Below are 72,089 nucleotides of genomic sequence, written 5' to 3'. Positions count from 1 at the left end.
TCTCTCAATCATGATATCCCAGCAGAAGGCTTTTTCACATGGCGAAATCACCTTAGAACATACCACAATTCCTAAAATGAGTATGGTACCATCAACAAATGATTTATAATGTAACTAAAGTCTTAAAACCTTCTATATTGGTCCCAAGATGGCTGCCAACACTTCTTGGATGAAGTGCTGACAGCCAATCAGATCTTCTATGGAAACACGGTCCTAACTATAACTATCTACTGATAGATATATATATTCACTGAAAAAACCATAGGTTTCACACATGTTATAGTTAGCTGGACATTTCACTCGTAAAAAAACATTGAAATTCCCCCGTTATAGTTAGTGCAGGCAACTATAACTCACGCGACCGCAATCCTCTGCTGATGCTAATACTGTATTTAGACACTTATTTCCCATGTCTTCTTCCATTAAATTTTAGCTATACATATATTGCAAATATTTTTTTTTCATAAAGACACATATGTCATCAACAGAGGATTGCGTTCGCGTGAGTTATAGTTGCCTGCACTAACTATAACGGGGGAATTTCAATGGTTTTTTACGAATGAAATGTCCAGCTAACTATAACATGTGTGAAACCTATGGTTTTTTCAGTGAATTTGCAAGGTTTTTTAAATGCTAATTCCTAACTATAACGTGTGTGAAACCTATGGTTTTTTCAGTGAATTTGTACGTTTTTTTAAATGCTAAGTTACTTTACGCCGTTCGTGGCGTGCGCGCCCACTTCACGCAGTTCGTTCCGTGCGCGCACGGTGTGCTTCGCGCACCGTGCGCGAACAGTGAGCACGCGGTGCGCTTCGCGCACCGCGCGCCCACTTTACGCAGTTAGTGCCGTGCACGCACGGTGCGCTACGCGCACCGCGTGCCCACGTTACGCTGGATGGGCCATGTACGCACGATGCGCTTCGCGCACCGTCCGCACACGGAGGACATATTATGCGCTTCGTTGTGAAAGCTTAACTATTATATGTTCTAGTATTTATTATGCCATTCACAAAAGGTGCCCTGCAGGCACCTTTTGCACACGGGGGGGGGGGGGAAAGGTGGATAGTGTTTATTTTTTTATAAATTTTTTACCGTACGGTAAGCGCATTCGGTGTTTTTTCGAAAAATTTTTTTTTTTTATATTTTTGCCCTTGGGGGTCCTTTTGGGACACCCTAACCAAGGCTAGGTGGTTAGGAGCTGTCTAGCCTGCCCCTTTTCTTGTTATCCAACTTTGTTTTTCCTCCCCCCCTCAGAGTGCGAGAGAGAAAATGGCGGCCGACACTTCCTGGTTTCGACCGATTCGAATGTTTACTAAGATCTAACAGCCAATCAGAATCGCGCTCGCGCACGGCACTGTACGAGTACGGTAAGCTTACCGTAAGCGCACGGTAAGCGCACGGTAAGCTGCCACAGATATATATATTGATTTAAATGCTATTTTCTCAGGAACTACTGAACAGATTTACACAAGACCTACAAAAGGCACTTCCTTGACCTGTAGACTACCTCTCTGCCAAATTTCAAGTAACTCTGTTCAGCCGTTCGGGCTGTAGCTGTGTCTAAAGGTCCTATGGAAAAATGCATGGGGAAAACGCGTTTTGGGACCCCCCTTTTTTCTCAGCCCCCGCTTGACGAATCCCCCCGAGACTTTCAGGGTAGGAGCGGAGCGTAGCGCCCCATTAGTTTTGAAAATTTCGCGAGGATTCGTCGACCAGCGCCAAAGTTATTCCAAATAGAATGTTGCAGATTTCCTATGGAAACAGGGTCCTAACTATAACTACCTACTGGCGACCGCCAGTAGGTAATATATATATATATCTATCTATATATATATATATATATCTATATATATATATATATATATATATATATATATATATATATATATATATATATATATATATATCATCATCATCATCATCATCATTAGTCTTTATTCGATTTAAAAAAAAAATCATAAAAGACACAAATATACATGACATTTAAATCCATTAAAACATTTGAAATTCATCAATAAATACTTAAGAAATGTTAAAAAAAGCATTAAACAAGTCAAGATGACAACAAGATTAATAAAACATGATTAATAAACCCACATCAGCTACAGAGATGCGGAGAATCAATTAATAAGGTTCACGCTATGTTACAATAGTTTGGGCTGAATGGAGGGGATGTTTCTGGTGTTTGCCACTGGCTTGCGCCCTTAGGGTCCATGCCCAACCCAAATATTTAGCTATTGATATGGAAACAATTGGCGAAGTACTAGTGCATAGAATTCTTAAGGCGACAGCACAACTCCTAGTACCCAAAGTTCTACACAGAGGTGACAACCACACTCGCCTAGGAGTGACTAGCACTGGGCAAACAAACAAGAAATGGGCAGTAGATTCTGTCTGTAACCCACAAGCAGGGCACATTTCCTCTCGGGGACTAGACCATCTACCTGTAAGAGATTTAAGTGGTAGGGAACCAGCTCTGAGCTGGAAGTAAAGCTTCCTATCTCTGGGTTTCATGATCAAGTCCCAGTACTGTTCTAGGACGGGTGTGGTCTTTACCTCTAGGTAACGACCAGTCATCCCATTGGAATTTGCTCTACTCCACACCTGGTGGTCAACTCGTTCCCAATAAATAGCTTGTATAGACTTTTTGGGGGGAAACTGTGCAGTTGCTGGGTCACTCCATAGCCCCACCATGCCCAAAGCTATCAAGGTCTGGCGGAGCTGCCTCAGCCAGTCAATCTTGTGAAAAACGTCTAGTTCTATGACATCCATAAGCCCTTTAGCATACAAGGAGAGCTCGGGAGTAGTCCAGAGCCTTCGCCAGTATAGAACCGGGCGGAGTCTGGCTATATCCACAATGGCCTTCCTACCAAGCTCGTACCTTAAAGGAACCATAGGGGAGCTCTGAGGAAGGCCTGTTATACTACGGAGAAATGCATTTTCGGCTGAGGTTAGAGGAACTAGCCGATTAAACCCCCATAGTTCTGCCCCATACAAAGCTGAACCTAGGGCCTTAGCCTCATAGACTTGGAGCACAGGTTTTATGGGCTTGGTAAAAGATTTTTTGTGCTCTCTGGTTAATGCTCCTGAGATTTGCCTAAGCTTCAGGGCGGCCACCTCTATATGCTTGTTCCATTTGTTGCTACTGGTCATATGTATGCCCAAACAAACAAAATTAGTGACCATTTCTATTGGTTGCCCATCCAAAAAGAACTTTCTCAGTCTAAAACTTGGATGTGGGTTAAAAGCCATACATTTCGTCTTGGCCACGTTTACCTCTAAACCATGACCAAGGCAAAAATCCTCAAAGACTAATAAAGCTCGTTGCAAGCCACTTGGAGTTTTTGATACAATTAACGTATCATCCGCGAACATTAATATCGGAGTGATGACTCCGGCAAGCTTTGGGGCATCGGTAGTGGCACTAAGCATAGATTGAGCTATCCCGTTGATATATAGGGAAAAAAGCGTAGGAGCCACGATGCAACCTTGCCGCACACCACGCTCAACCGGGAACTCAGGGGTGTCATCACCCGCGCCTCCCCACTGAATTTTAGCGAAGTTAGACTCGTGAAGCCTCTTTATCAAAGTCAAAATTTCTGCGGGAAGCCCTAGTTTTTCAAGGACTGCCCACAACCGATGGCGAGGCACAAGGTCAAAGGCAGCTCTCAAGTCCACAAAGGCTACATAGAGACTGCCTTTCCCCAAGGTAACTACTTTCCAGTGGAGTTGCACGAAGCGAAAAACCTGATCCAATGTGCTGGTTGATTTACGAAAACTGGCTTGGAAGGGGGACAGGATCATGTTGTCTTCAGCCCACACTAGTAACTGATTCAGTACCATCCTCCCTATGACCTTCTGAATTGTATCGATCAGGCTGATTGGTCTGTAATTCCCAGTGAGCGTTCTGTCACCCTTCTTAAACACGGGGATTATAACAGCCCCCCCCCCAGGATTTAGGAACTGCACCTACAGCAACGGCATTTGCCAGTAAGGTAACATATTTACTCCAACATTTTTTGTTGTGGAGGAAGAGGTCAGATGGAATCCCGTCAAGTCCTGGAGCTCGTCCAGATGCTACAGATCCCAGAGCCATTAGGGTATCTTTTGTGCTAAAAGGACCATGGGGAAAAAAGACCTGGGATATCTCCCATATAGGGTTTGTCTGAGAGTCACATGCATATTGGGGTCTAAAGTAATTTACCCATTCTTCTTGTGAAACATGGTTTAAGGGTCTGTCAGGTGACCCTCCCCTGCCCCACTTAATAATATTCCAGAATAGTCGTGTGTCCCTGGCATCGCTGGCATCCTTCAGGTCAGACCAATAGAGCTCGTCCCGTTTCTTTTTAGCCAGGCCTATACATTTTTTATATAGTTGGCGGGCTTCCCGCACGTGATCAATGCAACCACTGGAAAGGGCTGTGGTAAGATCAGCTCTGGCTCTCCTGCAATAGTTATCATACCGGCGTAAACGCTTGGGAGGGGGTATTTTACCTTTTCTAGCTGGTTTAAAAAAAAAACGGCGTAATATCTCAAAAAATGTTTCGTGGAGTCCTGTGATTAGCGAGATACCTACAATCAGTAATCTTGTGATTCTCGAACTCCAATATAACTTTAGACAGCAGATTGTTAATGCTATCAATTGCCTTTTCATTGGACTTAACCACACTCCACTTAAGCCTGCGCATGTCATTAGAGGGGAATACTTCAGGTGACATGGATTTCACCTCCTCTTCTTTTGCGTTGCCATTCTTCCACCAGCAATGCGTTACACATAGAGGATTATGGTCACTTTCTGGTCTAGGTTCTACTACCATGTCTTTTACAGATTGCCATAACCTCATGCTACAAAGGACGTAGTCAATTCTACTCCTGTGGCGGCCGTTGTCAAAGGTGTTGGCCCCTTCCTTATCCCCCGGGGTTCTTCCATTCAATGCCCTCAGACCTCTTTCGTAACAGAGGGCAGTGACCTGAACTACGACCTCTGACCAACGTTTAATTGGGTCTAAATCGAGTCCAGGGATACCCCATAGCTGATCTTCCTCAGGGTCAAATCCCCAGCAAATTTCTGAGTTTAAAAGTGGTTCAAAAGTTACATTCAGATCCCCTGCAGCAAGCACTCCCCTCTCACATGAGTGCTGGGCAATAAGGGAATCCAATGTAACCAAAGTCCGAGACCTTTTCCCATTGGTCCCTCTCAGGTACAAATTGTAAATATCCACGTCACCCAGTGGGCCCAGGGATAATCTGACTAATTGAATGTCAGGGGACCCTGGGGAATCTCATTGGCCACCAAGAATAAATCTTGGCGAACCCACGTTGTTAAGCCACCCATAGGACGCCCTTTGGGTCCCTTGGATGCAAAATTTAGGAAACCCGGCAGGAGCTGAGGCACACAAGACCAGGTCTCCTGGAGGAGACAGACATCGAAGTTACCAATGAATTGTACCCACTCTGGGGAGTTCATTTTTGTCTTCAGACCAGCAACATTCCACGAAATCATTGAGCCCACCCCTGTTCCCGGCAGGTTGATCTGATGGATAATGTTAGGGCTTTTATCATGATGGTTTAGGTGCTCTAAATGCGTTTGCGAGGAGAGAGCACTGGCTAGATTTGACGTCCCGGGGAGGGGAAAATCAGCTTCATCCCCTCCAACCACGGGCACAACTCCAGTTACCGTGGCATCCCTAGAGGTCTGGGATTCCGGTCAGTCAAAATGGTCTAAATTACGAAAACCATTATGGTGGTCGGAATGTGGAATGATGATCTCAGGAAACGTTCTCATCCCTCCCCAGTGTTGGATGAATCTTTCAGCTTGGTAAGGGGCTGAATTATAGAAATGGCCCAAGTCATGCACCCCTATCCCCGGCTGGTCCCCAAAAAGTGAACCATCGCAGATAAAACGCACTATGCGTCTATCTTGAAAGTTTACAACAATAGAATCGCCCTCAGCGTCTTTTGGTCTTGGTCCGACCCAGCAAACCCTTCTGGCAAATAAGATCTTCCCATTCAAACCAGCAGGGATGGGTCTATTTTTATTTAGCCAAAAGATCACTTTGTTTTTAAGTTCAGGGTATGATTCAGACTTGTCACCTTTTAATTCCGGGACACCAGTTAATACCGCTACATAAGGAAGCGAAGCTGGGGGAAGATGAATATGGACATTTGGAGATTTCGCAGGTTTGGTGTAAGTGGTACTGCTTGTACCTTCACTCATGCCCTTATTTACCCTATTAAGGTTCTCGTTATTATCATTAGCCCCAGATTTATTACTAGTATGACCTATCCGTGGGTTAGTTTGATTAGCATTAGCCGGAACCATATGTGGGTCAGTCCCTAAACTATCCCTAGTGGTTGCAGCAGAATCAACAACAAGGAATAGATGTGGTGATTGTTGTGGGTGCTGCCATGACTATTGAGTTGGAATTAGATTTAACTCTCCCTCTTGTTACTAATTTGATGACATTTTTTAGAGAGCAAAAATTATCGAGCATCGTCTGTTCAAGGCGTTCAACTTTTGTATTGACCAGTTTAACCCTTTCAACAAGGGGGAGTAATAATGAACGAACCACCTGTTCTATTTGGATGATCATTTCATCGGGTTGTATCTGGTCAGGGGAGCTTTTTTTACCCACCCCAGTAGCTTCACAGTCCCTCACAGATAAAACGCCGGAAACATTATTTGGATTATCAATTTTTTTGGAGAGTTTCGACTGCCTCCCACCTTGAGTATCCCCGACTCTTTTCCTTTTTGGATTAGTCATACTTTTTGATTTCTTACTAGCCCGTGTCTGAGGATAAATTGCTTCGGGTCTTGTGGGATTTCCGTCTGCAGAAGCGACCTCACCGGAGGCCTCGGAGATCCTTATACTATTCTGGTACATAATAGGACTTGCCTCAAGATCCCCGAGCTGAGAGGGTTTGTCCACATCAACAGGCCTAATAGGAGATTTAACTAATGCTAAAGGTCCAATAGATGAGCGTCTTATTAGCGTTGGTTCAGTGGAAAGTCTCTGCTCAGTGATGGCAATTTCGTGCTCTAGGACTGAGACTGCCCGCGTTATAAATTGGTCTAAGGTGCCAGTAACAGTCCCGCCCCCCCGTGCGTTTACCCTTCCCTGCCATTACCCAGCCTATAATTAGAGTAGGTACCAAGGAGCTTGCTATAAAATGATGGACTATGATAAAAAGAGAGAAAATAAGACTGATGGAAAAATAAAACAGTTATATAGTCACGGTGATAGACATAACATTACACCCGTGTATACAAATATAGAGCCCACAAGATACACAAATTATAACTCTGCAGTAGCAATTTGGCAAGGGAACAGTCATGCGCCCACTGCAAATCCGGTGAACAAGCAAACACAGCCCTGAAGTCACAGCAACTGGGGATAACAAACCCCGAGTAGATCACAGTACCTTTAGAGATGGAAGACGAAATTAAGAGGGGGGGCCCAGCCCTGCCTCCTCCTGGCGATGACGGGCGCGAGACAGGCCCGCCCTTGGCCCGGGCTTGGCCCGGGCAAGCCCGCGCACGTCCCGCACTGCGGGAGGCGCCCCCGTGCTTATGAGGGCTACCTGCCCTCTGCTGTCGTCAAGCGCGTAGGTAGCTCTAGTGCCTCTGGGAATTGTAGGCTCGCGGACTCAAGGGCTCCGCTTTTCCTCAGCAAAGTTCCGTTCCCCTCACGGCTTGGAGCGCATTCACAGCGATGCCTGGGAGATGAAAATATAATGCGGAGTCAAAGGATCAGCCGTTCCCCTCACGGTCAGACAAGGCGAGCAGAGAGTTGCGTCCCGCGCTGCGGGAGGCGCCCCTGTGCTTTTGAGGGCTACCTGCCCTCTGCTGTCGTCAAGCGCGTAGGTAGCGCTAGTGCCTCTGGGAATTGTAGGCTCGCGGACTCAAGGGCTCCGCTTTTCCTCAGCAAAGTTCCGTTCCCCTCACGGCTTGGAGCGCATTCACAGCGATGCCTGGGAGATGAAAATATAATGCGGAGTCAAAGGATCAGCCGTTCCCCTCACGGTCAGACAAGGCGAGCAGAGAGTTGCGTCCCGCACTGCGGGAGGCGCCCCCGTGCTTATGAGGGCTACCTGCCCTCTGCTGTCGTCAAGCGCGTAGGTTGCGCTAGTGCCTCTGGGAATTGTAGGCTCGCGGACTCAAGGGCTCCGCTTTTCCTAAGCAAAGTTCCGTTCCCCTCAAGGCTTGGAGCGCATTCACAGCGATGCCTGGGAGATGAAAATATAATGCGGAGTCAAAGGATCAGCCGTTCCCCTCACGGTCAGACAAGGCGAGCAGAGAGTTGCGTCCCGTGCTGCGGGAGGCGCCCCCGTGCTTATGAGGGCTACCTGCCCTCTGCTGTCGTCAAGCGCGTAGGTAGCGCTAGTGCCTCTGGGAATTGTAGGCTCGCGGACTCAAGGGCTCCGCTTTTCCTCAGCAAAGTTCTGTTCCCCTCACGGCTTGGAGCGCATTCACAGCGATGCCTGGGAGATGAAAATATAATGCGGAGTCAAAGGATCAGCCGTTCCCCTCACGGTCAGACAAGGCGAGCAGAGAGTTGCGTCCCCAACTCCATATATGCAAAAGGCACATCCCTGAGCTGAGGACTACCTCTCTGCCAAATTTCAAGTAATTCTGTTCAGCCGTTCGGGCTGTACCTCGGACTAAAGGTCACTATGGAAAATTGCATGGGGAAAACGCGTTTTGGGACCCCCCTTTTTTCTCAGCCCCCGCTTGACGAATCCCCCCGAGACTTTCAGGGTAGGAGCCAAGCAGAGCGCCCCACCTATTTTGAAAATTTCGCGAGGATTCGTCAACCGGCGCCAAAGTTATTCCAAATAGAATGTTGCGGATTTCCTATGGAAACACGGTCCTAACAATAACTATCTACTGGCGACCGCCAGTAGATAATATATATATATATATATATATATATATATATATATATATATATATATATATATATATATATATATATATATATATATTACCTACTGGCGGTCGCCAGTAGGTAGTTATAGTTAGGACCACGTTTCCATAGGAAATCCGCAACATTCTATTTTGAATAACTTTGGCGCCGGTCGACGAATCCTCACGAATTTTTCAAAATAGGTGGGGCGCTCCGCTCCGCTCCTTCCCTGAAAGTCTCGGGGGGATTCGTCAAGCGGGGGCTGAGATAAAAGGGGGGTCCCAAAACGCGTTTTTCCCATGCATTTTTCCATAGGACCTTTAGACAGGGCTACAGCCCGAACGGCTGAACAGAATTACTAGAAATTTGGCAGAGAGGTAGTCCTCAGGTCAAGGAAGTGCCTTTTGTAGGTTTGGTGTAAATCTGTTCAGTAGATTCTGAGAAAATAGCCTTTAAATCAATATATATATCTGAGCCAGCTTACGGTGCGCTTACGGTACGCTTACCGTACGCGTACGGTGGCGTGCGCGAGCGCGATTCTGATTGGCTCTTAGATCTTAGTAAACATTCGAATCAGTCGAAACCAGGAAGCGGCGGCCGCCATTTCGTGTGTTTCACTCAGAAAAAAAAGAGTGATAACAAGAAAAGGGGGCAAGGAGGAGAGTTACAGACCCCCTAACATTTGTAAGGGGGTCAAAGAAGGACAGAAAAGTACAAAGAAAACATTTATTGATTTTAAAAAAATCGCGGGGTACGCGTACGGTAAGCGTACGGTAAAAAAAAAATAAAAAAAAAAATGAAAATCTGATTTAAGTGTTTAGATATTAGGGGGCTCTAAAAAGATCCGTTTTGTTTATGAAGTGATTTTTTAGTGGTACCTACAAGTACCGATGCAGAGTCTAAGGTTCAAGAGGAAGACTCTGTTCCCTTCATCATTGAAGTGCACACCATCTCCTCTATAAATGTCTTGCATGTCATAACGCAAGTTGTTGTGGTAAATGGAACCCATACCATAGTCACGGAGGAAAGCAGAAACAGATTTGTTGACGTGCTTTCTTGCTTTGTCAATCTGCGGACAGAAATGATTGGACCAGTTCCATTTTTGCCTTTGCCATATGTTAGAAAACACAAAGGCAGTTTTAGGGAAAAGTGAAAACAGTTGTGCAAAGGTGTCCTTCATAAGCATTTCCAGACCTACCCCAGTCAAAGTGCCTAGGTCATTGCCACCACAGTGCACTATTATGAGGTCAGGGTGTTGGATGTGCATGAAGGATTTCACCAATGGCATCAATTGGTGCCACTTTAACCCTCTCTGACCAATCCATTTAATGTCTACATTTGGCAAAGCAAGGTCTCTCACCATACCTGTTTTCTCTGCAAACTTTTCACTCCAGAAGACATAGCTGTGCCCTACAATCCACACTGTGAACATCTTCAAAGGAGAACTGGATGCACTCAGGAGGTGCAATTCAGTAGAATGGCAATATGAAAAGAAAGACAGTTTGGAAATGGAGGCATACATATTTTTTTCATAAAAAAAAGAACTGATTGGCTGTTTCATACCATTCTAGAATAAAAACTAGGCTGTATGTGTAAATTAATAGAAGCATGTTTTGTATTGGTACAGAAAAATGTGTTACCAAAGAACAGTACTATGGATTTGCTGTTAGGTTTGAAAAGTCAAGCACTCTTGCTCTGTGGAATTGAAACATTGTTTGGCGAACTTCTGACCTGACTCCACACAGCAGTGTTCCATGAGCTGTTGCTATGGTAGCAGGCAGAAGTCAAGTTGGGGGAAGGGTACTAGGCAGAAGTCAAGTTGGGGGAAGGGTACTTTTGGAAAAGGGTTGGTTTTCAACCAATAGAAATGTGTGATTACATTTGAAAAAAGGGGCAAGCACTGAGATTTGAAACTAACATGTATATGTGTGGAAAAAGAGAGGGAAAGTTTGCCATTATCTGGTTCTGCTGAGAGGAGAGAGGTGTAAAGAACAGAGATCCTGGCTCTGATAATCTGCTGTTTGAGTGCCACATTTCTTTCACAACTAACTAATTTTAAAGGTGAGTTTAGAGTTTGAGAGGGGATGTATATGGTAAATTAAGAAATGAATAATAGAAATGCAATTCTTTTTGTTGAAGTTGTGTTTATTATTTTCTGTTTTGGGAGAAATTTAAATGTGAGGAACAAGTAAAATAATATGGACTATGTTTTCACAATAAATTAAGGTGTACTGGTATAATAAAAGAATAGTTTATGGGTTTGAGGTTGGACTCAGTAATGCAAATACATTCAGCATCACTAAGGCTGGTTGCCCTTGCTGGAGTGTAAGCAGACACCCAGGTTACAAATGGTGCTGGTCTGAAAAAGCAGTTTGGACATGTGCTTTTTAAAAAATCTGAAAAGTGGATTCATAATGTGTCAGTCTGTAAAAGTGTTTATCACTTGCCAAAAAAAAGAGCAGTAAGTGTGCTTTCAAATTGGCAAAGAAATTTCGTTTTGTGACTAATGTGAAAACATGACTCTGTGTGCAAATAGGAATTACAGGCAGAGATTTATTGCGTATTGCTCTGGTGATTTCACAGTTGCATTAGAAGGAAAGGGGGAGCCTTTTTTTTGGTGCAGAAGCTGACTCTTAGCACACACCCAGCTGCTTACCATGTGGAATCATGCACAGTATTCACAAGCGAGTGGGGTTTGAGGTTTCAGTCAGTAATGCAAACACATTCAGCATCACTAAGGCTGGTTGCCCTTGCTGGAGTGTAGGCAGTCACCCAGGTTACAAATGGTGCTGGTCTGAAAAAGCAGTTTGGACATGTGCTTTTTAAAAAATCTGAAAAGTGGATTCATAATGTGTCAGTCTGTAAAAGTGTTTATCACTTGCCAAAAAAAAGAGCAGTAAGTGTGCTTTCAAATTGGCAAAGAAATTTCGTTTTGTGACTAATGTGAAAACATGACTCTGTGTGCAAATAGGAATTACAGGCAGAGATTTATTGCGTATTGCTCTGGTGATTTCACAGTTGCATTAGATGGAAAGGGGGAGCCATTTTTTGGTGCAGAAGCTGACTCTTAGCACACAGGTAGCTGCTTACCATGTGGAATCATGCACAGTATTCACAAGCGAGTGGGGTTTGAGGTTTCAGTCAGTAATGCAAATACATTCAGCATCACTAAGGCTGGTTGCCCTTGCTGGAGTGTAGGCAGACACCCAGGTTACAAATGGTGCTGGTCTGAAAAAGCAGTTTGGACATGTGCTTTTTAAAAAATCTGAAAAGTGGATTCATAATGTGTCAGTCTGTAAAAGTGTTTATCACTTGCCAAAAAAAAGAGCAGTAAGTGTGCTTTCAAATTGGCAAAGAAATTTCGTTTTGTGACTAATGTGAAAACATGACTCTGTGTGCAAATAGGAATTACAGGCAGAGATTTATTGCGTATTGCTCTGGTGATTTCACAGTTGCATTAGATGGAAAGGGGGAGCCATTTTTTGGTGCAGAAGCTGACTCTTAGCACACAGCCAGCTACTTACCATGTGGAATCATGCACAGTATTCACAAGCGAGTGGGGTTTGAGGTTTCAATCAGTAATGCAAATACATTCAGCATCACTAAGGCTGGTTGCCCTTGCTGGAGTGTAGGCAGACACCCAGGTTACAAATGGTGCTGGTCTGAAAAAGCAGTTTGGACATGTGCTTTTTAAAAAATCTGAAAAGTGGATTCATAATGTGTCAGTCTGTAAAAGTGTTTATCACTTGCCAAAAAAAAGAGCAGTAAGTGTGCTTTCAAATTGGCAAAGAAATTTTGTTTTGTGACTAATGTGAAAACATGACTCTGTGTGCAAATAGGAATTACAGGCAGAGATTTATTGCGTATTGCTCTGGTGATTTCACAGTTGCATTAGATGGAAAGGGGGAGCCATTTTTTGGTGCAGAAGCTGACTCTTAGCACACAGCCAGCTACTTACCATGTGGAATCATGCACAGTATTCACAAGCGAGTGGGGTTTGAGGTTTCAGTCAGTAATGCAAATACATTCAGCATCACTAAGGCTGGTTGCCCTTGCTGGAGTGTAGGCAGACACCCAGGTTACAAATGGTGCTGGTCTGAAAAAGCAGTTTGGACATGTGCTTTTTAAAAAATATGAAAAGTGGATTCATAATGTGTCAGTCTGTAAAAGTGTTTATCACTTGCCAAAAAAAAGAGCAGTAAGTGTGCTTTCAAATTGGCAAAGAAATTTCGTTTTGTGACTAATGTGAAAACATGACTCTGTGTGCAAATAGGAATTACAGGCAGAGATTTATTGCGTATTGATCTGGTGATTTCACAGTTGCATTAGATGGAAAGAGGGAGCCATTTTTTGGTGCAGAAGCTGACTCTTAGCACACAGCCAGCTACTTACCATGTGGAATCATGCACAGTATTCACAAGCGAGTGGGGTTTGCGGTTTCAGTCAGTAATGCAAATACATTCAGCATCACTAAGGCTGGTTGCCCTTGCTGGAGTGTAGGCAGACACCCAGGTTACAAATGGTGCTGGTCTGAAAAAGCAGTTTGGACATGTGCTTTTTAAAAAATCTGAAAAGTGGATTCATAATGTGTCAGTCTGTAAAAGTGTTTATCACTTGCCAAAAAAAAGAGCAGTAAGTGTGCTTTCAAATTGGCAAAGAAATTTCGTTTTGTGACTAATGTGAAAACATGACTCTGTGTGCAAATAGGAATTACAGGCAGAGATTTATTGCGTATTGCTCTGGTGATTTCACAGTTGCATTAGATGGAAAGGGGGAGCCATTTTTTGGTGCAGAAGCAGACTCTTAGCACACAGCCAGCTACTTACCATGTGGAATCATGCACAGTATTCACAAGCGAGTGGGGTTTGAGGTTTCAGTCAGTAATGCAAACACATTCAGCATCACTAAGGCTGGTTGCCCTTGCTGGAGTGTAGGCAGACACCCAGGTTACAAATGGTGCTGGTCTGAAAAAGCAGTTTGGACATGTGCTTTTTAAAAAATCTGAAAAGTGGATTCATAATGTGTCAGTCTGTAAAAGTGTTTATCACTTGCCAAAAAAAAGAGCAGTAAGTGTGCTTTCAAATTGGCAAAGAAATTTCGTTTTGTGACTAATGTGAAAACAAATGTAGTAATATATTTAAATAAAATAAAGGAATTTTTTTTTAGTTTTTTTCAGGTATTGCTGAAGAGCAGTGAACAAAATTTAAGATGCCTACAAAATCCAGAGTAAAAAAAGACCACAAAAAAAACCTATATTTGAAGACAACTGGAGGACCTAAGTTAGTTGAAGATGCTCATGTTGGGAAGAAGAAAAAATCTTCTGGTAAGCAAACAAAAGATTTTCTAAGGAACATATTCAAAAAAAGGAAAAATGTACAAAATGTCTGTACTGGAAAGAATGATTTCAATCGAAAAGGACAGGAAAAAATTGAGAATTTAGTTAATGCAAATATACCTTCTGCAACTAAAAAGATAAACTTAAACAGAAAAACAGCGTTTAAAGAGATACGTAGAAAAATGTTTCAGAGAAGAGTTATGTCCAATTTGATAAAGGATGTGAAGAAATATAAGCAAAAGGCAAAGTTTTATAAGAGAAAAAAAGAAATTGAAGCCATTGCAGCAAAGGCATTAGAATTAAAAAGGAAACTATTCATTTTAATTTTGAATAGGATGCGTACATTAGACAAAATGGTTAATGTACTGAAATCACATAGCAAAAGGAAAAGAGTAGTGAACAGAACAAACTTTTGTAAAGTGTTTTTAGGAAAATGGATGCATAGTTCAAGTAGTGAACCTTTTTTTAATGAAGAGAGTTATTTTCAAAGTAATAGTTTCCTGCATGCAGTTGACACCAGAGGTCGTGCTTATGAAGTGAAAAATGGTTGCATAATGGAGAAGGAGATAATGGTTCCAAGAGATGAGGTACAAGTGATGGCGGATGAGGCTATGGGGAGACGTCCTAAAGCCCCAGTGTACACTTGGAATTGTAGTAGTATTTGCACTGTGCGTCAGGAATCTATTGATAAATTTCGTGAGTTTCTAAGAGAATATAGCAAAAAAAGTGTGAAACAGAAGATTAAGGTGCTTCAAAGTCTAGATCCATGCAGAGTGAGAGAGAATACTGGTTTGCAGGGTCATTCTCTGGCTTGTCTATCTAGAAAAGTGTGTAATAGTGTTTTCCATCATTTTAGGATGCTGGCTGTTCATCATACTGAAATGAGAAAGTTTGTGAGACGGTTGTATTTTGCTAAAAGTCCAGCAATAAAGTTAGATGAATTGAATAGGGCTCTGTTCCGTGGAACGGTATCAGATGTAGAGAAGGTTGTTGATGAAATTCAGTTTTGTTACTTTGGTCCTGAACAAAACAGTGCAGAGAAGGACACAGTAAATGAGGAAGAAGTGGAAGAAAATGTATAACCCTCTGTAAGTAAGACATTTAATGATCACATAACAAAATTTGCAATAATCTCTAATGAAAGACCAAATATTACTTGTATTTGTTGCCGCAGAACTCATTATAGAAAACAAACCAGGTATGTTGATCTCTACAGAAAGAGTGAAAATGAAGATAATTATAAGTGGAAGGATTTTGCCACATATATATTTCTTGAAAATTGTTTTGAATTGGGTGAAGTTCAGCGTATTTGTAAATACTGTTACAACAAGTTAGAGGAAAATAGAATGCCGACCAGAGCTGTACATAATAATTTAGAATTGGATGCTATTCCTGCTGAACTTTCTGAATTACATACATATGAGTCTATACTCATTCAATGTGTTCATCCGTTCCAGACCATAGTACGTATGGAGCCCAAAACTGGTAAATTACCTCCTTCAGATTTACTGAGAGGTTTAAAAGGTAGAGTGGTGTATTTGCCCTTGGATTTGAAAAAAAATATGGAAACTATTGATGCGGATACTTTGGAAACTGAACCATTAATTATTCTGGTTAATGGTGTACCTACAAAGAATAAGAAGATTTGGCAGGAGCTGGTAGATGTACGGAAAGTACAAAGAGCAAATTTGTATTTGAAAAGGAATAACAAATGGTATGAATCAATTTATATAGAAGAAGAAGAAGAAGAAGATTTACAAGAAGACACAGAAACACCAACTGGACAAATTGAAAAAGTGGACAAGTCAAAGGAAGAAGAAATTTATGAACATTTTAGCATACATCCTCTTCATTCAAAAGAAGTTATGGGAGACAATATTGATCTATTTCAGATGAAGAAAGCAAAAGGAACTCCCGTGAGTGTATGGGAGGAGAGCTTGGAAGCTCGATGTTTTCCCCAGCTGTTTCCTAAAGGAAAAGGAGGACGATACGATGAACGTCCGGAACAGATTCCAGCTTCTGAGTATCGGACTACAAGACTATATGCTGAAGATCCCAGATTTCGACAAAGTATTCCTTATTTGTTCCATCTTTTATTTAAAAGCGACTTGTCTGCACTGTCTTATGCAGTAAATCACATTTTAAAAAGTGGAGAAAGTGCAGCACCGAGATGATCATTTGGAAACACAACTGATCAATCTGATGGCTTGTCAGCGTGGGACAAATGAATATTGGTACCGACGCCATGGTGAATTAAAATGCATGTTACGGAATTTAGGAACTCCAACATGGTTCCTTACCCTAAGCTGTGCCGAGTACGCTTGAGATGATTTACTGGATTTTCTACGAGAGGCAAATTCAAACATTAAAACCATCGAATACAAGACAGCAGGAGAACTGTGCTCATTGGATCCGGTTAATGTTTGCAGATATATCAATCATAGATTTGAGGCTATGATGTCCTTCATCTGCAATAAAAAAAATCCACCTCTAGGAGAAGTAGTGGATTTCTTTTGGAGAAAAGAGTACCAGGCAAGAGGTGCTCCTCATATTCATATGCTGTTGTGGATCAAGGATGCCCCAAAGTTTGGAACAGATACTGATGAAGCAGTGTTATCTTACATTGAAGAATATGCAACATGTGCTATACCAAAAAGCACAGAAGAGAAAAAGTTAAAGGAGCAAGTTTTACGTTTCCAAAGTCATCGGTGTGGAAAATACTGTTGATGGAAATACAAGAGCAAAGATAAATACTACACTAAATGTCGATTTGGATTTCCTAGACCTGTTCTTTCAAATGGAAGAGTTAACAGTTTTATGTCATCTGTGAGACATACTATCACAAGAAAATCACCTAAGAATACCTACAACCTTAAAAGAAAAGAAGAATCAAAAAATATAAATGACTACAACCCAGTGATTTTATCCATGTGGAACGCTAACATGGATATACAGTATGTAGCTGACAATTCCATTGCTGTTGCTCGATATGCAACGTCTTACATTACGAAATCAGAAAAAACAGAATTGAAGGAAATGTGGGAAGAGATTTCTCACGAGAAAACTGTCAGTAAGAAGCTGTACAGTTTCAGTTTGAAGATGTTATCGCATCGAGAAATTGGATCCTACGAATGTTCAGATAGGTTATCTTCTACAAGTCTCTACTCGAAATCAAGAAGAATAATTTGGGCAAGTTTAGGCCTTGCAGCAATGAGAAATCGGGTACTGAAATCTGTTGGAGAAATTGAATATTTGGCCGAGAATGACCCAGAAAGTACAGATATTTTGAAATCAAACATGTTGGACACATATTACCCAAAGAGAAGTCATCATCTGGAGAACATGTGTCTCTATGAAGTGCTGCAGAACTACATTTATTCACGGAAAGCCGCAGAAGACATCAACAATGGAAAATATAAAGTCATTGGTGAGGAAGGATGTTTGGTGAAGCAAACAAAAGGAAGTTTGATAAATCACCGGAAGCTGAGTTGCGACACTACTGACAAAAAGGAATTTTACTACTTGGCTCTTTTACAGCTGTTTAAACCATGGCGTACAGAGGATGAACTACTGGGAGAATTTCAAAGCTATGAAGATTCTTTTAATGCTTGCAAAGACAGCATACAATGCAATACATTCACAACTTATCTGCAAATGTTAAATGAAGAAATTGAACAGGAAACTACAATTGCAGCAGAAATAGCTAGAGACAGTTCTCAGGACAGCCAAAGTTCAGGAACACTCAGTCAAGATCCCCTAGGACAACCAATCGTTGAAAATGAAGCATCAATAGCCATGAATGAAGTGGAAACGGCTATGAATCAAGCTCAAGGAGAATTTATAGACTTACAAAATTTGGAAAGACAACTGAACGAAGAGCAGCAACAAATTTATGAAGAGATCAGAAACAAAATTGATCACGGATTTCTACATGCAAAAAAAGAGTGCTCATGCACATCATTTCATCCAATCAGGATGTATGTAAGCGGACAAGCTGGAACTGGAAAAAGTTTCCTAATAAAAGTCATCAGAAGCTACCTACAGCAAAAAACGGATTCTACTTTGTCTTGTGTGGTTACTGCTCCAACTGGGTTAGCAGCATATAACATAAAAGGAATCACTTTACATCGTTTGCTAATGTTACCAGTGGAGCATGAGAACAAAATACAATACAACAAGCTAACTGGAGAAGCATGCTTGGAAGTTTCAAGAGTATTGAAGAAGATGCAAGTTCTCATTATTGATGAGGTGAGCATGGTATCGAACTTAATGCTTGCCTTTGTGCATTTAAGAATGCAGCAAATTCTGAAGTCAGACTATGACGTGTTATTTGGAGGAAAACACGTCATAGTTTTTGGAGATCTTTTGCAACTTACTCCAGTTAAAGGACAACCAGTGTTTAATACTGTGACACATGAAGACACGAAGAAGTCATTGGGAAGCATCGGTAATACAAATATTTGGTCCTTCTTTGAGTACAAGGAACTTACAACTAATATGAGGCAAGCCAACGATGAAGAATATGGAAGTATTCTGAAAGATATCAGGATTGGACTACTCACAGAAGCTGGCAAAAAAGCATTACAGACTCAGCTGCTACATAATTTATTTCCAAAGGAAGAAATAGTTGCAGAGAAGATATACAAGAACATTGCAGAAAACAAAAGTGTCATCTGCTTAATGCCAACTCTACGTGAATGCTCAATATTCAATGAGGAGCTTTTGAAATTGGAAAAGGAAGATATCAGGAAATTGGAAGCAGTGGACAAAATTGAGGATGGAAGAATTACTGTCACATTAACAGGCACACTGAAAAATAAATTGGATTCACTAGAGAAGAAGATTTCCAAAACAGCTGGATTAGAAAAAAATCTATATGTTTGCATGAACTGTAGAGTATTTTTAAGGAGAAATTTGGATGTTGAAAAAGGTTTAGTTAATGGAGCTATGGGAAGAGTTGTGGGTTTTATTAATTATCAGAAAAAAGATGGAATTGAATGTTTAAAAATAAAATTTGATCAGATAGAAGAAGTTAAAGACATTTGTCGTTGTACAGTTCGTTTCATGCTTGTGAAAGACTTATATGTACGTAGGAAGCAGTTTCCGTTTTCGCTAGCATAAGCTGTAACTATTCAAAAATCTCAAGGATTGACTGTAGATTGTGCATTTGTGAACATGTTCAAAGAAGGTATGGCATATGTTGCTTTGTCACGAGTGAAAACATTATCAGGTTTATTCATGATAGACTTTGATGATTCAAAAGTTAGTGCTGATACAAATTGTGTAAAGGAGTATAATAGATTAAGACGAAGCTATGCTCCTCATTTAGGTCAGTATCCTGTGTTGGAGAAACGTGTAGTGAAGATGTAGAGAGGAGGAAAAAAAAGAGGAGTGATGTAATTGCAAGCAAAAAGAATAAGGAAAATGAAGAACAGGTTGTAGGATGTTATTTTGAAAATAGCTCTGGTGTCAACTGCTACGCTAATGTAGTGCTGAATGTTGCATTTTATCTGGAAAGTTTGCAAGAGCAGATAATAGTAAATCAGGGAAAAAGATTCTGTTCTGTGCTGAGTCTCCTTTTTGAAAAGCTGAGTAATGATAAAACTCAAATAGAAAGTGCTACTGAAATTAGAAAAGTTTTAGATGTATGTTCAGGACGAACACAGTTTTCTCAAAATGTACAGCAAGACGCACAGGAATTCTTGATTTATTTTCTTCAGGTACTGGAAGAAGAAGGGGTTAACATTGAAAATGTATTTGGTCTCTCTTATAAATGGGAACATAGTTGTGAAAACTGTTATAATATATGTGGCTCTAATGTTGATTCTGAAAGGTTTATTTATTTAACATTGCCAGAGAGTAAAACAGTCACTTTTGCTAAATTAGTTAAAGATGCTAATCATAGCATGCAATGCGGTGAGTGTAAATCTGACATGTTTTCAACATTAATTTTAAAGGAATACAGACAGTATGTAATTTTAATGATGCAACGATGTAGAGCTGATGGTTCAAAATTGGATACTTTAATAAAGAAGTTTACAGGGCAGCAATTATCAATTTCAGGAAAAACTTTTGTAACAGTTGCAATAATTTTCCATGATGGACCTACTGTAACTTCTGGTCATTACACAGTTTATCTTAAATGTGAAAAAGGCTGGACACTGTGTAATGATTCTCAATTAATTTTTAAGCAACGTTTGCCTTTTGATTTAGCAAATTCCTATCTAATCTTCCTGAAACCTAAATTTTAGAGAGATTTGACAACATCTGGACAAAACAATTTTACCATTTTATTGGATTACCATTTGGAATTTACAAATAAAAAGATTTAACAAATTATCATCTGGCCTAATGGAAAGGTAACCAATTGTAATGTGGAATTTTTCCATTTTTTAAGGAAACTTTGGAAAACCAAAAATTTAGAAAAAATCGGTAACATCTGCACAATTTAAATTTTGGAATGTTATTGGATTGCCATTGGAAATTTTTTCAAAAAAGATTTTTAAAATTACTATTTGGCCATGCGGAAAAGTAAACAATTCTATTGTGGACTTATTTAATTATTAATTAATCTTTCGGAAACCAAAATGTTACAGAGAATCGGTGACATCTGTACAATTTAAACTTTTGTTTTTTATTGGATTACCATTGGAAATTAAACAAAAAAAGAATTTTAAAATTACTATTTGGCCTAAAGGAAATGGAGCCAGATGTATTGTGGAGTTATTTGACATATATTATTGTGATTATACTTCTGAAACAAAAATATCAGACGGTATTTTAAAGAAATAAGTATTGATATTAGATGATATTTTTTAAGACTATTATGCATTTCTATAAAGTTATGTTTATGCAAAAAGAGATTGTGGGCTTTTTTAAAAACAATCTTTGAGATTGTTAATTTTTTTTTGCCTGCTGTTAAATGATGAATGCAATTGCTTTCACAATTTATAGTGAAATGCAATATTTTCTGAAAACAGCAAAAAAAAGGCAAAAATATGTTTTGAAAAATATGTAAATATGTGTACTGTATTATTAAATGTTTTATTAAATATTAATACTTTTTTCTTTTTTTTCAGATTGAGATAGAAAATTTTCGAAAACTAGAACCATTTTTAAAGCAATTAAAAAAAAATTAAATGAATAAATCTTTTTTTGAGTGGGTATGGTAAGTCAATAATGTCATGGTCCCTTTTTTCCACTTCTCTACAATCACATTTGCAGTTTTTAATTGTAGTCTCTCAAGGACCTTGTAATGTGATAATTGATTTTTAGTGTTTTAAAAAAAAAAAAAAAAATTACGCGTACCGTACGCGTACGGTAAAAAAAAAAAAAAAAGTTTTTAAAAACATATATAAAAAATAGATGAAAGGTAAGGTTGGCTCTTAAAAGAGCCGTTGTGTTCATGCAGGGACAGAGGAAAGAAAGAATGGGAATATTAGACGGTACGACAAGTGTGCTGATCTATTTTATTGTTCACTAGGGACATACTGGTCTGCCTATAAGTAATTAGATCGTGACAATTGGCGCACCGTACTTCAACCCTCGCAAACCAAGGGTTAATTTCCAGAGGACCAGAAAAAGGAGATGCTCCCCCCACAGATGAAGGGCTCACCTGACCTGCAGAAGAAGGACTCGGCTCTGCAGATGATGGTCCAGGCTGAGCTGCTGTGGATGTGCTTGGTTGACTTACTGAAGGGTTACCTTCAGTAAGTCGAGCATGTGTCCTTCTGTGTACATCCTTAAGGTGTCTCATCATGGTGTGATTCCCAAAGGAATACTTCCTGTCAGGATTACCTCTTGAAAGTACACGCTTACACAGCTTGCAAGTCACTAAGGGTGCATTTACCTTTTGCTGGCCTTCTGGAAAAGTAAAATACTCCCATACGTAAGAGGTCTTTTGTTTCCTCGCTCTCTGCCTCAAGGTAGTGCTGCTAGCCTCACTCTCAGAAGAGCTCTGCTGTTCTGCCATCGTATAACAAAGACAATCCAGCTCCTTCTCCTAAGGGATCACAAGCAGAAATGAGGGGAATGGGTGTGGTGTAGGAGAGTTCTAGAACTGAAAGTAGTTTCAACCAATCAAAAGTTGTGTTTCATGATCACATGACCTACCGTACGCTTACGGTACACTTACGGCAAAAGTACGCATGCGCGTAAAAAAGACACGCGCTCGCGCGCATGCGCATAACAGTCACTCCCCGACACTTCCGCGTAACGTGCGCGTGTAGCGTACACGCGTACGCGCCCCACGCGGAGTACGCGCGGCTACGCAAATTGCGTAACTATACGCAAACAGCGTAGATAAATTACGGACATTGCGTAAACCGTACGCTTACCGTAAGCTTACGGTACGCGTACTAAAAAAAAATAAAAAAAAAAGGAAAAAATGTATTGCTAATAAATATTACCTGTTTATTTTATAAAAAATGTTAAAAAAAACATATTGTAGAATTTTAAAAATTTAACCATAGTCTTTAAAAAAGGATAGAAAATTAAAATAAAAATATGTAAAAAAAAAAAGAAGAAAAAAAAAAAATTAGCATTTAAAAAACCTTGCAAATTCACTGAAAAAACCATGGGTTTCACACATGTTATAGTTAGGAATTAGCATTTAAAAAACCTTTGAAATTCACTGAAAAAACCATGGGTTTCACACACGTTATAGTTAGGAATTAGCATTTAAAAAACCTTAGAAATTCAATGAAAAAACCAAAGGTTTCACACATGTTATAGTTAGCTGGACATTTCACTCGTAAAAAACCAATGAAATTCCCCCGTTATAGTTAGTTCAGCTAACTATAACTCGCGCGCCCGCAATGCACTACTGATGACGTCACATATTACATCACTCATGACATGGTCAGTGACATCACTCATGACATCACTGATGACATCTCAAATGACATCACTGATGACATTATCCTTGTGACAGAGTGGTAGACCTCCTCTCACCCTAATATAACCTTTGATACAAACATTCAAAAATAGAGACTAAAATTTTCAAAAAAATGGACATACCAATAACAGTTACAACAACCTATTCAGTAATTCTAAGATCCACATACACATCCACTCATCCACCAACAATCCTATACAGTCACTCATACATGTACTCACACATCATATGTACTCATACACCTAAACATCCTGTAACACAATCCCACTCATCCATAGAGTTACTCACACATAGTCACTCATGCTAATAAATAATCAAACATCCATTTACTTGCATATACAGTTATACACACACCAGCACACTTACTTTTACAGAAACTTACACATACTTAGTCTTTTTAACAATCACTTATAGATACACATACTTATTCATACAGGAACTCTTCCAATCTCTCACTCTCACATATACTCACTTATAAACACCAATAGTCACATATACTAGTTTAAAACATATGTAGTTACTTATGAAGACACTATTGAGACAGTCATTCACTCACTAACACACCCATGCACACACTCATCCACCCATACAGTCCTGCACACATGCTGTCTTCAACACATACAAACAGTGAGTCACTCATTCATGCATCTATGCACTACGTAATGCCCCCCACCGCACCATGAAGACACTCAGACACTCATACTGATACTCAAAAAACCAACTATTAACCTATATAGACACTCATGTAGCTACTCACCAACCCATGCAGCCACTTATATACAAAGTGAGAGACTGATACAGGTATTTACACATTTAAACATTACTCACTAAGCCATGTATTCAAAAAGATACACTTAATCAGTCAGTTATGCAATCAATTTTTCAGAAACAAATCATCAATTTAGACACTTATATACTCATTTATTCTTCCATCGACCTTGAGATATACATATATAAAACATATTTAATTCTCAGAAAAACACAGATTCACTGGATGATGTCATCAGTGATGTCATTTGAGATGTCATCAGTGATGTCATGAGTGATGTCACTGACCATGTCATGAGTGATGTAATATGTGACGTCATCAGTAGTGCATTGCGGGCGCGCGAGTTATAGTTAGCTGAACTAACTATAACGGGGGAATTTCATTGTTTTTTTACGAGTGAAATGTCCAGCTAACTATAACATGTGTGAAACCTTTGGTTTTTTCATTGAATTTCTAAGGTTTTTTAAATGCTAATTCCTAACTATAACGTGTGTGAAACCCATGGTTTTTTCAGTGAATATATATATATATATATATACTATCTACTGGCGGCCGCCAGTAGATAGTTATAGTTAGGCCCGAGTTCCCATAGGAAATCTGAAAATTCTATTTTGAATAACTTTGGCGCCGGTTGACGAATCCTCGCGAAATTTTCAAAACTAATGGGGAGCTCTGCTCAGCTCCTATCCTGAAAGTCTCGGGGTGATTCGTCAAGCGGGGGCTGAGAAAAAAGTGGGGTCCCAAAACACGTTTTCCCCATGCATTTTCCCATAGGACCTTTAGTCGAAGGTACACCCTGAACGGCTGAACAGAATTACTTGAAATTTAGCAAAGAGGTAGTCCTCAGGTCAGGCATGTGCCTTTTGCATATATGGTAGTCAATCTGTTCAGTAGTTCCTGAGAAAATTGCAGTTAAAAGTACATAAATATCTATATGCGCGCACCGTGCGCGCACGGTGCGCGCACCATAACGTGCGCGAGCGTAATTCCGACTGGTGGTTACATGTCAGTCAACATTCGAATCGGTCGAAATCAGGAAGTGTCGGCCGCCATTTTGTGTGTGACAGTGAAAAAGAAAGGTGGAGAACGTGAAAAGGGGGCAGGGTAGAGAGTTCCTGACCCCCTAGCCTTTGTCAGGGGGTCCCTGAAGGACCCCGAAGGGTGAAAAAAACATTTTTTTTTTTAATCTCGGGGTGAGTGCACGGTGCGCTCACGGCGGCAAAAAATTCGTAAAAAAAATAGAATTAAAAATCAAGTGTAAGCCGTTGTGTTCATTGAGTGTTTTTTGGTACCTACAAATAAGTACCGATGCACAGTCTAAAGTTCAAGAGGAAGACTCTGTTCCTTTCATCTGTGAAATGTACACCATCTCCTCTATAAATGCCACTCAGAAGCATTGGTTCATAGTAGTTTCTGTTCCAGAATCTTCAAACACCACACCCACTCCCCTCACTATTTCTTCTTATTTCCTGGGACAAGGAGCTGAACAGCTTTTCCAGTACTTGAAAATGGCAGAACAGCAGTCTACTTCAGGGAGTGAGGAGGAGACCTGGATGCACTCAGAAGTCTGTGAAATGTACACCATCTCCTCTATAAATGCCACTCAGAAGCATTGGTTCATAGTAGTTTCTGTTCCAGAATCTTCAAACACCACACCCACTCCCCTCACTATTTCTTCTTATTTCCTGGGACAAGGAGCTGAACAGCTATCAATTTTACTTGAAAATGGCAGAACAGCAGTCTTCTTCAGGGAGTGAGGAGGAGACCTGGATGCACTCAGAAGGTTTCTTTCAGTAGAATGACAATATGAAAAGAAAGATAGTTGTAAAATGGAGGCTTACATACTTTTTTTTAATAAAAAGAACTCATTGGCTGTTTCACACCATTCTACACTAAAAACTAGGCTGTATGTTTACATTTTTAAAAGCATGTTTTGTATTGGTTCAGAAAAATGTGTTCCCACAGAACATTACTTTGGATTTGCTGTTAGGTTTGAAAAGTCAAGCAATCTTGCTGTTTGGATTAGAAACATTGTGTGCTGAACTTCTGACCTCTCTGCTCACACCAGTGTTCCATGATCTGTTGCTATGCTAGCAGGCAGAAGTCATGTTGGGGGTAGGAATCATTTGGAAAGGGTTGAAATTTTCAACCAATAAAAATGTGTGTTTCCATTTAAAAGAAAGGTGGAGAACGTGAAAAGGGGGCAGGGTAGAGAGTTCCTGATCCCCTAGCCTTTGTCAGGGGGTCCCTGAAGGATTCCGAAAAGTGAAAAAAACATTTTATTTTTTTTCAAAATATCGCTGGGTGTGCGCACGGTGGAAAAAAATTTGTAAAACAAATAGATTTAAAAATCAAGTTTAAGTGTTTAGATGTTGGTTGGCTCTAAAAAGAGCCGTTGTGTTCATTGAGTGTTTTTTGGTACCTACAAGTAAGTACCGATGCACAGTCTAAATTTCAAGAGGAAGACTCTGTTCCCTTCATCTGTGAAATGTACACCGTCTCCTCTATAAATGCCTTGCATGTTGTAACGTAAGTTGTTGTGGTATATAGAACCCATACCATAGTCTCTGAGGAAAGCAGAAACAGACTTATTGACGTGCTTTCTTGCTTTCTCAATCTGCGGACAATATTGGTTGGACCAGTTCCACTTTTGCCTTTGGCATATATTAGAATATACAAAGGTAGTTTGTGGAAAAAGTGACATCAATTGCACAAAGGTGTCCTTAACAAGCATTTCCAGACCTACCCCAGTTAAAGTGCCTAGGTCATTTCCACCACAGTGCACAATTATAAGGTCAGGCTGTGGGAGATGTAGAAAGGATTTCACCAAAGGCAATAATTGGTGCCCTTTAACCCTCTCTGACCAATCCATTTAATGTCTACATTTGGCAAAGCAAGGTCTTTCACAATACCTCTTTTTTCTGCATACTTTTCACTCCAGAAGACATAGCTATGACCTACAATCCATACTCTGAACATCTTTCAAGGAGATCTGGATGCACTCAGAAGGTGTCTTTCAGTAGAATGGCAATATGAAAAGAAAGATAGTTGCAAAATGGAAGCTTACATACTTTTTTTTAATAAAAAGAACTCATTGGCTGTTTCACACCATTCTACACTAAAAACTAGGCTGTATGTTTACATTTTTAAAAGCATGTTTTGTATTGGTTCAGAAAATGTGTTCCCACAGAACATTACTTTGGATTTGCTGGTAGGTTTGAACAGTCAAGCACTCTTGCTCTTTGGATTAGAAACATTGTGTGCTGAACTTCTGACCTCTCTGCTCACACCAGTGTTCCATGACCTGTTGCTATGGTAGCAGGCAGAAGTCATGTTGGGGGTAGGAATCATTTGGAATGGGTTGAAATTTGCAACCAATAGAAATGTGTGTTTCCATTTGAAAAAATGAGGGGAGCAATGTGATTTGAAGTTAACATGTATATGTGTGAAAAAAGAGAGGGAAAGTTTGCCATTTACTGGTTCTTGTGAGAGGTGTACAGCTCAGAGATTCTGGCTCTGATAATCTGCTGTGTGAGTGCTACATTTCTTTCTCAACTAACTACTTTTAAAGGTGAGTTATGAATTTGAGAGGGGATGTATGTGGTGTATTTTGATATAAATTATAGAAATTTGTTTCTTCTTTTAAAGTAGTGTTTTACATGTTATGTTTTGGAAGATATTTAACTGCCTTGAACTTGTAAGATATTATGGAGTATGTCTTCACCATAAGTTAAGGTGTACTGGTATCACCCAGGAATACTGTTTTCTGCATAGAATCACACCATGAGTCTGTGTGCACACAGGAATTGTTGTCAGAGATTTAATTTGTGTTGCTCTTGTTCTGTAAGACTTGCACTCGTAGGAAAGGGGCAGCTTGTTTTCTTGAACTGTGATGGTTAGCATTCAGCAGAAATCACTATCTCACAGATGCGAGGCAAATGCTAACACATTTGAAAACAACAGGGTAGATTTTCCTTCCACTCCTGCAATGGGTGAGGTAGTTCCTATATGTTCAAAAGCCCAATTACCCTTACCACATGTGCTCTTACATACATCTATGCAGTCTTCATGCAGTTGTGCAAGTGTCCATGCAGATCTCTCTTGCACCTGACAATACACAGTCTCCAGAAACACACTTTTAGCACACAGCCAGGTGCTTCTCCTGCACTCCCATGCTTACTATTCAGCACTGTGTGGTATTTCAGATAGCAGTGTGTAACGCTAACACATTCAACATCACCAAGGCTCATTTCCTTTGCTCTAGTCTAATCACTCACCCAGGTTCCACATGCTCATGGTCTCAAGTAGCTGTTAGGACATGTGCTTTTTTCTGCCTCTCTAAACTATAAGGAAATGTGTCAGGCTGTTACAGTAATTATCACTTGCTCTACCACAGCAGTAAATGTGCTTTGAAATTGCCAATCAAATATCTTTTTCTGGCTAGAATCACACTATGAGTCTGCGTGCACACAGGAATTGTTGTCAGAGATTTAATTTGTGTTGCTCTTGTTCTGTAAGACTTGCACTCGTAGGAAAGGGGCAGATTGTTTTCTTGAACTGTGATGGTTAGCATTCAGCAGGAATCACTATCTCACAGATGTGAGGCAAATGCTAACACATTTGAAAACAACAGGGTAGATTTTCCTTCCACTCCTGCAATGGGTGAGGTAGTTCCTACATGTTCAAAAGCCCAATTAACCCTTATCACATGTGCTCTTACATACATCTATGCAGTCTTCATGCAGTTGTGCAAGTGTCCATGCAGATCTCTCTTGCACCTGACAATACACAGTCTCCAGAAACACACTTTTAGCACACATCCAGGTGCTTCTCCTGCACTCCCATGCTTACTATTCAGCACTGTGTGGTATTTCAGATAGCAGTGTGTAACACTAACACATTCAACATCACCAAGGCTCATTTCCTTTGCTCTAGTCTAATCACTCACCCAGGTTCCACATGCTCATGGTCTCAAGTAGCTGTTAGGACATGTGCTCTTTTCTGCCTCTCTAAACTATAAGGAAATGGTGTCAGGCTGTTACAGTAATTATCACTTGCTCTACCACAGCAGTAAATGTGCTTTGAAATTGCCAATCAAATATCGTTTTCTGCCTAGAATCACACTATGAGTCTGTCTGCACACAGGAATTGTTGTCAGAGATTTAATTTGTGTTGCTCTTGTTTTGTAAGACTTGCACTCGTAGGAAAGGGCCAGCTCATATGATAGGATTTGAAAAGCTAAAAAAAAATATAGTAATATATTTAAATTACATAAAGGTTTTTTAGTTTCCTTTAGGTATTGCTGAACAACACTGAAATAAATTAAACATGCCTATAAAATCAAGAGAGAGAAAAGAACAGCAAAAACATCTATATTTGAAGACAACTGGACAACAAAAATTAGTTGAAGAACCTCATGTTGGAAAAAAAGAAAAAGTCTTCTGGTAAGCAGACTAAGGATTTTTTTAAAAATATCCTCAAACATAGAAAGAATGTAAAAAATATATCCACTGCAAATAGTGTTTCAAGTAGAAAACAACAAGACAATAGAAAGAAAATACTATTAATGTACAATCAGAAGCAAGAAAGAATGACTTAAAAAGAAAAACAGAATTTCAAAACATTCGTAGAAAAATGTTTCAGAGAAGAGTGATGTTCAATTTGCTAAAGGATGTGAAAAAATATAGGAAGAAAGCTAAATTTTATAAGAAAAAGAAACATATTGAATCAATTGTTGCAAAGGCTTTGGAATTAAAAAGAAAACTATTCATTTTAATTTTGAACAGGATCCGTTCATTAGATAAAATAGTCAATGTAATGAAGTCAAAAAGCAAAAGGAAAAGAGTAGTGAAAAAAAAAAACTTTTGTAAAGTGTTCTTAGGAGAATGGAAGCATAGTTCAAGTACTGAACCATTTTTTAATTAAGAGAGTTATCTTCAAAGTAATAGTTTGCTGTATGCAGTTGACACCAGTGGTCGAGCTTATGAAGTTAAAGATGGTTGTGTAATGGAAAAGGAGAAAATGGTTCCAAGAAATGAGGAAGAAGTGTTAGCTGATGAGGTTATGCGGAAACATCCTAAAGCCCCAGTGTACACTTGGAATTGTAGTAGTATTTGTACTGTACGACAAGAATCTATTGATAAATTACGTGACTTTCTAAGAGAATATAGTAAAAAAAGTGTTAAACAGAAGATTAAGGTGCTTCAAAGACTAGATCCATGCAGAGTGAGAAAGAATACTGGCTTGCAAGGACATTCTCTGGCTTGTCTTTCTAGGAAAGTTTGTCAAAGTGTTTTTCACCATTTTAGGATGCTGGCAGTACATCATACTGAAATGAGAACGTTTGTGAGAAGATTGTATTTTGCTAAAAGTCCAGCACTAAAGTTAAAAGAGTTGAATAGTGCTCTGTTCCGTGGATCTGTATCAGATGTAGAGAAGATTACTGATGATATTCAGTTTTGTTACTTTGGTCCAGAACAAGAAAGTGCAGGAATTGACACAGTTATTGAGGAAAATGTCGAAGAGAATGAATAACTCAATGTTAGTAAAAATGTTGAAGATCAAATGACAAAATTTACTATCATTTCTAATGAAAGACCAAATATTACTTGTATTTGTTGCTGGAGAAGCCATTATAAAACTCAAACAAGGAATGTTGATCTCTATAAGAAAAGTGAAAAAGAAAATAATTATGAGTGGAAGGATTTTGCTACATATTTATTTCTGGAAAATTGTTTTGATTTGGGTGAAGATCAGCGTATTTGTAAATACTGTTATAACAAGTTAGAAGAAAATAAAATGCCAGCTAGAGCTGTACATAATAATTTTGAATTGGTTGATATTCCTCCGGAACTTTGTGATTTAAATACGTATGAGTCTATACTCATTCAATGTGTCCATCCGTTTCAGACTATAGTTCGTATGGAGCCCAAAACAGGTAAATTACCTCCTTCTGATTTACAAAGAGGTTTAAAAGGAATTTGCCATTAGATTTTTTAAAAAATATTGAAACAATTGATGCAGATAGTTTGGAAACTGAACCATTAGTTATTCTGGTTAATGGTGTACCTACAAAGAATAAGAAAATTTGGCAGGAGCTAGTAGATGTACGAAAAGTAAAAAGAGCAAATTTATATTTGAAAAGAAATAATAAGTAATATGAATCAATTTATATGGATGAAGATGAAGAAGTTTTACTAGCAGACACAGGAATACCAACTGGGCAAATTGAAAAAGTGGATAAGTCACAAGAAGAAGAGATTTATGAACATTTCAGCATACATCCTCTTCATTCTAAAGAAGTTATGGGAAACACTATTGATCTGTTTCAGATGAAAAAAGCAAAAGGAACTCCCATGAGTGTATGGGAGGAGAGCTTGGAAGCTCGTTGTTTTCCCCATCTGTTTCCTACAGGAAAAGGTGGACGATATGATGAACGTCCAGTACAGATTCCTGCTTCTGAGTATCGGACTACAAGATTATATGCAGAAGATCCAAGATTTCATCAAAGTATTCCTTATCTGTTCCATCTTTTATTTGAAAGTGACTTGTCTGCACTATCTTATGCAGTAAATCACATTTTAAAAACTGGAGTACATCTACATAATGTGTCTGCAAAGGATTTTATGAACAAAGTGCAACAGCGAGATGATCATTTGGAATCTCAATTGATTAATCTGATGGCTTGTCAGCGTGGAACTAATGAATATTGGTACCGACGCCATGGAGAATTGAAATGTATGTTACGGAATTTAGGAACTCCTACATGGTTCCTTACCCTAAGCTGTGCTGAGTACGCTTGGGATGATTTACTGGATTTTCTTTGAGAGGCAAATTCAAATATTGAAAACATCCAATACAAGACAGCAGGAGAATTGTGCTCATTGGATCCGGTTAATGTTTGCAGATATTTCGATCATAGATTTGAGGCTATAATGTCCTTCATCTGCAATAAAAAAATCCACCTCTTGGAGAAGTTGTGGATTTCTTTTGGAGAAAAGAGTACCAAGCAAGAGGTGCTCCTCATATTCATATGCTGTTGTGGATCAAGCATGCCCCAAAATTTGGAACAGATTCTGATGATGCAGTTTTATCTTTCATTGAAGAATATGCAACATGTGCTATACCTAAAAGCACAGAAGAAAAAAACTTAAAAGAGCAAGTTTTACTGTCGACGGAAGTACAAGAGTAAAGATAAATTCTACACAAAATGTCGATTTGGATTTCCACGACCTGTTCTTTCAAAAGGAAGAGTAAACAGTTTTATGTCAGCTGTGCGACATACCATTACAAGAAAATCTCTGAAAAATACCTACAACCTAAAAAAAAAGAAGAGTCAAAATATATAAATGACTACAACCCAGTCATTTTATCCATGTGGAATGCTAACATGGATATTCAGTATGTAGCTGACAATTCTATTGCTGTTGCTCGGTATGTCACATCTTACATTACTAAATCTGAGAAAACGGAATTGAAAGAAATGTGGGAAGAGATTTCTCACGGGAAGACTGTCAGTAAAAAGCTATACAGTTTCAGTTTGAAGATGTTATCGCATCGAGAAATTGGGTCATACGAATGCTCAGATAGGTTATCATCTGCAAGTCTGTACTCCAAATCCAGAAGAATAATTTGAGTAAGTTTAGGCCTTTCAGAAATGCGAAATCGGGTACTGAAATCTATTCGAGAAATTGAATATTTAGCAGAGAACAAACCAGAAAGTACAGACATTTTAAAAACAAACATGTTGGACACATATTACCCAAACAGAAGTCATCATCTTGAGAACATGTGTCTCTATGAAGTGCTGCAGAACTACATTTTTAAACGGAATGCCACAGAAGACATCAACAATGGAAAATATAAAGTCATTGGTGAGGAAGGATGTTTGGTGAAACAAACAAAAGGAAGTTTGATTAATCACAGGAAGCTGAGTTGCGACACTACTGACAAAAAGGAATTTTACTACTTAGCACTTTTACAGCTGTTTAAACCATGGCGTTCAGAGGATGAATTACTTGGAGATTTTCAGAGCTATGAAGATTCCTTTAATGCATGTAAAGATAGCATAGAATGCAGTACTTTCACAAATTATGTACAAATGTTAAATGAAGAAATTGAACAAGAAGCTACAATTGGGGGACAGTGGAACGCGTACCGTGGGAACATCTGCACACCCCCCCTCGTGGACTCATCTGATGCTGCCTTGTTCCCCTGATTCTGGGGTTCCCGGACTATTGCATTTCACCTATAGACGGTTGTGGCTCTCCCGTCTCCCCCACCTCCCCCTTGATCATCCTCATTGACCACCCGAGGGTGGAGTTGGTACTGTGTGGTCCCCCAGCCGTGGTTAGACGCCTCTTTTTCAATGGTTTCCGCCTTGTCTTTATGTGTTATTTTCTTTTTCTTTTTCTTTTTTGTTTGTATTTTTAAATTTATGTATCTGGATAACTTCTGATGTGCACTCAATACTTTGTCAATTTGGCTGAGCCCCAGAGGGCCCATTGCTTTCTTGATATTGTTGAACATGTATATATTAGCGGCCGGCCCTGGTGGTTGTAGGCCCATGTTTGTATTGAATTTTTTGGTGCAATAAAGGTTTTTCAAAAAAAAAAAAAAAAAAAAAAAGAAGCTACAATTGCAGCTGAAGTAGCTAGAGACAGTTCTCAAGACAGTCAAAGTTCTGGTACGCTCAGTCAAGATCCTCTAGGACAACCAATCGTAGAAAATGAAGCTGCAATAGCCATGACTTAAGTGGAAACAGCTATGAATCAAGCTCAGGAAGATTTAATTGACTTACCAAATTTGGAACAACAACTGAATGATGAACAACAACAAATTTATGAAGAAGTCACAAAACAAATTGATCATGAATTACTACATGAAAATAAAGAGTGCTCATGCACATCATTTGAACCAATCAGAATGTATGTGAGTGGACAAGCTGGAACTGGAAAAAGTTTCTTAATTAAAGTGATTAGAAGCTACCTACAGAAAAAAACGGATTAACTTTGTCTTGTGTTGTTACTGCTCCAACTGGGTTAGCAGCATATAACATAAAAGGAATTACCTTACATCATTTGCTAATGTTACCAGTAGAGCATGAGAACAAAATAGAATACCACAAGCTAACAGGAGAAGCATGTTTTGAAGTTTCAAGAGTGTTGAAGAAATTGAAAGTTCTCATTATTGATGAGGTAAGCATGGTTTCAAACTTAATGCTTGCCTTTGTGCATTTAAGAATGCAGCAAATTCTAAAGACAGACTATGACGTGTTATTTGGAGGAAAACATGTTATAGTTTTTGGGGATCTACTGCAGCTCACTCCAGTTAAAGGACAACCAGTATTTAATACTCTTGCACATGAAGACACGAAAAAGTCATTAGGAAGTATAGGTAATGTGAATATTTGGTCATACTTTGAGTACAAAGAACTCATTACCAATATGTGGCAAGCAAATGATGGTGATTATGCAAGTATTCTCAAAGATATCAGAATTGGACTACTCACAGAACATGGCAGAAAAGCTTTACAGAGTCGATTGCTATGTAATTTGTTTCCAACAGAACAAATAGTTCCAGAGAAAATATACAAGAAAATTGCAGAAAAAAAAACTGTAATCTGCTTAATGCCAACACTACATGAATGCTCTATATTCAATGAAGAACTTTTGAAGTTGGAAAATGAAGAGATTATGAAAATGGAAGCCGTGGATAAAATACAGCATGAAGGAATAACTCTTATATTGACAGGCAAATTGAAAACTAAATTGGATTCTCTAGAGAAAAACATATCGAAAACAGCTGGTTTAGAAAAGAATCTTTATGTATGTATGAACTGTCGAGTAATTTTAAGACGTAATTTGAATGTAGAAAAAGCTTTAGTGAATGGAGCTATGGGTAAAGTTGTGGGTTTTGTTAATTACCAGAAAAAAGATGGAATTGAATTTTTAAAAATAAAATTTGATCAGATTGAAGAGGTTAAAGACATTAGTCGTTGTTCAGTTCGTTTTTTGCTTGTGAAAGACTTATATGTACGTAGGAAGCAGTTTCCGTTTTCTCTAGCATATGCTGTAACTATTCACAAATCTCAAGGATTAACTGTAGATAGTGCTTTTGTAAACATTGGATCTAGTGTGTTTAAAGAAGGTATGGCATATGTTGCTTTGTCACGAGTGAAAAAATTATCTGGTTTATTCATGATAGACTTTGATGACTCAAAAGTTAGCGCTGATGCAAAGTGTGTAAAGGAGTATAATAGATTAAGAAGAAGCTATGCTCCTCATTTAGGTCAGTATCCTGTGTTTGAAAAACGTGTTGTTTGTCGGAAAAGGAGAATTGAGAATATCTGTAATGAGGATGTACAGAAGAGAAAACAAAAAGAGAGTGATGTGATTGCAAGCAAAAAGAAAAAGGACAATGTTGAAGAGGTTGTTGGTTGTCATTTTGAAAATAGCTCTGGTGTCAACTGTTACGCTAATGTAGTGCTGAATGTTGTATTTTATCTTGAAAGTTTGCAAGAGCAGATAATACTAAATCATGAAAAAAGATTTTGTTCTCTGCTGAGTTTCCTTTATGAGAAGCTGAGTAATGATAAAACTAAAATAGAAAGTGCTTCTGATGTTAGAAATCTATTAGATGTATGTTCTGGATGTACACAGTTTACTGAAAATGTCCAGCAAGATGCATAGGAATTCTTAATGCATATGCTTATGGTACTGGAAGATGAAGGGGTAGAAATAGAAAATATGTTTGGTCTCTCTTATAAATGGGGACATTCTTGTGAAAACTGTATGAACACATGCAGCACTAATGTTGATTCTGAAAGGTTCATACATTTAACATTACCAGAGAGTAAATCAGTGACTTTTAGTAAATTAGTTAAAGATGCAAATCACAACATGGAATGTTCTCAATGTAAATCAGAAATGTTATCAACGTTATTTTTAAAGAAATATGGACAGTATTTAATTTTAATGATGCAACGTTGTAGAGCTGATGGGACAAAATTGGACACTTTAATAAAGAAGTTTGTAGGAAATCAATTATCAATATCAGGAAAGACTTTTGTTGCAGTTGCAATAATTTTCCATGATGGACCTTCTTTAACTTCTGGTCATTACACAGTTTATCTAAAATGTGAAAAAGGCTGGACACTGTGTAATGATTCTCAATTGATTTTCAAGCAACATTTGCCTGCAAAATTACTAAATTCCTACTTCATTTTTCTAAAACGAAAAATTTAGATACAAATTGCAGCATGTGAAGAAACCATTATTTCGATTTTATAGGATTATCATTGGATATTTCACCAAAAAAGGGTTTAAAAATTACCATTTGGCCTCATGGAAAGGTAAATGTTTCTATTGTGGACTTCTTTGAAAGATATTATTTTGGTGTATGTGCTTAAGGAACAAGATTTACAGACGATATTTATTGCAAATAGTTATTGTTCTTAGAAGATATTTTTAATATATATGTTACATTTCTATCAAGGTATGTTTTACTGAGGATAGATTCAGGACTTTTTTAAACAATCTTCCAGATTGTTTATTTTTTTGCCCCCTGTTAAGTGATGAATGCAATTGATATCACTATTTTCAGTGAAATTCAATATATTCTGAAAACAGCAAAAAAAGGGCAAAAAATTACTTTGTTAAATATGAAAATATGTGTACTGTATTCTAAAATGTATTGTTAAATATTACTACTTTTTTTCTTTTTTTTCAGATCGAGAAAGAAAATGTAGGAAATTGAATCCATTTTTCTTGTAATTAAAAAAAAACATTTATTTCTAATTAAGTTATTTTGTTGGTCAGGTAAGTTTTAAATATCTGTATTTCTCACCCCTTCACTTTCATGCTCCCTTTTCTTCACTTCTCCTCACTCTACTTTTCTCATTGCCCTTCCCTCTCTCTTCTTCCTTTACTGCTCTTTCGTAACTCCCTCACTCCTTCTCTACTACTCCCCTAGGTTTACTGCCTCCATCACTATTTTATCAACCATGTTTCTCTCCCTGTCTACATATGTCTCAGTCATTCCAACTGCCTTACTCCTTCTCAGTTCCTTGCTCTCTGTCTCTGTTTCTGTCTCCCTCCCTTTGTCTGTCTTACCCTTAATTTCCTTAACATCTCTGGGGCAGATTTACAAGCCCCCTGCGCCACCACTACGTCACTTTTCATGACGTACTGGTGGCGCAGGGGGCTCCTCCATATTTACAAGGAAAGGAAAAGCCACCCTGCGTGACTTTTCCTCTCCTCGTAAATACAGCCACTTCACATGCAGCACTGTGCGTTGAAGGGGCGTTCCATGGGTGTTGTTGTGGGTGTTCCCACGCAACACCCATAGAACTAGACACACCTCCAGATTTACGAGAAATCGTAACTCTGGAGATACGTATGAATGCTACGCCACCCTAGAGGTAGTGTAGCGAGGCACAACGAGGAGAAATGTTTTCATTTCTCCTCGTTTTTTCCTTTTTCAGTGCGTGCTGCATGCTACAGCAGGCATTGAAAGAGGAAAAAGCCTCTTGTGATTGTTTTGTGCAGGAAGGTGTCCCTTCCTGCACAAGAACAATCTCCCCACCACGCAGGCATCCTTGCAGCATGGTGCAAGGGCGCCTGTGCCGGCGCATGGCTGTAGTTTGTGCGCCAGCGCAGGGGAAGCATAGAGATGCAACATATTCTTGTAAATATGTCGCATCTCTGTGCTTCGAAACTAACGCAGTACGGCGCAGCAAAATTACTTGCTGCACCGTGCTGCGTTAGTTTGTTATAAATCTGCCCCTCTGTTTCTACCACTCCTCCTCTTTCCATCACTCATTTTCCATCTATGTTAATTTTTTACCCTTCTCCGTCATTCTCCTTCCCTCACCTTCCCTAACTGTCACTATCCTTTTCTCATAGTCACTCCTATTCTCCTACTTCACTTCCTCCTGTCTGTATCTCACACCCCTTCACCTTTTCGCATTCTTTCCTTCACTCTCCCTCACTCTGCTTTGCTCATTGAAATCCTGACTCCCTTTCTCTCACTCCAGTTTCCTAAATCCCTCCATCCCCTCACTCCCCATCTCTCACTTTCCCTTACCCCCTTTTCTAATCCTCATACCTGTTATCTCACCATCACTCCACTTGTCTTACTTTCAATCCCTTTACCCTGCTGTACTTCATCCGCTTCATCTGTAACTCCCTTTTCCTATCTCCGTCCCTTACTCCCCTTTTCTCACTCACTCCTCCCTCACTCTCCATTACTCACTGCCATGCCCTTACTCATTCACTCTTCTTACCTGTATCCTCTACCTTTAGTCCTTTTGTTGCAGTCATTCTTTCACTTCCCTTTCATGACTGATCATACTTTCCTTTTCTCACTCATTCTGTCAGTCCTTTCCTCCTCTTCACTCAGTCATTTCAATCATTTCAATCATTCATGTATACACTACACATTCATTCAATAAAATTACAACACAGTATGTTAAGAATATAGCTCTTCTTGGAGAAGTGAAGTGAGATCTGAAAAGAACTGTTTTTTTTGTCGAGCAGCAAAAAAAAAAAAATGAAAATCTGTTCACCAGGAACAAAAATAAATAAATTATGGGGTGGAGCAGCAAAAAAAAAAATGACAAACTGTTCACCAGGAACAAAAAAAAAAAAAGAAAATTATGGGGTGGTGCATGTGTGCTGTTGGATTTTGTTCTCTATCAGGTTAATGCTGCTCTCACCATAACAGAGAACAGCATTGCACACATTGCACCGAATATGAACCTTCTCCAAAAGAGGGTGGATATCCAGAGGTCTGGAAGCAGGTGATTCTGCGGCCGCAGATGATGTGCTCGGCTGAGCTGCTGGAGGGTTGTCTCTCGCAGCTCTTCCAGACTCACGTGCATAAGCCACAGGATGCACTGTTTGGAAGTGCCTCAACATAGTATAAATACTAAAGGAGTATTTTTTTTTAGGATCTCCTCGAGACCACTCCACAAACAGTGCAGGTGACTTTGGGGGCATTCACCTTCTTCTGGCCGTCTGGAAATGTAAAGAACTTCCATATAAATGAGTCCTTTTGTTTCCTCTGCCTTGCTGCCACAAAGGTCTCCTGCTCACTCCCTGAAGAAGATTGCTGTTCTGCCATTGCTGCTCAGCTCCTTCTCCCAGGAAATAAGAAGAAATAATGAGGGAAGTGGGTGTGGTGTTGGAAGATTCTGGAACTGAAACTACTATGAACCAATGAAAAGTGTTGTTTCGTAATCACATGACTTGCTGTGCACGCACCGTGCGTGCACGAAGCACATACGCATGCGCACACGAAGCATGCACGCATGCGCACACGGAGCACGCACGCATGCTCGCACGGAGCATGCACGGAGCACGCACGCATGCGCACACGAAGCACGCACGCATGCGCACACGGTGACGGTGCACGCACGGTGCGCGCACCCCCGCGGAAGAAGATAGCCCAAGAGAAAAGTTAAGAATGTGAAAACAAAAAACCGGAAGACACTTCCTAACGCCCTAGGCCTTGTCACAGGGTCTCAAAAGGACCCACAAGAGCAAAAAAAATGCTTGTTATTTTGCAGGTGCGCGTACCCTCAAAAACCCTAAAACAAATTTTAAAAAATTATAATTTAACTGTTTATAAGTTTATAGAAGATATTAACTATGCTGTTCAAGTTTATCCAAATTCAAAAAAAAAAGAGCTGAGCCATTCCATATTACAGGATACAGTCAATCTATAACTATATACATAGGTAGTTAATTGTAAAATAAATATATAAAAAATATAATAATACATAGCTAAATTAGCATTTAAAAAACCTTACAAATTCACTAAAAAAACCATAGGTTTCACACACGTTATAGTTAGAAATTAGCATTTAAAAAACCTTGCAAATTCACTTAAAAAACCATGGGTTTCACACACGTTATAGTTAGGAATTAGCATTTAAAAAACCTTGCAAATTCACTGAAAAAACCATAGGTTTCACACACGTTATAGTTAGGAATTAGCATTTAAAAAACCTTGCAAATTCACTGAAAAAACCATAGGTTTCACACATGTTATAGTTAGCTGGACATTTCACTCGTACAAAACCATTGAAATTCCCCCGTAACTATAACTCACGCGACCGCAATCCACTGCTGATGACGTCACATATTACATCACTCATGACATGGTCAGTGACATCACTCATGACATCACTGATGACATCTCAAATGACATCACTGATGACATCACTGATGACATCATCCTTGTGTAAGAGTGGCAGACCTCCTCTTATCCTAATATAAACTTTGATACACACATTGAAAAATACAAACTAAAGTTTTGAAAATTATAGATACCAATACCAGTTAGAACAACCAATTCAGTAATTCCAAAATCTACATACGCATCCACTCATTCATCAACACTTCTATATAGTCACTCATACATGTACTCAGTCATCATATGTACTCATACACCTATACATCCTGTTACACACCTACACTCAAACATAGAGTTACTCACACACATACTCACACATGCAAATAAACATCCATTTACTTGCATATACAGCTATACACACACCACTACACTTACTTCTACAGAAACGTACACATACTTACTCTCTTAAACAATCACTTATAGAAACACTTACTTATTTATACAGGAACTCTTCCAATCTCTCACTCTCATATATCCTCACTTATATACATCAATACTCACATATACTAGTTTAAAACATATGGACTTACTCATAAAGACACTATTGAGACAGTCATTCACTCTCTTACTCATCCATACACACACTCATCCACCCATACTGTCCTGCTCACATAATGTCTTCAAAACACATACAAACAGTGAGTCACTCATTCATGCATCTATACGCTAAGTAACATCCCCCACTGAACCATACAGACACTCATACTGATACTCTAAAAACGAACTAATAACCCATATACACACTCATGTAGCTACTCACCAACCCATGCAGCCACTTATACACAAAGTGAGACACTGATACAGATATTTAAATATTTAAACATTACGCACTAATACTTGTATTCACTAAGATACTGTTAATAAGTCAGTTATACAATTAATTTTACAAAAAAAACATCCATTTAGACACTTATTTACCCATTTATTCTTCCATTAACCTTTTGATATACATATATAAAAAATATTTATTTTTCAGAAAGACACATATTCACTGGATGATGTCATCAGTGATGTAATTTGAGATGTCATCAGTGATGTCATGAGTGATGTCACTGACCATGTCATGAGTGATGTAATATGTGACGTCATCAGCAGTGGATTGCGGTCGCGCGAGTTATAGTTAGCTGAACTAACTATAACGGGGGAATTTCAATGGTTTTGTACGAGTGAAATGTCCAGCTAACTATAACATGTGTGAAACCTATGATTTTTTCAGTGAATTTGCAAGGTTTTTTAAATGCTAATTCCTAACTATAACGTGTGTAAAACCTATGGATTTTTCAGTGAATATATATATATATATATATATATATATATATATATATATATATATATATATATATATATATATTCACTTAAAAAACCATAGGTTTCACACATGTTATAGTTAGCTGGACATTTCCCTCGTAAAAAACCAATGAAATTCCCCGTTATAGTTAGTGCAGGCAACTATAACTCACGCGACCGCAATCCTCTGCTGATGACGTCAGATATTACATCACTGTATTTAGACACCTATTTACCCATGTCTTCTTCCATTAATCTTTAGCTATACATATATTACAAATATTTATTTTTCAGAAAGACACATATGTAATCAGTGATGTAATATCTGACGTCATCAGCAGAGGATTGCGGTCGCGTGAGTTATAGTTGCCTGCACTAACTATAACGGGGGAATTTCATTGGTTTTTTACGAGGGAAATGTCCAGCTAACTATAACATGTGTGAAACCTATGGTTTTTTAAGTGAATTTGCAAGGTTTTTTAAATGCTAATTCCTAACTATAACGTGTGTGAAACCTATGGTTTTTTAAGTGAATTTGTACGGTTTTTTAAATGCTAAGTTATGTATTTATTAATATATATTTTTTTTCAGATTTTTCACCATGCGTGCACCGTGCGCGCAAGGTGCGCTTCGCACACCATGCGCGCGCTGTGGGCACTCAGTGCGCTTCGTGCACCGAGCGCCCACGAAGTGTTGTGCGTGCCGTGCGCGCACCGTGCATGCACGGTGCCCGCACCCCGCGCATTTTCGACAAAAAAATAAATGTTTTTTTCACCCTTGGGGGTCCTTCAGTGACCCCCTGACAAAGGCTAGGGGGTCAGGAACTGTCCACCCTGCCCCCTTTTCACATTCTCCAGCTTTGTTTTTCACTGCCTCAGACTGCGAGAGACAAAATGGCGGCCGCCACTTCCTGATTTCGACACGGTGCGCGCGTATAGATATTGATATGGTTTTAAATGCTATTTTCTCAGGAAATACTGAACAGATTTACACGAGACCTTCAAAAGGCACTTCCTTGACCTTATGGCTACCTCTCTGCCAAATTTCACGTAATTCTGTTCAGCCGTTCGGGCTGTACCTTTGACTAAAGGTCCTATGGAAAAATGCATGGGGAAAACGCGTTTTGGGACCCCCCTTTTTTCTTGGCCCCCGCTTGACTAATCACCCCGAGACTTTCAGGGTAGGAGCGGAGCGGAGTGCCCCATTAGTTTTGAAAAATTCGCGAGGATTCGTCAACCGGCGCCAAAGTTATTCAAAATAGAATTTTCAGATTTCCTATGGAAACACAGTCCTAACTATAACTATCTACTGGCGACCGCCAGTAGATAATATATATATTCACTGAAAAGACCATAGGTTACAGACATGTTATAGTGAACCTCAGATCTAACTCATACAAAACCATAGAAATTCAGCAGTTATAGTTACCTGAGCTAATTATAACTTACGCCTCAGCAATGTACTGTTTATGACCTCACATATTACATCACTCATGACATGGTCAGTGACATCAATCATCAATCAGGATTTATAAAGCACGGCTAATCACCTGATCCAGGCGCTAGCAGGCCCCGGAGGCTTATTCGAGCAGCCAGGTCATGGGGCCATTCAGATTTCCGAAGTGAGGTGATGGTCCCTTGGTGTGTGGGGAGGCTGTTCCAGGTCTTTTCTGGGATGTGGGAGAAGTAGCATCCTCCACTTCTGCTTTGGTACATGAGGGTTGTATTGGCAAGTGAAAGGGAGATGAAACGTAGACGTCTCGATGGTTGGTGAAAATTCAGGAGGTGGTTAATATAGTCAGGTCTTTGGTTGTGTAGAGCCTTGTGTGTGTAGGTCAGCAGCTTGGATTGGCATCTCTTCTGTATGGGGAGCCAGTGGAGTTTCCTGAAATAGGGTGTGATGTGGGTGCATCGGGGAAGGCCAAGGATGAGTCTGGCTGCGATGTTCTGTATGGTCTGAAGTCTCTGTAGAAGGTGTGCGGTGATTCCTACATAAAGGGCATTGCCGTAGTCCAGTCAGCTGGTGATGAGGGCTTGTGTCACGGTGAAGAAATAAAAACCTGTTTAGGGGTTTACTGATACACCTGGTCCTTTAACCCAACAAAGAAGAGATTAGCACGGAAGCTGTAATATCAAAAATAAATATTTACTAACCTCACATGAGGGAGACTGCGTCATACAGTACCCTCAGGCCACTGTGCGAGACAGTCTAAGGAGTGCAGAGAACAGGGGCCTTTTATACCCACACAGGGGCTCAAAAGGAGGCGGTACAAGTACACATGAGAAGCGTTACACACATAGTTAGTCATACAGAAAATGCACAGTCAACAAGTAGGAGGAGTAATGAGTTGCTGACATCAGTTAGAACAGCCTGACAGTTACAGTCTAAGGAAGGTGCATGAGCAGCTACAGACTCTTCTGAGCATGTGCAAGCTCTGGCTCAGTGCTGAAAGAGTTAACTATATCGCATGACACAAGCAGAATACAAGGGCAGTGAAGAGGGAGAAAGCACATGGCTGGCACATACCTAACTAAAATGACTGCCACAAACAAAAAGGCTTCAGCCGATGCTAACAGCTATTGCAGCTAGTTTTCCACAACGGTGCGTGTCGTGTGTAGGGGTAGCCACTTGAAAATCTTACATAGCATGCACAGAGTGAGAAAGTAGACAGAGGAGATGGCATTGATCTGTGATTTCATGGTGAGCTTGTTGTCAATGATGATTCAAGTTTCTGGTGTGGTTGGAGAAAGTGGGTGCGAGTCCTAGGTCAGATGGCCACCAGAAGTCGTTCCATGTGTTTCTGCTGTTGCCAAAGATCAGTACTTCTGTCTTGTCTTTGTTCAGCTGCAGGCAGTTGTTCTTCATCCAGTCGGTGAAGTTTGTCATGCATCTGTGAAAGTTGGTTTGGTGGTGGTAGGGTCGTCGGTGAATGAGAGGAAGAGTTGGGTGTCATCTGGGTAGGAAATTATGTTGAGACCATGGGATCTGACGATGTTGGCCAGAGGGGTCATATATGTGCCGAAGAGCGTGGGGTTGAGGGATGAGCCCTGGGGGACCCTGCAGATGATCTCCTTGGGTTCAGAGTTGAAAGGTGGTAGGTGGTAGGTTGATCCTCTGGGTTCTTCCGATGAGGAAGGAGGTGATCCATCTGAGCACTTCCCCTTGGATGCCGATGTGGTGAAGTCTTTCGATCAGTGTGTAGTGAGATACGGTGTGAAAGGCTGCCAAGCGGTCGAGAAGGATCACAGCTACTGTTTCTCCTCAGTCGAGGAGGGTTCAGATGTCCTCAGTAGCTGTGATCAGGGCAGTTTCGGTTCTGTTATTGCTGCGGAAACCGGATCGGGAGGAGTCGAGTAGCTGGTTCTGGTCCAGGTGACTGATGATATTACTGTAGACATCTCAAGTGACATCACTGATGACATCACTGATGACATCATCCAGTGAGTGTAAGTGTTTTCTAAGAATTTATGAGTGTTAAACATATATACTAAGCTACTGAAAAACTGTAGTTTGTATAATAGGTGTACTTCTAATGATTGATACTATTTTTAACATATAATATGTGAGTGGCTGCATGTATCCATGTCTGAATGGGTGTCTGAGTGGCTATATAGGTGTGTGAGTGGGTGTGTGAGTGGCTGTATGGGTGTATAAGTATAGGCGTGAGTAGCTGTGTGGATGAGTGAGTGGCAGTGTGAGTGGCTCTATAGGTGAGTGAGTGGGTGTGTCAGTGGCAATATGGGTGGCTCAGTGGGTGTGCAAGTGACTGTATGGGTGAGTGTGTAGGTGTTGGAATGGCTTTATTAGTGAGTCACTGGGTGTGCAAGTATGCTGTATGGATGAATGAGTAGTTTTTTGAGTGGGAGTGTGGTAAAGTGAGTTGGTGTGGGAGTGGCTGTATTGGAGAGAATATGTCTGTGTGAATGACGGTATGTGTGAGTGAACTGTTATGTGAATACTTGTATGGATTTGTGTATGGGTATGTAAGTGGTGGTGTGGGTGTGTCAGTGAGTGTGTGATTGGTTGTATGGGTGAGTGGCTGTGTTGACATGTTGTATGAGTGAGTGAATGGGTGGGAGAGAGGTTGTATGGGTGAATAAGTGGGTGTGTAGTTGCAATATGGGTGAGTGACTAGTTGTATGAGTAACTGTATGGGTGAATGAGTGGTTGTGTGAGTAGCTATATGAGTGAGTGAGTGGGTGGGTTAGTGAGTGGCTCTATGGATGAGTAAGTGGATGTATGAGTACTTGTATGGGTCTGTGAATGGGTATGTGACTGGTTGTGTGGGTGTCTGAGTCAGTGTACGAGAGGTTGTATGAGGGAGTGAATGGGTGTGTGTTTCTGTGGATGATGTCATCAGTGATGTCATTTGAAATGTCATCAGTGATGTCACCAGTGATGTCACTGACCATGTCATGAGTGATGTAATATGTGGGGTCATAAACAGTGCATTGCGGGGCGTAAGTTATAGTTAACTCAGCCAACTATAACTGTTGAATTTATATGGTTTTGTAGAAGTTAATTCTGAGCCTAGCTATACCGTCCCTGTAACCTTTGGCTTTTAAGTGAATTTCTAAATTTTTTTAACAAGAAGTCAGTTTGTAGAGTGGTGGGAAAAAGGGGCAGGGCCTCTAACCAGCTCTCAGCAATCTCGCTGTTAGGGATTTACTGGAGGGGCTCCTGGCCCCCAAGGACTCGTAACAGCCAAGGGGACTTCATCCCTCAGCCAGTAGTGTGCCAGGAGGCTTGTTTGCACAGTGGTGGACAAATGGGCCAGGGCCTCCAATGGGCTTTCATCAATCCCCCTGTGCGGGACTTACTGGAGGTAACAGGAGGGGTTCCTGGCCCCCAAGGACCCGCAATAGCCAAGGGGACTTCATCCGCCAACCAGTAGTGTGCCAGGAAGCATGTTTGCAGAGGGGTGGTCAAATCTTTCTTGCTCAGACAGACATTCTGTACTATATGATTGGCAGGGCAATTACACATTCAGGATAAACAAGCAGCTCCCTATGTTTGAAAGCAATTCTACTCCGCTTCCAGCAAACAAGAGCATTTCTGAGCTCTTGCTTGTTGGAAGCGGAGGATTTGCTGTGGCTTAGAGGGAGTGGTAAAGCTCCTGCCGAGCCGCAGCCAAAAGCTATGTCACAGGTTTGGGCACCCTGGGACATAGAAGAAGCCGGCCCTGAGGGGTGGTGGTCCCAAGGGCCATTTATGTACCCAGGAAGGGGGCCGAGCATCCCTGGGGTGCAGGCGGGCCAAGCAGGTTCACCTGCATCCATATTTTAAAGTGCCATGGGGAGGTGGCTGTCCCCAGGGCTGAGGGGGTGTCCACCTGGCCCCTGCATTTAATGAAAGTAAAGCCCCGGGGAGGTGGCGGTATGCGTGGCCCCGCATTGGTTTCAAATAAAACCCCTGGGAGGTGGCAGTCCCCGGGGCTGCAGGGGGGTCCACACTACCCCAGCATTGATTTCAAATAAAGCACCGGGCAGGTGGTGGTCCCCGGGGCACAAGGGTACTGCATGAGAACCCCCGCATAATTAAAAAGCAGTGCCCCTGGGATTTGGCCCATCCAGGGGCTTCCTTGAACAGAAGGACCGGAAGCCGAGCTTATTTTTTTTTTCAATTTTGCTGCAGATCCACCTGCGATTTTACTGCAAATTGTTCCCCAAAACGTGTTTGCAACCCACAGCGGACTAGTCCTAGGCATCAGGGTATTCCTGCCCTGCCCCCTTTCTTTATTGTTTCGTCTTTTATGGGACTCGAGTCTCAAGATGGCTGCCAACACTTCATAGTTCAAGTGTTGGCAGCCAATCAGATTTCAATAAGGGGACTGCTGGATCTGCAGAGGATCCGTGTCCCTATGTGTACAAATTTGGATTTCTCTTAATATTTCCAAAACTACAGAATGGATTTACACAAAAAGCATGATCTGTTGAGCAAAAGCCGGCTTTCTGCCAAATTTGGTGTAATTCCATCCCTCAGCACAGTACTCGGGTCTGAGAACTCTCGATTAACTTCAGAGCGGGGACCCCTCTGTGTACCTTGCAGGGGGGGCCTCTCAACTTTCTTTACGCCACTGTTTGAAAAGGGAATGCAATGTCTGTAATGTTCCCATATAAATGAACAATAAGTAAAACAAATTGCAGTCCAGCGAATAAAATAAAATAAAATAAAAAGTCTGTCAAGGTGCATTCAGGGGATTGCAGTATTATGAGACTACGTTGGGATCCAGTAGTCTCATTTGGGCGTATAAAAAAACGAGATGTTACGCCAGGCAGTCACATCACTGATGACATCTCAAATGACATCACTGATGACATCATCCACAAAATTACTAACGTACACACTAACACCCCATGGAACCATTCATACACCCACTCCCACACAACCATTCACAAACCCATTCCCAGACCCATACCAGTACCTTCACATCTACTCACTGATTCATTGATCTACATAGACATCCACTTACTCATCCATAATGACACTCACACACCCATTTACTCACTAATACGGCCACTGACATATCCACTCAGACGCCCATACAGCCACTCACACACCGGCGCAGTCACCCATACAGCTACTCACTCATACAGTCAATCACATAGCCACTTACACACCCATACAGTGACACACACACCCACTTACTTACTGAAACAGATACTAATACGTATTCACTCACCTATACAGTCACTGACACAAGCACACACTCACCCATACAGTCACTCATAGACCCCATCACTCGCCTATACTGCATTTCACATAGCCAGTTATTCACCCATATAGCTCTGGCACATCCACTCACTCACTCAGCCATACACATACTCAGTCATGCATACAGCCCCTCACACACACACTCACTAACCCATATAGCCACTGACTCATCCACTTATTCATCCATACAGGTAGTCAAATCAAATCAAAATGTTGCTTTATTCGGTTTTTGACTCAGCAACAGAGCCATAAAAGCACAGTTTTACAATTATATATCACATTTCTATACAATAGTTAAAATTTATCTTAAAAACCAAAACAATATTAAAAGTCTAAAAACAATAACAAAGCTAAAACCTAACAGTGTACTTTAGATGGAATATAATTTATAAGTTTTTCCTACACTTAATTGTGCTATTCAAAAATAGGGCAACATATCTCGCATAACACTCAGTTTCTAACAATTGCAATGCGAGAAAGGCTGGGCGGCATTGCCTTACACCCCATAGTTTCAGTATGGGTTTAATCCATCTCCTCCTCTGTTCCACATAAAATTTGCAGAAAAGAACTACATGCATTGATGTTTGCGGGGAAACTCCATCGCAGGGACAACTTGGTAAGATTTTCAACCAATCATTTATAGTTGGAAAGCTTACCAAGCAATGAAACGTGTCAAGTCTAAGGCGTGTGAGAACAAATCTACCGTAACCACTTGGCGTGCTTACTAAATATGGTTGTAGACCGATGGTGATTCGCATCATCTGGTTGCTTTGTACCGCGGGACTTGATGCCTCGTCAGCTAATCTATTAGCCTCCAGATGGATCATACATTGGTTTTTGAAAGCCTTTCTAGAGATAGAGCCCATAGAGAGAGGGTCATGGTAGTATTCTGGCTGACCCAAATTGTACATGAACTCTTTTATGTACTTTAACCACCTGATCTTAAGTGCATGTTCTAGTTTAGGGCTGTCGCTGTTAAATGTAGTTTTAGTTGAAGACCAAATCCGGTGCCATAATAAGGGTGGTTGAATTTTTATTGTGTCTGTGATATATGGCAACCCCAGCTCAGTGTGGCAGATATAAGTTGATGTACAGTGAGGGGACCACCAGCAAATATCTCAAAAATGCATTCTCCACCTTCTGGATTTCTTTTACATCACTGTATCCCCAAATCCCTGTGCCATAAATGGCTGTGCTCACACACTTGGCTTGGTAGATACGAAGCAACTCAACTGGGGGTCTCTTCCCTAATTTCTTTGAGAAGTTCACCAGGGCTGACGTCGTTCTTATGAAAAGCAATTTTCTCGCCTTAATAGCCTGACGCCATGAACCCTTTTGGTCAATTAAAATTCCTAAATAGGGGTATGTTATGGTAGTTTCTACCTTTTGGCTAGCTATATATATATATATATCTCTGCTTCCTGCTGCCTGACCCGCAACTCATTATATAGGTTTTAGTGGAGTTTATTCTCAGGCCTAAGTTTTTCATAAACTCATTGTAAATGTCAAGTGCCCATTGTAGTCCCCTTGGTTTTTGAGCCATGATTACAGCGTCGTCCGCATAGAGAAGGACGGGTATAGGACGACTGGACAGCTGGGGTCGGTCCCGGCACCTTTCTATCATGGATTGTTCGAGACCATTGGTGTATAATGTAAATAGAAAAGGTGCCAGTACACAGCCTACTTAACCCCCCTCTCCACTTTGAACAACGCTCTGCACTCTCCATTTGGTCCGAACCAAACCCGAGCTTTTGCATTTCTTTAAAGCTCTCTTAGGAAATGAATTAATGGTATCTCCACCCCCATGGAGGCTAAAATGTTCCATAGTTTTTCGTGAAGTACACAATCAAATGCGGCCGTAAGATCGACAAAGGCCAAATATAATCTTCCCTTTCTTGCCATCGTATATTTTCCTATGAGGATGGTTAAGTTAAGACCCTGTTCGGTTGTACCCAACCACTCCCTAAAACCGAACTGAAGATCTGATAAAATATTATTATCTTCAGCCCATTGTTGGAGCCCATTGAGCACTATGCGTCCTGCCGCCTTGCCCAAGGAGTCCAGCAATGATATGGGACGATAGCATGCTGGAATCTGTCTATCTTCTTTTTTAAAAATGGGTACTATAATAGAATCTGACCAAGATTCAATAAATCCGGTTACATAGCAGGCAGCAAGCACTCGCATTAAAAGTGGGCCCCATAACTCTATATTGTATTTAAAAATATTGATGGGTACACCATCAGGCCCAGGAGCCTTTCCTCCCTTACTGGCTTTTATTGCACATACTACCTCCTCTAGGGTGAAGGCTATCGATATTGGGAAGTTTGTTGACTGTGCTATTGAACTTGAAGCACTTACGTCTATACCATCCACCACCCCTACTTGTCTGTAGATGTTGGAAAAATATTCCATTCGTTCAACAAAAGGAAGGAGAGTGAAAGGTGGGCTATTTTTAACGAGGTCCTACACATAGGCCCTAAGTAACTGTGTCAACGAGAGATGTGTAGTTCCTGCAGGACAGAAAGTCTGCAGGGAATAAAGTATTCCAATTCAGACTTCAACCTAATGAAAGAAAGTGCACAAGGGAAGGGAATCCCTTCAGGGTGGAACTAAAACCCTCACACACCCAGCAAGCTAGGTGTCATGCTTCATCATCTGGGTTCTGCTCCTCGTCGGGTCGGCGGTGCAATACCCGACGGGCACCCATACAGGGGCTCTTTGTCGGAGATCTTTTGTTCCCTGCCGTATGGTGCGTGCGTGTGAGGGCCCGGGAGTGTAGATGTAGGTGATTAAAAAGGTTGGTTGATCTGAAATTGAAGTTTATTGGCTCAGTCGACCACCTAGTTAAAAAGGGGGGGTTGAGTGGCGTAAAAGCTATATGTGCTCACAAAGGATGAGTGGCTAGCCATTGTTCTTCATCAATAGCCATCTCCATGGTAGGGGTGTTTTCTGTTATTAGGAATAGGGATTTTACCACACGCCAAAAGACGGCACTATCCCTATTCATGCTTGCCTCACGTAGATCAGCCCATGTTTTGTTTTTTATTTTTGTTTTGCATGATTTCAGAGCCTGATTGTAGGCCTTCCTACACTGCTTAATTTCAATTCTATCTCTTTCTGTTTTATGTAATGCATGTTTTAATTTTGAATAGGCTTCTGTGCATTGGTGATTGAACCACCCCTTATTCTTCTTGTGCCCTTTATTTGATTCATCCTTTAAGGCATTCCTAATTACTTCAGTAATTTGTGCATAGGACTCCAATGTGTCTTCATATGACGTAGACTCATTCAAGCAGTTCAGAAGTGATTTGTAACTATTCTTGATCACTCTCTTTGTGATCTTATACGGGTCTACCTTTTCCCACTTTAAGGAATAACCATTTACTTTATCAATTACCATGTCTTGGACTGCATAGATACTTTTAATGCAATGCCCACGTATTTTAGACAGGAGGGATATAGACACACTCAAGGGAAAGTGATCACTTATGGCGTTCATATGCGTTTTGTACTCTAATAAACGGGACGCAAACCTATTTGGGATAATAATACATTGTATAATCGAACTCAGTCCTCTACCATTAAAGGTCTGGGTAAAAGGAATTGGTGGAGAACATACTACATTTGCAAAGCCCGGATCCAAAGCAAATAAGATCTCATTTAAAAAATCCCCGTATAAAGAGTGGGGAAAGTGAGGTAAATTACCATTATCTTCGTCCAATAAACCACAAATTGCCTCTCGATTGGATGGACACAATACCGTGTTGAAATCCCCTCCCCAGACATATAAAACATCCTCTGCTCTACCATTCTGCAGTTCCTGTAACGTGTTTCTAAGTTGTTTCAAAATATCCACCACATGATCCCTCTGTGCATTGTTATAAAAGTTAATCAGAACAATACCTTTACATTTAACCATGGTCAAAATCACAATTTGATAATTAGGTTCTTAAATTGCAAAAGATATTTTGTGTATGTTTACCATATTTGATACATATATACTAAGGCCACCCTTGGATCTCCCATGAGTAGATGGTATAGCAGATGTGTGGTAGGTTTTATACCCATCAATATGTATTTCGGTCACGGTCCACGTCTCTTGTAGACAGAGTATGTTAAATTCCCCCACAAAATCATGCCAGAGGTGGTTAGTCAGTTTAGATCATAGGCCCGCTATGTTCCAGAATAAGATTGAAATACTATTCCCTTTATCAATGTTCCAGTTTATTGTGCCAAGTACTACAGGAGAAGGTGGGGGAGTCTCTGGGCTCTGATCCATGTTTGTTCCTAATCCTGTCTCTTGTCTGCGGTTTGGGATATAGCCTGTTATAAGAGAATTTTCATCTAAACTTTCGCACTGTTTCTGTGATATATCCCCAGTTTCTAAAGAGTCACTCTTAGGGCTAGGGGGAACTGTTTGTGTGTCCATCCTGGTATAGACCGTTGTATTGCTTAAGGTAGTTATAAGTGGCTGATCCAGTCAGTCAATCTTGTCTAAGGACAGAAGTAATGCAAATCTGTTTCCCACCGGTACATTATATGAATATTGATCTCTAGTCTCAATATCTCTTCTGAAACCACCCCTCTCCATTACAGGGGGTGGTTGATAGAAAAAACCCAAGGGGTAATTTATTAATACCCTCCATGAGTATGATGTTGTTCCATGTCCTCTGTAAGATATTATCCACCAGCTGGGGCATTTTAAATGTTAGCGCCACGCAGTCACCGGGTAAAATTGTCCGGTCTTTTCCCACCCAGTTAACTCTGCGGACCATCTCAATTTCCATTAAAAGTTGTTCCATAAGCCCAATCTTTGTACCTAGCCAGTGGATGGACTTATTTCTTAAAGTTTCCCAAGATTCACTATCTTCTACTCTCAGCCTAGGTACATTTGCAAGAATAACTGTGTATGGGGTAACGGCTGGTGGTAAGTCCAAGAAGGGGGGTTCGGATGGGATTGACCTAGTGAGTAGGGACAGATTGCTGTGATTATTACGAGTCCAGCTAGCGTTGTGCTCAAATGTCTCTACTAACTTGGTGTCCCCCTTTAATATGGCTTTAGCTTGAGTTAAGGATCGGAGGATATGGGGGAGCAAATCGGCCTGCCCAATGAGACTTAGTTGTGTTAGGCCCTGTGGCTATCTCATTCTGGTCAGGGGGTTGCTGGTCTTTCTGTGTCTTAGTTCTTTTTGATATATCGGATTCACCAGTGCCCTCTAGCCTGGTATTATGAGGTGTGTGTTTAACTATTTGTTCTTTAACTAGGAGGTTAATCAGTCTTGCCTCAATCTGGTCTGCTCTTTTCTCTAACACTGTCAACGAGTTTCTCAAAAAGACGTCTAACTTTTCCACTAGCAGAATTAAATTCCCTAAATCATTGCCATGGGATTCAGTTTTTGCCCTATTTCCTATACCTCCTGCAGCTTGCAGGGTGCCTTTTTTGTTGGCTCTAGTTATTTTTTTTGCCAGATTTAGACAGGGTGTGCTTGGTAGTCATACTATTTTCCCCCCTTCATCAGCTTCCTCGCTTGACTTATGTATGCGTACCGGGGTTCTTTGTCGCTTCAATGGAGGCTGAGTAAAAGATTCATGGTCCCTAAGTATTACGTAGTCTGACATATTTTAAATACAATTTTTAACCTTTGCTACACGGAGCCGTGAAAAAAAACTTAGGTTCTGGGCTCCATATAGCATTTTTAACTCACTAACTCACCTCCCTTTTTATAGGCCCACACACCCCCATGCACAACTGCGGCGTCTCCATAAAAGATCTCTGATAAAGAGCCCTCTCGCGGGGCCCGTGGGGGACTGCAGCGCCACCCCCACGAGGAGCAACGCCCGATTATGAAGCATGACACTCGAAAGGGTGTGTGAGGGCACAATATTCTAAAGGAGAAATTCCCCACACTCACTTTTACCCGACCGCGTTAACAGCACACATACCAACTCTTTGGCACTTTTCTCATTCTCTTAGGAACAGTTACCCTCTTAGTATATACACTGTATTCTGAGGGAGCACGGGTACTGGACCTTTCTCTAATTACGCTCCCGGTCCCCCACTCTATTTGTACTACGATATTTTGAATACAACCATTCTGAGGCGAGATGTCTTTTGAGGCCTCCAAGGGAGAACTACCCACTCCTACAGCTGCCGCGTTCGTCCCATCGACTGTGCCTAGTGTTCCTGTAATCAGTGATTTATCTACTGAAGATATCTGCTTTTCTATAGCCCCCATAGCACCCGTAAGGTAGCTTAGAAGCGTTTGATGTGCGACCCCCGGGACTTTTTTTGCAGGGGGGCTGGGTAATTGTGGCCTTTCTTTTTCCCATTTTAATATACTAAATATATTAGTAGGCTTTTCAATCAGGTCACCTACCCAGTCAAAAGTATGTGTGGCTGCAGTTCTGTACTTAGCAAAGTGATACGATATATATCCGTTCTTTACATACTACGCACTGTCCACAATGTCCGCACTGTCCGCTGCTACTGCTCTTACCAGAATGGCACCCCGATGTTTAGGAAAGTTCAGACCCTCGCTTACCAGTGGGTATTCAATATGTATCCCTCTTCTCCACAGGACTCCATGCTTAATGGGGCTCCTTATCTCTTTCTATGCATGGCGTCGATTCCATAGGCCAAGAGAGTAGGCCCGGCCGGCCTCGATCGGGCTCGGACAGGCTAAGACGGGCCCGTCTTGGCTCTTGGCCCGGTCTACGTCCCGCGCGTGTCCCGCGCAGTGGGGAACCTCAGGCAGTTTTATGGTGCTCCTGTGCCTGTTGGTTCTTGTGGCTCCTCCTTGCACTCCGGGACTGGCAGGGACAAGGTGAAAAGTGCAAAGTGCAGTGGCGGTTTGGCAAAAGTAAAGGCTCCCGTCTCACAGGATACCTCAGGCAGTTTTATGGCGCTCCTGTGCCCGTCAGGTCTTGTGGTTCCTCCTCGCACTCCAGGACCGGCAGGGACAAGGTGAAAAGTGCAAAGTGCAGTGGCGGTTCGGCAAAAGTAAAGACTCCCGCCCCGCAGGATACCTCAGGCAGTTTTATGGTGCTTCTATGCCCGTCGAGTCTTATAGCTCCTCCTCGCACTCCGGGACCAGCAGGGACAAGGTGAAAAGTGCAAAGTGCAGTGGTGGTTCGGCAAAAGTAAAGGCTCCCCAGGTAGTCAAACTCACCCTCACCCACCCATACAGACACTCAGACACCCATACAGGTACTCAGACAACCAATCACTCATCCATACAGCCACTCACTTACGCACTCATACTGCCACTCTTAGACACCAACTGACAAACTGATACAGACATTCACACAACCAGTGCCATAAAAAGGGGCGTGGCCTCGGACCACCTCTCAGCAATCCCATTGTGTGGGGCTTACTGGTGGTTCCTGGTGGTCTAGTTGGCCCCCAGCGACACCTCACTAGCAATGGAGACTTCATCCCCCAACCAACCCAACCCAACCCAACCAAAATATTTTCTGCCGGATTCGCGGACCCAGCGCGACTCAGGCTAAAAAAAATGCTGTTTTAGGGACTGGGACTCCATGTGGGACCCCCTGAGTAGGCCTAGGGGGTCAGGGTGTTTCTACCCTGCCCCCTTTTCTTAATTTTTCACTTTTATTTTCCTCTTTCTTGTGACTCGGTTACAGAGTCACAAGATGGCTGCCAACCCATTCTGCTTCGGAGTGTTGGCAGCCAATCAGAATGAAGCTTGTGCTCTGGCGGGATATCGGCTCCTCCTCGGTGCTCAGATATATACATTTTTATTTTTTTAGTTTCTCAGCATCTAACAAATGAATTTACACTTTCTGGACCAAGAGCTACATTTTGCCAAATTTGGTGTAATTCCGTTCAGCAGTTCGGGCTGTAGCCGTGTCTAAAGTTCTTATGGAAATTAACATGGGGAAAATGAGTTATGGTACCCCCTTTTTTCTCAGCCCCCGCTTGACGAATCACCCTGAAACTTCTAAGACTGGAGCTGACCTGAGTGAACCATTAGTTTTGAAAATTTCGGGAAGATTCGTCAAACGGAGCCAAAGATATTGGCAAAAGAAAACTCGCTTTTTGAATAGAAATAAGGCCCTAACTAAAACTACCTACTAGTAGGTAATGTGTATATATATATATATATTCACTTAAAAAACCATAGGTTTCACACATGTTATAGTTAGCTGGACATTTCACCCGTAAAAAACCATTGAAATTCCCCCGTTATAGTTAGTTCAGATAACTATAACTCGTGCGCCCGCAATCCACTGCTGATGACGTCACATATTACATCACTCATGACATGGTCAGTGACATCACTCATGACATCACTGATGACATCATCCTTGTGATAGAGTGGCGGTCGCGCGAGTTATAGTTATCTGAACTAACTATAACAGGGGAATTTCAATGGTTTTTTACGAGTGAAATGTCCAGCTAACTATAACATGTGTGAAACCTATGGTTTTTTAAGTGAATTTGCAAGGTTTTTTAAATGCTAATTCCTAACTATAAAGTGTGTGAAACCTATGGTCTTTTAAGTGAATTTGTAAGGTTTTTTAAATGCTAATTTATGTATGTATTATTATATTTTTAATATATTTGTTTTACAATAAACTACCTATGTATATAGTTATAGATTGACTGTATCCTGTAATATGGAATGGCTCGTTTAAAAAGTTTTTAATTTTTTTTAAGAGTCTTTCACCATGCGCGCACGGTGCGCGCAACGTGCGTGCACCCCGCGATTTTTTGAAAAAAAAAAATGTTTTTTTCACCCATCGGGGTCCTTCAGGGACCCCCTGACAAAGGCTAGGGGCTCAGGAACTCTCTACCCTGCCCCCTTTTCACGTTCTCCACCTTTCTTTTTCACTGTCACACACAAAATGGCGGCCGACACTTCCTGATTTCGACCGATTCGAATGTTGACTGACATGTAACCACCAATCAGAATTACGCTCGCGCACGTTATGGTGCGCACGGTGCGCGCTTATAGATATTTATGTACTTTTAACTGCAATTTTCTCAGGAACTACTGAACAGATTGACACCATATATGCAGAAGGCACATGCCTGACCTGAGGACTACCTCTTTGCCAAATTTCAAGTAATTCTGTTCAGCCGTTCGGGCTGTACCTTCGACTAAAGGTCCTATGGGAAAATGCATGGGGAAAATGCGTTTTGGGACCCCCCTTTTTTCTCAGCCCCCGCTTGACGAATCACCCCGAGATTTTCAGGGTAGGAGCTGAGCGGAGCGCACCATTAGTTTTGAAAATTTCACGAGGATTCGTCAACCGGCGCCAAAGTTATTCAAAATAGAATTTTCAGATTTCCTATGGGAACTCGGTCCTAACTATAACTATCTACTGGCGACTGCCAGTAGATAATATATATACATATATATATTCAGTGAAAAAACCATAGGTTTCACACACGTTATAGTTAGCTGGACATTTCACTCGTAAAAAACCAATGAAATTTCCCCGTTATAGTTAGTTAAGCTAACTATAACTCGCGCGCCCGCAATGCACTGCTGATGACGTCACATATTACATCACTCATGACATGGTCAGTGACATCACTCATGACATCACTGATGACATCTCAAATGACATCACTGATGACATCACTGATGACATCATCCAGTGAATGTGTGTTTTTCTGAAAAGTACATATGTTTTATATATCTCAAGGTCGATGGAAGAATAAATGAGTATATAAGTGTCTAAATGGATGATTTGTTTTTGAAAAATTGATTGTATTACTGACTGATTAAGTGTATCTTATTGAATACATGGCTAAATGAGTAATGTTTAAATGTGTAAATACCTGTATCAGTCTCTCACTTTGTGTATAAGTGGCTGCATGGGTTGGTGAGCAGCAACATGAGTGTCTATATAGGTTATTAGTTGGTTTTTTGAGTATCAGTATGAGTGTCTGAGTGTCTGTATGGTTCAGTGGGGGGTATTACGTAGTGCATAAGTGCATGAATGAGTGACTCACTGTTTGTATGTGTTGGAGACAGCATTTGTGCAGGACTGTATGGGTGAATGAGTGTGTGCATTGGTGTGTTAGTGAGTGAATGGCTGTCTCAATAGTGTCTCTATGAGTAACTACATATGTTTTAAACTAGTATATGTGACTATTGGTGTATATAAGTGAGTGTATGTGAGAGTGAGAGATTGAAAGAGTTCCTGTATGAATAAGTATGTGTTTCTATAAGTGATTGTTTAAAAGACTAAGTATGTGTAAGTTTCCGTAGAAGTAAGTGTGGTGGTGTGTGTATAACTGTATATGCATGTAAATGGATGTTTGATTCTTTATTAGCATGAGTGACTATGTGTGTGAGTAACTCTATGGATGAGTGGCATTGTGTTACAGGATGTATAGGTGTATGAGTACATATGATGTGTGAGTACACGAATGAGTGACTGTACAGGACTGTTGGTGAATAAGTGGATGTTTATGTGGATCTTAGAATTATTGAAGAGGTTGTTGTAATTGGTATTGGTATGTCCATTTTTTTGAAAATTTCAGTCTCTATTTTTGAATGTGTGTATCAAAGGTTATATTAGGGTGAGAGGAGGTCTGCCACTCTATCACATGGATGATGTCATCAGTGATGTCATCAGTGATGTCATTTGAGATGTCATCAGTGATGTCATGAGTGATGTCACTGACCATGTCATGAGTGATGTAATATGTGACGTCATCAGCAGTGCATTGCGGGCGCGCGAGTTATAGTTAGCTTAACTAACTATAACGGGAAAATTTCATTGGTTTTTTACGAGTGAAATGTCCAGCTAACTATAACGTGTGTGAAACCTATGGTTTTTTCACTGAATTTGCAAGGTTTTTTAAAAGCTAATCCCTAACTATAACATGTGTGAAACCTATGGTTTTTTCAGTGAATTTGCAAGGTTTTTTAAATGCTAATTTCTAACTATAACGTGTGTGAAACCCATGGTTTTTTCAGTGAATTTGTATGGTTTTTTAAATGCTAATTCTTAGCTATAACATATGTGATTCCCATATTTTTTTTATTGATTTTTTATGATTTTTTTTTTATAAATTCTTATATTAAATGTGTTTTTTTAAAAAAAAAACAAGTTTTTTAAAAACTTTTTATTCTCTTAAAACACTATGTTTTTTTTCTTTAAAATCTGCAATATTTCAAGATTTTTTTTTTTTTACCAAACAGGTAAGATATATTAGTAAACCTTTGAAAATATTTTTTTTTTTTTTTTTTTTTTTTTTAGTGCGCGTACGGTAAGCTTACGGTAAGCGTACGGTTTACGCAATGTCCGTAATTTATCTACGCTGTTTGCGTATAGTTACGCAATTTGCGTAGCCGCGCGTACTGCGCGTGGGGCGCGTACGCGTGTACGCTACACGCGCAGGTTACGCGGAAGTGTTGGGGAGTGACTGTTATGCGCATGCGCGCGAGCGCGTGTCTTTTTTACGCGCATGCGTACTTTTGCCGTAAGCGCACTGTAAGCGCACCGTAAGCGTACGGTTGGTCATGTGATCATGAAACACAATTTTTGATTGGTTGAAACTACTTTCAGTTCTAGAACTCTCCTACACCACACCCATTCCCCTCATTTCTGCTTGTGATCCCTTAGGAGAAGGAGCTGGGTTGTCTTTGTGATACGATGGCAGAACAGCAGAGCCCTTCTGAGAGTGAGGCTAGCAGCACTACCTTGAGGCAGAGAGCGAGGAAACAAAAGACCTCTTTCATATGGGAGTATTTTTCTTTTCCAGAGGGTCAGCAAAAGGTAAATGCACCCTTAGTGACTTGTAAGCTGTGTGGCCGTGTACTTTCAAGAGGGAATCCCGACAGGAAGTATTCCTTCGGGAATCACACCATGTTGAGACACCTTAAGGATGTACACAGAAGGACACATGCTCGACTTACTGAAGGTAACCCTTCAGTAAATCAACCAAGCACATCCACAGCAGCTCAGCCTGGACCATCATCTGCAGTGCCGAGTCCTTCTTCTGCAGGTCAGGTGAGGCCTTCATCTGTGGGGGGAGCATCTCCTTTTTCTTCTCCTCAGGAAATTAACCCTCGGTTTCTGAGGGTTGAAATACGGTGCGCCACTTGTCATGATCTAATTTGTTATAGGGAGACCAGTATTTCCCTAGTGAACAATAAAATAGATCAGCACACTTGTCGTACCGTCTAATATTCCCATTCTTTCTTTCCTCTGTCCCTGCATGAACACAACAGCTCTTTTAAGAGCCAACCTTACCTTTCATCTATTTTTTATATATGTTTTTAAAACTTTTTTTTGTGTTTTTTTTACCGTACGCGTACGGTACACGTAATTTTTTTTTTTTTTAAAAAAAACACTAAAAATCAATTATCACATTACAAGGTCCTTGAGAGACTACAATGAAAAACTGAAAATGTGATTGTGGAGAAGTGGAAAAAAGGGACCACGATATTTTTGACTTACCATACCCACTCAAAAAAATATTTATTCATTTAAATTTTTTTTTAATTGCTTTAAAAATGGTTCTAGTTTTCGAAAATTTTCTATCTCAATCTGAAAAAAAAGAAAAAAGTATTAATATTTAATAAAACATTTTATAATACAGTACACATATTTACATATTTTTCAAAAAAAAAATTGCCTTTTTTTTGCTGTTTTCAGAATATATTGCATTTCACTATAAACTGTGAAAGCAATTGCATTCATCATTTAACAGCGGGCAAAAAAAAAATAACAATCTCAAAGATTGTATAAAAAAAGCCCAGAATCTCTTTTAACTTAAACATAACATTATAGAAATGCATAATATTCTAAAAAAATATCAACTAATACCGTCTGATATTTTTGTTTCAGAAGTATAATCACAAAAATATATCTCAAATAACTCCACAATACATCTGGTTCCATTTCCTTTAGGCCAAATAGTAATTTTAAAATTCTTTTTTGATTACATTTCCAATGTTAATCCAATAAAAATCTAAAGTTTAAATTGTACAGATCTCACCGATTCTCTGTAACATTTTGGTTTCCGAAAGATTTATTAATAAATAAATAAGTCCACAATAGAATTGTTTACCTTTCCGCATGGCCAAATAGTAATTTTAAAAATCTTTTTTGAATAAATTTCCAATGGCAATCCAATAACATTCCAAAATTTAAATTGTGCAGATGTTACCGATTTTGTCGAAATTTTTGGTTTTCCAAAGTTTCATTAAAAATTTAAAAAGACATTATAATTGGTTACCTTTCCATTAGGCCAAATGGTAATTTGTAAAATCATTTTTTTTGAAAATTCCACTGGTAATCCAATACAATGGTAAAATTGTTTTGTCCAGATGTTGCCAAATCTCTCTAAAATTTAGGTTTCAGGAAGATTAGATAGGAATTTGCTAAATCAAAAGGCAAACGTTGCTTAAAAATCAATTGGGAATCATTACACATTGTCCAGCCTTTTTCACATTTAAGATAAACTGTGTAATGTCCAGAAGTTACAGTAGGTCCATCATGGAAAATTATTGCAACTGTTACAAAAGTTGTTCCTGAAATTGATAATTGCTGTCCTGTAAACTTCTTTATTAAAGTATCTAATTTTGAACCATCAGCTTTACAGCGTTGCATCATTAAAATTACATACTGTCCGTATTCCTTTAAAATTAACGTTGAAAACATGTCAGATTGACACTCACTGCATTCCATGCTATGATTAGCATCTTTAACTAATTTAGCAAAAGTGACTGTTTTACTTTCTGGCAATGTTAAATAAATAAACCTTTCAGAATCAACATTAGAGCCACATATATTATAACAGTTTTCACAACTATGTTCCCATTTATAAGAGAGACCAAATACATTTTTAATGGGAACCCCTTCTTCTTCCAGTACCTGAAGAAAAAACATCAAGAATTCCTGTGCGTCTTGCTGTACATTTTGAGAAAACTGTGTTCGTCCTGAACATACATCTAAAAGTGTTCTAATTTCAGTGGCACTTTCTATTTGAGTTTTATCATTACTCAGCTTTTGAAAAAGGAGACTCAACTCAGAACAGAATCTTTTTCCCTGATTTACTATTATCTGCTCTTGCACACTTTCCAGATAAAATGCAACATTCAGCACTACATTAGCGTAGCAGTTGACACCAGAGCTATTTTCAAAATGACATCCTACAACCTGTTCTTCATTTTCCTTTTTCTTTTTGCTTGCAATTACATCACTCCTCTTTTTTTTCCTCCTCTCTACATCTTCATTACAGATATTCTCATTTCTCCTTTTACGAGAAACTACACGTTTCTCCAACACAGGATACTGACCTAAATGAGGAGCATAGCTTCATCTTAATCTATTATACTCCTTTACACAATTTGCATCAGCACTAATTTTTGAGTCATCAAAGTCTATCATGAATAAACCTGATAATGTTTTCACTCGTGACAAAGCAACATATGCCATACCTTCTTTGAACACAGTTGAACCAATGTTCACAAATGCACAATCTACAGTCAATCCTTGAGACTTGTGAATAGTTACAGCATATGCTAGAGAAAACGGAAACTGCTTCCTACGTACATATAAATCTTTCACAAGCATGAAACGAACTGAACAACGACAAATGTCTTTAACTTCTTCTATCTGATCAAATTTTATTTTTAAACATTCAATTCCATCTTTTTTCTGATAATTAATAAAACCCACAACTCTTCCCATAGCTCCATTAACTAAACCTTTTTCAACATCCAAATTTCTCCTTAAAAATACTCTACAGTTCATGCAAACATATAGATTTTTTTCTAATCCAGCTGTTTTGGAAATGTTCTTCTCTAGTGAATCCAATTTATTTTTCAGTGTGCCTGTTAATGTGACAGTAATTCTTCCATCCTCAATTTTGTCCACTGCTTCCAATTTCCTGATATCTTCCTTTTCCAATTTCAAAAGCTCCTCATTGAATATTGAGCATTCATGTAGAGTTGGCATTAAGCAGATGACACTTTTCTTTTCTGCAATGTTCTTGTATATCTTCTCTGCAACTATTTCTTCCTTTGGAAATAAATTATGTAGCAGCCGACTCTGTAATGCTTTTTTGCCAGCTTCAGTGAGTAGTCCAATTCTGATATCTTTCAGAATACTTCCATATTCTTCATCGTTTGCTTGCCTCATATTAGTAGTAAGTTCCTTCTACTCAAAGAAGGACCAAATATTTGCATTACCGATGCTTCCCAATGACTTCTTTGTGTCTTCATGTGTCACAGTATTAAACACTGGTTGTCCTTTAACTGGAGTAAGTTGCAAAAGATCTCCAAAAACTATGACGTGTTTTCCTCCAAATAACACGTCATAGTCTGTCTTCAGAATTTGCTGCATTCTTAACTGCACAAAGGCAAGCATTAAGTTTGATACCATGCTCACCTCATCAATAATGAGAACTTGCATCTTCTTCAATACTCTTGAAACTTCCAAGCATGCTTCTCCAGTTAGCTTGTTGTATTGTATTTTGTTCTCATGCTCCACTGGTAACATTAGCAAACGATGTAAAGTGATTCCTTTTATGTTATATGCTGCTAACCCAGTTGGAGCAGTAACCACACAAGACAAAGTAGAATCCGTTTTTTGCTGTAGGTAGCTTCTGATGACTTTTATAAGGAAACTTTTTCCAGTTCCAGCTTGTCCGCTTACATACATCCTGATTGGATGAAATGATGTGCATGAGCACTCTTTTTTTTCATGTAGAAATCCGTGATCAATTTTTTTTCTGATCTCTTCATAAATTTGTTGCTGCTCTTCGTTCAGTTGTCTTTCCAAATTTTGTAAGTCTATAAATTCTTCTTGAGCTTGATTCATAGCTGTTTCCACTTCATTCATGGCTATTGATGCTTCATTTTCAACGATTGGTTGTCCTAGGGGATCTTGACTGAGTGTTCCTGAACTTTGGCTGTCCTGAGAACTGTCTCTAGCTATTTCTGCTGCAATTGTAGTTTCCTGTTCAATTTCTTCATTTAACATTTGCAGATAAGTTGAGAATGTACTGCATTGTATGCTGTCTTTGCAAGCATTAAAAGAATCTTCATAGCTTTGAAATTCTCCCAGTAGTTCATCCTCTGTACGCCATGGTTTAAACAGCTGTAAAAGAGCCAAGTAGTAAAATTCCTTTTTGTCAGTAGTGTTGCAATTCAGCTTCCTGTGATTTATCAAACTTCCTTTTGTTTGCTTCACCAAACATCCTTCCTCACCAATGACTTTATATTTTCCATTGTTGATGTCTTCTGTGGCTTTCCGTGAATAAATGTAGTTCTGCAGCACTTCATAGAGACACATGTTCTCCAGATGATGACTTCTCTTGGGATAATATGTGTCCAACATGTTTGATTTCAAAATATCTGTACTTTCTGGGTCATTCTCGGCCAAATATTCAATTTCTCCAACAGATTTCAGTACCCGATTTCTCATTGCTGCAAGGCCTAAACTTGCCCAAATTATTCTTCTTGATTTCGAGTAGAGACTTGCAGAAGATAACCTATCTGAACATTCGTAGGATCCAATTTCTCGATGCGATAACATCTTCAAACTGAAACTGTACAGCTTCTTACTGACAGTCTTCTCGTGAGAAATCTCTTCCCACATTTCCTTCAATTCTGTTTTTTCTGATTTCGTAATGTAAGACGTTACATATCGAGCAACAGCAATGGAATTGTCAGCTACATACTGTATATCCATGTTAGCATTCCACATGGATAAAATGACTGGGTTGTAGTCATTTATATTTTTTGATTCTTCTTTTCTTTTAAGGTTGTAGGTATTCTTAGGTGATTTTCTTGTGATAGTATGTCTCACAGATGACATAAAACTGTTTACTCTTCCATTTGAAAGAACAGGTCTAGGAAATCCAAATCGACATTTAGTGTAGAATTTATCTTTGCTCTTGTATTTCCGTCGACAGTATTTTCCACACCGATGACTTTGGAAACGTAAAACTTGCTCCTTTAACTTTTTCTCTTCTGTGCTTTTTGGTATAGCACATGTTGCATATTCTTCAATGTAAGATAACACTGCTTCATCAGTATCTGTTCCAAACTTTGGGGCATCCTTGATCCACAACAGCATATGAATATGAGGAGCACCTCTTGCCTGGTACTCTTTTCTCCAAAAGAAATCCACAACTTCTCCAAGAGGTGGATTTTTTTTATTGCAGATGAAGGACATCATAGCCTCAAATCTATGATTGAAATATCTGCAAACACTAACCGGATCCAATGAGCACAGTTCTCCTGCTGTCTTGTATTCGATGTTTTTAATGTTTGAATTTGCCTCTCGTAGAAAATCCAGTAAATCATCCCAAGCGTACTCAGCACAGCTTAGGGTAAGGAACCATGTTGGTGTTCCTAAATTCCGTAACATGCATTTTAATTCACCATGACGTCGGTACCAATATTCATTTGTCCCACGCTGACAAGCCATCAGATTGATCAGTTGTGTTTCCAAATGATCATCTCGGTGCTGCACTTTCTCCATAAAATCCTTAGCAGACACATTTTGTAAATGTACTCCACTTTTTAAAATGTGATTTACTGCATAAGACAGTGCAGACAAGTCGCTTTTAAATAAAAGATGGAACAAATAAGGAATACTTTGTCGAAATCTGGGATCTTCAGCATATAGTCTTGTAGTCCGATACTCAGAAGCTGGAATCTGTTCCGGACGTTCATCGTATCGTCCTCCTTTTCCTGTAGGAAACAGCTGGGGAAAACATCGAGCTTCCAAGCTCTCCTCCCATACACTCACGGGAGTTCCTTTTGCTTTCTTCATCTGAAACAGATCAATATTGTCTCCCATAACTTCTTTTGAATGAAGAGGATGTATTCTAAAATGTTCATAAATTTCTTCTTCCTTTGACTTGTCCACTTTTTCAATTTGTCCAGTTGGTGTTTCTGTGTCTTCTTGTAAATCTTCTTCTTCTTCTTCTTCTATATAAATTGATTCATACCATTTGTTATTCCTTTTCAAATACAAATTTGCTCTTTGTACTTTCCGTACATCTACCAGCTCCTGCCAAATCTTCTTATTCTTTGTAGGTACACCATTAACCAGAATAATTAATGGTTCAGTTTCCAAAGTATCCGCATCAATAGTTTCCATATTTTTTTTCAAATCCAAGGGCAAATACACCACTCTACCTTTTAAACCTCTCAGTAAATCTGAAGGAGGTAATTTACCAGTTTTGGGCTCCATACGTACTATGGTCTGGAACGGATGAACACATTGAATGAGTATAGACTCATATGTATTTAATTCAGAAAGTTCAGCAGGAATTGCATCCAATTCTAAATAATTATGTACAGCTCTGGTCGGCATTCTATTTTCTTCTAACTTATTATAACAGTATTTACAAATACGCTGAACTTCACCCAATTCAAAACAATTTTCAAGAAATATATATGAGCCAAAATCCTTCCACTTATAATTATCTTCATTTTCACTTTTTCTATAGAGATCAACATACCTGGTTTGTTTTCTATAATGAGTTCTGCGGCAACAAATACAAGTAATATTTGGTCTTTCATTAGAGATTATTGCAAATTTTGTTATGTGATCATTAAATGTCTTACTTACAGAGGGTTCTACATTCTCTTCCACTTCTTCCTCATTTACTGTGTCCTTTTCTGCACTGTTTTGTTCAGGACCAAAGTAACAAAACTGAATTTCATCAACAACCTTCTCTACATCTGATACCGATCCACGGAACAGAGCCCTATTCAATTCATCTAACTTTATTGCTGGACTTTTAGCAAAATACAACCATCTCACAAACTTTCTCATTTCAGTATGATGAACAGCCAGCATCCTAAAATGATGGAAAACACTATTACACACTTTTCTAGATAGACAAGCCAGAGAATGACCCTGCAAACCAGTATTCTCTCTCACTCTGCATGGATCCAGACTTTGAAGCACCTTAATCTTCTGTTTTACACTTTTTTTACTATATTCTCTTAGAAACTCACGAAATTTATCAATAGATTCCTGACGCACAGGGCAAATACTACTACAATTCCAAGTGTACACTGGGGCTTTAGGACGTCTCCCCATAGCCTCATCCGCCATCACTTGTACCTCATCTCTTGGAACCATTATCTCCTTCTCCATTATGCAACCATTTTTCACTTCGTAAGCACGACCTCTGGTGTCAACTGCATGCAGCAAACTATTACTTTGAAAATAGCTCTCTTCATTAAAAAAAGGTTCACTACTTGAACTATGCATCCATTTTCCTAAAAACACTTTACAAAAGTTTGTTCTGTTCACTACTCTTTTCCTTTTGCTTTGTGATTTCAGTACATTAACCATTTTATCTAATGTACGCATCCTATTCAAAATTAAAATGAATAGTTTCCTTTTTAATTCTAATGCCTTTGCTGCAATGGCTTCAATTTCTTTTTTTCTCTTATAAAACTTAGCCTTTTGCTTATATTTCTTCACATCCTTTATCAAATTGGACATAACTCTTCTCTGAAACATTTTTCTACGTATCTCTTTAAACGCTGTTTTTCTGTTTAAGTTTATCTTTTTAGTTGCAGAAGGTATATTTGCATTAACTAAATGCTCAATTTTTTCCTCTCCTTTTCTATTGAAAACATTTTTTCCAGTACAGACATTTTGTACATTTTTCCTTTTTTTTAATATGTTCTTTAAAAGAAAGAAGATTTTTTCTTTTTCCCAACATGAGCATCTCCAACTAACTTAGGTCCTCCAGTTGTCTTCAAATATAGGTTTTTTTTGTGGTCTTTCTTTACTCTGGATTTTGTAGGCATCTTAAATTTTGTTCACTGCTCTTCAGCAATACCTGAAAAAAACTAAAAAAAAATTCCTTTATTTTATTTAAATATATTACTACATTTTTTATGTTCTTTAGAAATCTTAAAATACTATAAACCCCTTTCCTATAAATGAAAATCACAATAACACCTTCACAAATTAAATTTCTAAAAATAATTCCTGTGTGCACACAAAGTCATGCTTTGAAATTAGGCAGAAAACTGCTTTTTCAGACCAGCACCATGTGTAACCTGGGTGACTGCCTACACTCCAGCAAGGGCAACCAGCCTTAGTGATGCTGTATGTATTTGCATTACTGACTGAAACCTCAAACCCCACTCGCTTGTGAATACTGTGCATGATTCCACAGGGTAAGCAGCTGGGTGTGTGCTAAGAGTCTGCTTCTGCACCAAAAAATGGCTCCCCCTTTCCATCTAATGCAACTGTGAAATCACCAGAGCAATACGCAATAAATCTCTGCCTGTAATTCCTATATGCACACAGAGTCATTTTTTCACATTAGTCACAAAACAAAATTTCTTTGCCATTTTGAAAGCACACTTACTACTCTTTTTTTTGGCAAGTGATAAACACTTTTACAGACTGACACATTATGAATCCACTTTTCAGATTCTTAAAAAAGCACATGTCCAAACTGCTTTTTCAGACCAGCACCATGTGTAACCTGGGTGACTGCCTACACTCCAGCAAGGGCAACCAGCCTTAGTGATGCTGAATGTATTTGCATTACTGACTGAAACCTCAAACCCCACTCGCTTGTGAATACTGTGCATGATTCCACAGGGTAAGCAGCTGGGTGTGTGCTAAGAGTCTGCTTCTGCACCAAAAAATGGCTCCCCCTTTCCATCTAATGCAACTGTGAAATCACCAGAGCAATACGCAATAAATCTCTGCCTGTAATTCCTATTTGCACATAGAGTCATGTTTTCACATTAGTCACAAAACGAAATTTCTTTGCCAATTTGAAAGCACACTTACTACTCTTTTTTTTGGCAAGTGATAAACACTTTTACAGACTGACACATTATGAATCCACTTTTCAGATTCTTAAAAAAGCACATGTCCAAACTGCTTTTTCAGACCAGCACCATGTGTAACCTGGTTGACTGCCTACACTCCAGCAAGGGCAACCAGCCTTAGTGATGCTGAATGTATTTGCATTACTGACTGAAACCTCAAACCCCACTCGCTTGTGAATACTGTGCATGATTCCACAGGGTAAGCAGCTGGGTGTGTGCTAAGAGTCTGCTTCTGCACCAAAAAATGGCTCCCCCTTTCCATCTAATGCAACTGTGAACTCACCAGAGCAATACGCAATAAATCTCTGCCTGTAATTCCTATTTGCACACAGAGTCATGTTTTCACATTAGTCACAAAACGAAATTTCTTTGCCATTTTGAAAGCACACTTACTACTCTTTTTTTTGGCAAGTGATAAACACTTTTACAGACTGACACATTATGAATCCACTTTTCAGATTCTTAAAAAAGCACATGTCCAAACTGCTTTTTCAGACCAGCACCATGTGTAACCTGGTTGACTGCCTACACTCCAGCAAGGGCAACCAGCCTTAGTGATGCTGAATGTATTTGCATTACTGACTGAAACCTCAAACCCCACTCGCTTGTGAATACTGTGCATGATTCCACAGGGTAAGCAGCTGGGTGTGTGCTAAGAGTCTGCTTCTGCACCAAAAAATGGCTCCCCCTTTCCATCTAATGCAACTGTGAAATCACCAGAGCAATACGCAATAAATCTCTGCCTGTAATTCCTATTTGCACACAGAGTCATGTTTTCACATTAGTCACAAAACGAAATTTCTTTGCCAATTTGAAAGCACACTTACTACTCTTTTTTTTGGCAAGTGATAAACACTTTTACAGACTGACACATTATGAATCCACTTTTCAGATTCTTAAAAAAGCACATGTCCAAACTGCTTTTTCAGACCAGCACCATGTGTAACCTGGTTGACTGCCTACACTCCAGCAAGGGCAACCAGCCTTAGTGATGCTGAATGTATTTGCATTACTGACTGAAACCTCAAACCCCACTCGCTTGTGAATACTGTGCATGATTCCACAGGGTAAGCAGCTGGGTGTGTGCTAAGAGTCTGCTTCTGCACCAAAAAATGGCTCCCCCTTTCCATCTAATGCAACTGTGAAATCACCAGAGCAATACGCAATAAATCTCTGCCTGTAATTCCTATATGCACACAGAGTCATGTTTTCACATTAGTCACAAAACGAAATTTCTTTGCCAATTTGAAAGCACACTTACTACTCTTTTTTTTGGCAAGTGAAAAACACTTTTACAGACTGACACATTATGAATCCACTTTTCAGATTCTTAAAAAAGCACATGTCCAAACTGCTTTTTCAGACCAGCACCATGTGTAACCTGGTTGACTGCCTACACTCCAGCAAGGGCAACCAGCCTTAGTGATGCTGAATGTATTTGCATTACTGACTGAAACCTCAAACCCCACTCGCTTGTGAATACTGTGCATGATTCCACAGGGTAAGCAGCTGGGTGTGTGCTAAGAGTCTGCTTCTGCACCAAAAAATGGCTCCCCCTTTCCATCTAATGCAACTGTGAAATCACCAGAGCAATACGCAATAAATCTCTGCCTGTAATTCCTATTTGCACACAGAGTCATGTTTTCACATTAGTCACAAAACGAAATTTCTTTGCTAATTTGAAAGCACACTTACTACTCTTTTTTTTGGCAAGTGAAAAACACTTTTACAGACTGACACATTATGAATCCACTTTTCAGATTCTTAAAAAAGCACATGTCCAAACTGCTTTTTCAGACCAGCACCATGTGTAACCTGGTTGACTGCCTACACTCCAGCAAGGGCAACCAGCCTTAGTGATGCTGAATGTATTTGCATTACTGACTGAAACCTCAAACCCCACTCGCTTGTGAATACTGTGCATGATTCCACAGGGTAAGCAGCTGGGTGTGTGCTAAGAGTCTGCTTCTGCACCAAAAAATGGCTCCCCCTTTCCATCTAATGCAACTGTGAAATCACCAGAGCAATACGCAATAAATCTCTGCCTGTAATTCCTATTTGCACACAGAGTCATGTTTTCACATTAGTCACAAAACGAAATTTCTTTGCCAATTTGAAAGCACACTTACTACTCTTTTTTTTGGCAAGTGAAAAACACTTTTACAGACTGACACATTATGAATCCACTTTTCAGATTCTTAAAAAAGCACATGTCCAAACTGCTTTTTCAGACCAGCACCATGTGTAACCTGGTTGACTGCCTACACTCCAGCAAGGGCAACCAGCCTTAGTGATGCTGAATGTATTTGCATTACTGACTGAAACCTCAAACCCTTAAAGTATTCTTTATTTTTACCAGTACACCTTAATTTATCGTGAAAACATAGTCCATAATATTTTACATGTTCCTCACATTTAAATTTCTCCCAAAACAGAAAATAATAAACACAACTTCAACAAAAGGAATTCCATTTCTATTATTCATTTCTTAATTTACCATATACATCCCCTCTCAAACTCTAAACTCACCTTTAAAATTAGTTAGCTGTGAAAGAAATGTGGCACTCAAACAGCAGATTATCAGAGCCAGGATCTCTGTTCTTTACACCTCTCTCCTCTCAGCAGAACCAGATAATGGCAAACTTTCCCTCTCTTTTTCCACACATATACATGTTAATTTCAAATCTCAGTGCTTCCCCCTTTTTTTCAAATGTAATCACACATTTCTATTGGTTGAAAACCAACCCTTTTCCAAAAGTACCCTTCCCCCAACTTGACTTCTGCCTAGTACCCTTCCCCAACTTGACTTCTGCCTGCTACCATAGCAACAGCTCATGGAACACTGCTGTGTGGAGTTAGGTCAGAAGTTCACCAAACAATGTTTCAATTCCACAGAGCAAGAGTGCTTGACTTTTCAAACCTAACAGCAAATCCATAGTACTGTTCTTTGGTAATACATTTTTCTGTACCAATACAAAACATGCTTCTATTAATTTACACATACAGCCTAGTTTTTATTCTAGAATGGTATGAAACAGCCAATCAGTTCTTTTTTTTATGAAAAAAATATGTATGCCTCCATTTCCAAACTGTCTTTCTTTTCATATTGCCATTCTACTGAAAGACACCTCCTGAGTGCATCCAGTTCTCCTTTGAAGAT

Source organism: Triturus cristatus, chromosome 5_1 (genome assembly GCF_964204655.1).
Source record: "Triturus cristatus chromosome 5_1, aTriCri1.1, whole genome shotgun sequence".
Classification (NCBI taxonomy): domain Eukaryota; kingdom Metazoa; phylum Chordata; class Amphibia; order Caudata; family Salamandridae; genus Triturus; species Triturus cristatus.
This window is presented reverse-complemented; position numbering follows the sequence as displayed.